General features: G+C 44.2%; 1 protein-coding gene and 1 long non-coding RNA gene across 2 annotated transcripts; both read left to right on the forward strand.

The window, feature by feature from the left end:
- Positions 1 to 7,057: 7,057 nt before the first annotated feature.
- LOC129382569 (uncharacterized) lies at positions 7,058 to 36,649 on the forward strand. The gene is made up of 16 exons (XM_072288993.1): positions 7,058 to 7,223; positions 10,419 to 10,601; positions 13,516 to 13,539; positions 15,609 to 15,689; positions 16,097 to 16,120; positions 16,480 to 16,503; positions 19,058 to 19,081; positions 22,372 to 22,395; positions 23,156 to 23,179; positions 23,547 to 23,570; positions 27,008 to 27,031; positions 27,785 to 27,808; positions 28,157 to 28,180; positions 28,962 to 28,985; positions 31,071 to 31,097; positions 36,627 to 36,649. Exons 1-16 carry the CDS (start codon positions 7,151 to 7,153, stop codon positions 36,647 to 36,649), a joined length of 651 nt encoding a protein of 216 aa, XP_072145094.1. The 5' UTR covers positions 7,058 to 7,150.
- LOC140218802 (uncharacterized) lies at positions 20,219 to 21,593 on the forward strand. The gene is made up of 4 exons (XR_011894992.1): positions 20,219 to 20,245; positions 20,800 to 20,823; positions 21,200 to 21,223; positions 21,570 to 21,593. It is a non-coding gene; the product is annotated as an uncharacterized lncRNA (long non-coding RNA).
- Positions 36,650 to 72,089: the final 35,440 nt, after the last annotated feature.

The following is a 72,089-nucleotide window of genomic DNA, read 5'->3' on the forward strand; positions in this document are numbered from 1 at the left end:
CGATAAGCAGAAAACATTTCCCACTGCTGCTCAAAACGCTTTTATTTTTAATGTGGGCTTCTGTCATTATTTGTTGAGTATCGTGAGTGCGTTATTAGCATAGGCGTTGCTAACTGATAATTGTTCTATGAGAACCCGACGAAAAAGCGAATAATTAGTAGTCATATAGTACACCGCAAAAGCATTGTGAAACCGCAGTACCAAATGTTCTTTTCTGCAACATCTTAATTGCCATGACGAATTTCGACAAACAAACTAGAGCGGAATTTTTTTTAGATCTGCATATTTCGAACCGTCTTTCCTTCTGAAAAAGCCTAATAGCAGAGCTGCCTATTACTTTTTACTGGTCTTGTCGATCGATAAAAAGCAGCAAAAGTAATTGCGAAGTATTCATGTTTCAAAATTATTTCTCACAACAAACTGCACACGTACACCTGTGCAACAATCACGGGAAATTCACTGCCAGTTAACCCATATCATCTGTAGCAGAGGACGCTCGTTGTGATGACGAGTTATTTCTTCACCAGCAGTTAAAGGGTTGAATGAAAAGGCTTTCTGAAAATACCAGGCAGGTTTCGCGTGCCGGCTCGCTTAAAGCAGATTCAAGCGTCTTCTTTTCAGTTGATTGCTTTGCAACTACACTACGCTGTCAGGACACGCGGGATAAGCAAGGCACGTGACTGAGTAACAAGTACGATTACTATTTTGGCCACGCTTTCTGCTACTCTAATGAAGATGTCACGTTGAAGTCGCCTATGTGACCTGCGCTTCTTTTCTTGGTTGATATTCCTGGAATACAACGAAGTTACGTCACGCTTATAAACACGTACCGTCCCCCGGAAAGCACGCGTGTGAAAAATATTTTCTACCAAGCGTTATTCATTAAGAAATGTCGACAGGAAGGAAAATTTTACCGAGCAATATGCGGCTGTCGCGGAGCCTAAATTATGAAAGTAGAACACAGTTTTCCTCATTAATCGCAACCGCAGCGGTCTGCATGTTAACGTCCAAAATCCAGCTAGCCCCCCGCATACGTCGGCTCATGCGAGCCTGAGTTGAATTCTTGCGGCAAAGGGTCTCTCGTCTCCCTTCCCGTAACGCTTTTCTGGCCTATCTTATCAGCCAAGATGTCGCGGCAGGATAAGCGAGCCACTTCACAAATTTGCACATTTGAGATCGTTATTGTCATGTACAACGAAACAAACTAGCCCAACACATCACGACACACTGGCATTGAAGCAAGAACGAGGGCTTCCGTATTGCAACTCTCTTTCTCCATCAACGGGTCTTGAAACATATCCGCCAATCTTCAACCGGAAGTCCAATCAAGTCTTAAGATTCATGGTGCGCGTTTAAGAACTTCATAGTTTTCATTATTGTTTTGTACTGTGAAGCGCTATCGTATGGTGCACAATTCTACACGGAGCACCTGAAGAGGTATAATTGTGCGTAACGCTCTTGCTTGTATTTCTTTCCAAGCTGACTTAATGCACACAAACTACAAATTATCAAATACAGTAAAAACGTTGTTCAAACCAAAAGGCCCATAGAGGATAAGTACTTCTTAAATCACCAGAATTTTCACAAAACTCATTTATTGGGGTGCGTAAGGGCAGATTATGCGGGGTGACTATTTTAAAGTCGTACGGAATATCTAAAAGTTGCCTGTTGCCAATAGCATAAATATAGTCCTTGAGGTGGAACATTCTGAGAGGTGGCAATTACTTGCACGAGAAACCGAAACTCCTGTTCAACTGTGTGATAACACAGCGACGTGACTGAGTTGGCTATCTTGTGCGCATGTTTTCCGTGTTAAACCCGTCGCACGTGTGCCGATAAGCGATACATCGTGCCTACATAAACCCTTGTTTTTTGTGCAATAAAGGAATCTTGCAAAAGCTGCTGCTGCGTCCACATCGGTTATTACAAACTGATTAAAAATGTTCTCAAATAAACTTCTTATTTATTCACGTCACGCCACATATTGTAATTTACAAGTTGTAGTCGGTGAGTTTGCAACGCATATGCACTCTCGAATGAATTTCGAGAATGACACCAGTTAGGATATTTGCGCCATTAAACTGGCCTTAAAAATGCGCTGTTATTCCACCTACTTTTTTTAGCGAAACGCCCTTTTATGCATTGAAGCACAAGAGCAACTGGAAGGCCCAGCAATTTCGTCCCAAACTTTGGGAAATACTGTCCCGAAACTGGTGTCATGCTGGACATTCCTTTCAAGTGGATACGTGTTGCAAACTCATAGGCTGAAATTCGTAGATTGCAATATGTGCCACATTGTAATTAATTAAGAATTCGAGATTTTTTTAATTCGGTGAATATGTGTTTCGATTTCTCGGGCTGGTAATGTCGGCCTCTTCAAATAAGCCAGCTCAGGGACAAGAATTGTGCTAGCTGCGACCCGCGATTTTAAACAATTCCATAAAACTTTTTAAAAAATGATCAGTCCATATATCTGAAAGCTTGGCAAACAAAACGCGTTTCTCACACAATATATTTTGCAATTTAATAATTAATGCACATTCCAATTGCCAACAATTTGTTTCCAGCATGCTTGCACATTCGTAATCAGTTTTTGCTTCTTTATGTAATGTTCCAGATGACTTCGAAGAAGCCCTGGAGGGTATGTTTCCTTTTTTTTTCATTATTTGCTGCGATTATTCAAGCTACCCAAGTCTGCAAAAACTTTTTCTCTCGACTCTTTCAGATGCTGTGAAAATGAGCTCGTAAGTTACCAGCGGAATCCCCAGCGCGAAAATATATATATATATATATATATTCTGGGGTTCTCCGTGCCAAAACCACGATCCGATTAGGAGACACGACGTATTGACGGATTCCGGATTCATTTCGATCATCTGTTGTTTTAACGCGTGCCTAAATCTAAGCATACGAGCGCTCTTGCATTTGGCCGCCACCGAAATTAGGCAGAAGCCACAAGAAACGAGCGCTAGACTTTCGATCTCAGCAGCGCAAGGTCATAGCCGCTAAGATACCACGGCGTGTGCAATGCTAAGCATTTCCGGCAAAATCAAAAACGTCCAAATCCATTTATACTGTTGTGGTACAAGAGCACGACACATGAAAGTTCTCGCTCTCAGTTCGTTCTCTCGCATACTTTGTTTTGTTTTGTTGACCAAGGTTAGTTTCGGCACAAGTGAGGCAACAAATATCCGCGCATGCGCATAGGACGCCCCGCGCAGAAACACGACGATGCTGTTCTGGCCCCACCCTATAGTAGTGCCGCTATGTTTAGGCGAGTGCGCGGGTGCGCTCGCGTACACACCATCCCATGAGCGATGCATGTGTTTATTTTCGAGGCCTAAAGAAATGTACATATTAAAACCAACAGAAGAGGCGCATACCTATAACGGTGACATGACTTTCTTCTAGGAGTGGTAAAAACCATTAAAGTGTAATGGCCGAGAATGGCATTTATACTCGGTATGCACTGTGTGTCAGGAACCGCTCGCTAACCAACCGTGTTTTGCGCATGCTCCTTAACAATGTTTGGCTCTGACGGCAGTACGCGGTTATTGCTACATGCAAGCTTCATGCGTTTTCAGATTGCAATGAAATCTCTGCTTTCTCAAGTTTCTAAGTGTTCTTGCTGTAACTCAGAAATTCTTAATAATTTCCACGAACACCACCGGGTTTTTCCAAATAGGATGCGATATTTTTTTAGTAGTATTCACAAGTTCGCGGCTTGTAGTCGGTATTCGCGGTAGTTATTTGAGAAAATTGTCCATTCATTGTATTCTGATTATATTATTGAACGTATTGCTGCACGTTTTCGGTAGCCGTTTCCCTCGCTACTAATGTTCTAATAAGTTATTGAACAGGTAAATACATGTCAGTCGTGACTTCATATTTTGTTATAACGTATGCTGACCGACCGTGTTATGTAGAGCTGCTTTGACTGAGCAGCTCTACATAACATGACTAACATGACTTGCCCTTCGTTGTTTTAGCCAGTGGTTGTTCTGTTCGCAGGCAGCTGACTACCTACGGCATCCTCCTGATCGTCTCGGGAGCTTTCGTGTTGCTGATCCTCTCCCTCATCCTCATCTCCACACTTATCCCATCAGGAGATCAAGGCGAGAGCTTTTTTTTTTACCACCTCACAGCACCATGTCACTATCTTTAGAACCCATTTTTCTCCACACATGGTCAGTGGCTAAGAAAGGGCAGAGGACTTTTACGTAACCTTCATGCAGCCACTACGCCCTTCATTGCGCGAGAAAAAAAAATAAACTATATATATATATATATATATATATATATATATATATATATATATATGCAGTCAGTTCCTTACTTTTATAGATTCAAGTATGTTTTTTTTTGTTTTTATATTCGCAATGTTGCACGGATTGCACTAGATAAAGAAAACCAGGGTGAGTCCATTTCAGACAGTAAAGCATGTATGCGAACAAATTGCGGCCTTGGAGTAAAGCTTTCAAAGTCCGGCGAAGATTCAATAGGCACGCATTTCCTCCTCGGAATCCATGAGTTGTGTGTAACCGTTCGAGGTGCACGTACTGTCCACACTTACACGAAACTTTTCATTCGTGGATTGTTTACATGGTCTCACGAAGCATTTCGTCGATTGTATTAGCCGAACAGTATGTTTGTTGTTGATATAATAGAACGAAACGATCATAAAAAAAAAACTATTGCAAGAAAGACGTAAGCACAAAAATTCGTAACTTTTCTGCTCGCTTTTATTCCAAAGCCAATTATAAGGGCGCTCGAAGCGCAATCAGGCCGTCGGCACCACCGCGGTTGTCGCGCTGCCGCACTGATGGCGCATGCGTATCCCGCGCATGGCGGGTTAGAGAACAGACGCTATCACGCATTGGTTGCGATAGCGCCGTTGTCGTGCCATCGTGGTCGTGCAATCGTCGACACTTCAGCTTCGTCGTACGACTCGTCATTCCGTCGTCTTCACGTCATTGTCGCCCTACACTCGTCGTCAACCAGTTGTCCTCATACCGTTGTTATTCCATTGTCGTCATTGCGTCGTCTACAGCGTCGTATGCATACCATGGTAGTGATGCCATCCGAACGTACCATCGTCGTCACTATAACTTCGTCATCGGACTCTCGTCATGTGACCCTCGTCGCACTGTCGCCGTCATATCATTGTCGCCGTGCCGTCATCCTCGCGCTGTCATTCTACCATTGTCACCACTTCACTAACGTCACTCCGTTGTCGTCCTGCCGTCAACATAATACCGCCTTCGTCGACGCGTCAATGTCATCCCTACGTCATTCGATTCCAATTGCGCTGTCGTCATTACACCGTGATTATACGCCGTTGTCATGCCACCGACGTCACTTGCGTCGTCGGCAGACGGTCACTATCATGCGTCCTTCGTAATACCGTCGTCGTCATGCCTTCGTGGTCATGCTATCGCCGTCATTCCAGCTTGGAAATCTGGTGGTCATAGTCGTCATACACTCTTCGTCATCCCAAAGTTCTGATGTCGTCACGCTGTCGTCGTTATACTATCGTAATCATTTGAGAATCATCATCTCATTTTATTGCGATAGCAGTTATGTGTGCACTCCAGTCGTATTTCTACCATCGGCGTCGCCGTGAGGATCCGCAAAAAAATTCAAGGCCGAAAAAAACGTCGCCGCGTGCCGTATGGTGTATGTGCGAGTGAAACCTTGCAAGGGTGAGCCAGCGATGGCGGCTCAATCTGGCGCACGCGAAGAAAGCAAGCGGAGAGGAAAGGCGCCGTACCGTCGCGTGAAAAGGCATGGGGGGGACGGGAGGGAGGGATGTAGCGGGGCGGCATTGTGCTCCAGCACCAACTGCGCATTTCACGGCCGGGTGCAAGGGGAACTGACGATCGCGGCTCGATCTCGCGCTCCGTATATGAAATTAAGCGGCGAGGCAACCCGGGCGATGGGGGGCTCCTTCGACTTTGCCAATAAGTGCGTAGTTTGCACGGCCTCGCGTGGTTGCACGCGCCGTATCTTGAAAGGGATCTGCAGGCGGCTCATACCTTTGTGCGCGCTGTGTTCTCGCCGCTCTTGCATTGAAGCGATAGGCCGCACGAAAGTCACTTAGCTCGCTGCTGATGCCGTGCTTACTCACACCAGTGTTTTGACAGCGAGTGTCCGCGCTCACGAGTCTGATGTGTTCGTGTGTTTGCTTGTACGCGCTGACACCATGCTTGTTGTTAGTAAACAAATGTTTTCAAGTTTATGCGGCCGATAAAACTATTATCTTTACTTGTTACAGCTGTCTACTAATTTGCTATCGTAATCTATGCTTCACCTTTCGGGCGAAACTGCGACCTTTTTTGTCATGTCGTCACCGTCATACCGCCTTTACCGTTTCGTCGACGTCATTCCTTCTTCTTCCTTCCATCGTCCCTGCGTCGGCACCATACATTCGTCGTCATGTCTTCTTGCACATGGGCAACATTGACAAACAAGTACTCTAGCGAAGTGGGACGTTACCGTAGTTTGTCGCATACAACTGAAGCAACGGAAGTCTTACAGTGACCTCTACATATATTAAATAAACATGACTTCAGCAATACGGTGTGTAACTCCACTTCTTGAATGTAATAGCCTTGTCGTCAACAGTCATCATGGGATTAGTTCTGCCGTAATTTCTTTCTTCTTTTCTGTATATTTTTTGTGCACTTGGATGTTACATGCGTCCCTGTGCTATATATTTCGGAACCATAGCTCACCTTTTAACATTATGGCTTCGATCTTTCTACGTTCTTGCTCAGTGTATACTAGCACAAGACTTCCCACAACACTTCTTATCTTCTGCCTTACCTCTATAGGTTTACCCCTACTGAGGAAATGGGACGGAATATCTCTGTTGCCGCGTTCTCGTTTAACATCAGCTCGGTTGCTTTCGAGTATACATAGATCCATTTAAAAGAACATTAAGCGGTCAACATTATTCGGGAGCCTACTACTACAGCGTCGTTGATAAACATCGGTGCAGTTTGTGGACGTGAAACACCACAAATTAAACTGCAGAAGAAACAGTGCTTGCTCTTTAATTCTGAAAAGCAATATTTCCAAGCTTGGTTACTCCGAATCCTTCAGGCACTGTATTTTTTTTTATTCTGTAGACAACAAGACCTTGCGCGCGATGATCCCCGTGGTGGTGCTGCTGCTTATGGCCCTGGTGGCGTTCGTCGTCCTCACGTTTGCCTTCGATGCCGGTGAGTCGCGACTTTGACAAGGAACATGCACGAAACAGTTTCGTTCTGCTTGGTGCTGCACAATGTGTTAGGCTGTTCAACCTCTTACTGAACGAGGTCAACAACGCGGCCTAGCTGGTACACGTCGGAGCTGAACCAGAGCTTTGGCTTCCACATTGAAAAATTGCTAGAAGAAACATTGACCCTAGTTTCTCCTGGAGCTGCATGCATGATGGTTCAGCCATTGTGAGAATAATGGTTAGTACGTGGATTTGCGTAAAGTTAGTGCTTTTAACTTTGAGCGGCTTTGTGATCCAGGAAATTGGTTAATGTTGCGATTAGCACTCTCGGGAAATTCACGCACTTTCAGGGGATAGACCGACTATCTATCTCTAGTGATTTCCCGCTAACTTGGGTCAATGGGTCGTCCATGTTTTAATAGATACAGCATCGCGCTCTTGTCCTGAGGGACAGGATTCGAAACGAACCGTCTGACCATCTTGGGTCACTGGGGCATGTGTGACTGAGTATGTATATATTTTTTTTTCGCTCGAGTTGCCGCGCGGCATAACGTCAGTATAAAACGAAATATAAGTACGCAGGCCCGTTTCATAGAGATACTGCAACGGTGATTGATGTCAGTGGGTATGTACCGCTTTTTAATGAACCTCTTTCACGCAAACTTGGACCACTACGTATGTGTCAGTGGGTATGCTCCACTTTTCAATGATAGCGCAACAATTACGCTGCGCGAGATGACGCAGCGTGTTCAATGGGAAGTGCGAGAGAGGATCCCGGCTGCATACGCGCTGGATACAGACGACAAAACGTGTTTTGGTGGGGGCAATACGGTGTCACGGCATTGATTCAGAGCTAATCGCATTAGTATCGACATTCGTTGTGAGATCGGTTCTGCCGGATTTTTACAGCGAACCTGTTGAGGGCTAGTTGCTCCAGGATTGTGTCCGTGTGTAGACGCAAAACTCCCCATACGTGGGTCGACCCTGAAGATAGTGCAATGCCGGGCCGACCTACGGCGGAGGTGAAGCAGGCGTTGAGAGGCCCACGTACACAGTTTAGCTGGCCATCCGTCTTCACAGAGTGGAAGGGCAGATTTTTTTTTGCAACACTCCATTCCGTTAGCATTGATGAATCGCAATGACTATGGATGTGTACAGAGCTGTATTGCCTTGCTGGGCTTACGGTACTATGAGTGCTTGAAAATTGAGGTAGAAAAAAAGCCACTATATAACGTCTAAAGCAGGTCTGAAACGTGAAGCACGATGACTAAATCCGTGTCCTAATCATTATTTCTATTGTAGCTCAATGATCAAAGTGCCAGAGTTCACTCTAGTAATTTTTGTCGGAAACTGTATGATCCGTCTTCTTGCCATGTCCCATGCCTTTACGCTTGTTCGATCCGAAACTTCCTGGGTGGTTAGCACACACCCCCACGCCGTAGCTCAGAGGCTACGGCATAGCGCTGCTGACGGGTTCGATATCTCAGCAATGACAGCCACGTTTCGAGGGGGATGAAATTACGTTGGTGCACGTTAGAGAATCACAGGTGGTCAAGGTTAACCCGAACCTCACCGAGCTTAATATTGCCCCACTAGAACGTACTACCTCATAATCACAACAGTCTGGTGCCGGGCCTGTTGGTACACAGCTTGACAAACAACAATACCCAGCCTTATATAGAAGACGCGCACAAAGGTGGAGAGAAAAGAGAACCACACACGCTAGGACTAGCAACAGAGTTTAATGGAACACTTCGGTCGAAAAGAGAAGAAAACCAACACGCGCATGCGCCATACAAAACCCCAGCTTGTGTGGTTGTCTTTACGCGTGCATAAGAGGTGACTCTTATGCACGCGTCTTCGAAAGTTGGGTTTTGTTGTTTGTCAAACTCATAATCAGTTCGTGGTTTTGCCACGTAATGCCCAGAGTTTATTATTATTATTATTATTATTACTATTATTATTATTATTATTATTATTATTATTATTATTATTATTATTATTATTATTATTATTATGTTGTTAGGTCAGTTGAAGCCCAAAAGTGAGACGGGGACAACAAGGAGATACACTGAAAAGTACCATGTCGCGGTTAACGTTTAATTAGAGACATAGCGCGATTAGTATGTATACGTGAATTTAGTGCCCAGCCGAAAGACACGAGGGACACCGCCGGCTGCTTGCGGCGTCCCTCGGAGCAAAATGACTCGTTACAGAGCAAAACGTGGCTCCGGGTGGCGTTTGTTACAGAAAGGTGCTAGAGTGTTGTCTGGCTGCGAAGTGAGTGTTCAAATTCGTCGAATCATTGTGTTTATTGTTGCTGCATATGTTTTGCCAAAATAAGTTACTAAGCAAATGCATGCCACGTGTGTCCATAGTATGCTTATAGACTTTCTGAGATCCTTCTGACAAACCCGCAAGGGTTTCCTCTGTAGTTTCGTGTTACATTGGGATAGAGGACCACTTTCTTTCGTGTACTTTCCTTTCCTTTGCGGCCTTCCGCAGAACTATATTTCCGTTGTTATGGACTCTCACGTACCACATGTCAACATGTTTTAGCGATCCAGATCGTTTCGGAACGCATTTTGCGTTTGTTTAGAGGCCAATATACAGGAAAGAAGCTGGTAGTACTCGCGACGGTGGAAACAGCCTTTCTTCCTTCTGCGAGCTAAAACAAAAGGATGGAGACAATGTTCCCTCTGACACCTCGTTCATTAGTGTTCGCTTGTTCACTGCTACAATAAAACTAGTGTTAGTTTTACTACTTAAGGTTTTTATGACCTACAGATATCAAAGCTGAGGTGCTTGATGTCTCGAACTTTGTCATTATAGTGCACTGCAATTTAAGGTATTTTGATTCCCTTACGGCGTATATTACAAATGAGGATAGGTTATTATATATATCGCCACTGTGGATTAGTGATGAGTTATTAACATATGTCAGTGATCATCTTGTTTTTAGATGCTTACATAACTTCCACTATTAGGGCAGAATAGGGTTTGCTGAAAGAAGTTCAAGCTTGTACACCCTTGTGATGTAATTTCAATTTCTTGTTTTTTTTAGGTGTAATTATGTATTTCAAAACAAATAACTGCGTTCGTGATGATTGTTATGACGCGTACTGCTGTACATTTGTATTTACGGGTAAATCCGACAGCATAACAACCTTCTTACCCAAAACTCGAATTTCTGCAGATTTATTCGCCAACAAAACGATCGGTTTGCTCTACCCGGCTTCTGGAGCTCGCGGAGCATATCCTCTTGAGAACCAGACTTCGACCGTGGGGAGCTCGTTGATTCCGGCGACCAAAGATGTGAAGAGTGTGCAAAACGCCACACCGACACCAATGACCACGACAGCAACGACACCTAGCGCTGGTGAGCTCACCGCTTTTATCATTCCTGTTTTCAAAGTTTCCTTCCACTCTGCTTCTTTTTCGTAGCCTAGGCTGTAATGCAGTTAACGTCCATTTATGCACAGATTTTTTTTTTCTGATGATGTAGTTCATTTGAACTTTTAGAAGAACTTGCGTGCCGGGTATTTAGTTACGTACAATACAGGGTGTCCCAAGTAGCATGCACCAAGATTTAAAAATATATGCAAATGCCTCGTAGCTGTACAGAACCAAGGTAATGTTCTATGCCGTCACTTGGACATAATCAGCTTATTTTTTGCATTACGCCTAATTACGTAATTCGTTTTAAATAATAATTCAAGTTCTCAAATATTATAATTAGATGAAAAGTGTCAAGGAGAAAACTGTAGAGCGACATGAAAAACCCCCGATACAGCTTTCTGCTGTACAATACGTGCTACATAAAAAAGTTTTTGCAAGCGTGAAAGAAGCCCGCGAATACGCGCAAAATTGCCGCGTGACTGGCCGCTTGAGGCCGGATCAACTGCGAACATCGCGACTGCAACAGAGACGAAATATTACGTCTGTTTTCCTTTCTGGCTTTCAATTTATGCTACATAGAAAACAAAGCTATGCGAAAATAAGGTTTCGCAATGAAACAGGAAGTGACCACAGTGATGTCCTACTTCACATGGTTCCCGCACTTTACGCGTATGGCAATATTATTTCATGATCTTGCACGAAAGTTTCCTTTTTAATAAGCAAAATATTTGCGCTACCCTTAAACGACATCATCCAGCAGATGCATCGATGCCAGCTTCTCTTCTTTTCGAAAACACTTATTTGTTCTTAGTTTGTTTCTGAAGTCATGACTATGAAGTTTTGTTTCTCGGAGTGTTAGGTTACGTTTTCGTCGCGGTGGGGGATGAGAAGACAGTTTCCTATTTAGGGCATTCGAAGCATGGCACAACTGCTTCTTTAGATAAGCGCCTTTCCGCTATAGATACGTCAGCCCACATCACTTGAGAGCGATGTAACACGCATTAATAGTGAATGTAAATACGATATAGGGTGTATGTGCTCGAACGGCGGCTACCGGGCAGCAGGCCATGTAGGCGTATTGCGCAACGGGGCACGCCCGGGTTGCCGCAAGTGAGCGTCAAATAAATGGCGTTAAAGCGCTGTTCTTGCGTTTCAGCAACCGCTCCAAAATAAAAGAAGTTAAACTAAGGACGGAGAAATGGAGGTGTGCTTACTTCTACCATTTTCCAGAGCGTGCACAGGCGTTTGCGATAAAAACAGGGAACTTTCAGAACAGCGACGACAAGATGGCTCTCCCATATCAGCATGCGCGGGTCAACTCGCTGTGAACCTTTACAAATACACGGTTAGCTATCGGCGCTTTTTAGTAGCTACGTGAGCCATCGATTGTTAGACTATGCGTATGTATCACGTGCAAGCGGTTCGGATCGCGGTCATGCGCATTTTTCATTGTGGTTTTCCAAACGGAATCGTATACGCATGTAGCACCTTGTTTACATAATATTGGCGTTAATATCACAGCTAGATTGTACGTGTTGCTGCAGACTCTAATTTCTACGTTTCCCCGTTGTAATCCGCCTGTCGAAACTCTTCGATGACTGCAAGCCCCTACTGGACTCCGTCACAACGCATGGGGTATACGCTGAATGCATCCGCCTTGAAGAGCTGACTAGCGTTTCGGAGTGGTTAACCTGAACTGAAAAAAAAAAAGAAATATGTATATTGTTGCGTGGTCGGAAGGATCTGTAGTCATAGTAGAATTCGCTTAAACCAGCGCTGGCGACATACTGTATTGCAATGGAGCCCAGTGGGGGTTGCAATTCCGACCGGTGGCCTACAAGACGGAAACGTAGTCAAGCAGGAGCCTCGTTTCCGTCCGTCCCGTTTCCAAATTGAAGACTCATGCACTAACGCGCGCAAGATAGACGTGATATTAGCGCCGATTTCATGTAAACAAGGTGTTACATCTACGCATACGGCCCCGCTTCGAAAACCCCAATGAAAAAAACTCAGTGCCCTTTCACTCTGTGAAGAAGAATGGCTAAAGAAGCTGTGTATGTGGGCCCCTTAATGACGAACTGCACATCCGCTGCGGGTCGGCCCGGCATTGCACTACCTCCGGGATCGGTCCACGCATGGGCAGTTTTTTGCTTACGACACGAAAATTTCCTTCGAGCGTAGAGGTATACAGCTTCGCTGTAAAAATATGCATGACCGCGATCCCAACCGCTTGCACGTGACACATACGCATAGTCTAAAAACCGGATGGTTCATGTGCCTGCTAAAAGGTGCCGAGAACAAACCCTGTATTTGTAAGGATTCACAGCGAGCGAGGTTATTCGCGCATGTTGATACACGAGATCCATCGCGTCGTCGCTGTTGGGAAAATTCCCTATTTTTTATCGCGAACGCGCGTGCACAACTTGGAGAATGCTGGCGAAACACACAACTTCATAACTTCTTCTTTAGTTCATCTTCCTTTATTTTGGAGCGGTTGCTGCAACCCACGACAGGGCGTCACATCATTTATTCGACGCGCACTTGCGGCAGTATGCGCGTACTTTTGGCTACGGACTTCATCAATATGGCGCACTGCCCGGTCATCGCCGTTCGTGCATACACCCCATAGAACACGTGATGGGAGGCTAAAGAAATCGCCGTGACTATTTAAATTGTCGCTAAGCACCACGAAAATGAGGTATATGTCTTACAAAAAATGTAGATGTCTTGTATAGACTCGCTTTTCGGCAAGTATACTTTGTCATCTTGCCAAATAATCAACTGCAGAATTTTGTATCTACGCAGTTTTCGACGCTTCTTCGTAGTTCACTTTGTAGGTACTTGCAGCGCTAGACTGCCTTTTAATGGTCGATGTACTGTCAATTTGTTTACAGTTCTGTGGCCTTTCCCAAAGCGTGGTAAGCGAATTCTCGTCCACATCATAATTTGAACACGAGCTCGTTATTTTAATCAATCAGTATTCGCTACTTTAATGACTTTGCATGCGCTGTAATGCCTTTGCAGTGCTGCCAATTCTAGGGAAGAGTCTCCACATCTAAAGAATTTACGCTTTGTTTGCGTAAATGGGGAAATTAGCCCCAACCTTGGACAATTTCACGCTAGGATATTAAAACGGCGAAACTGCTGACGTGAAGGCCTGTTCCGATTTTACTCACTGCAAATTACCTACGCAATAACCATGCTCAGCATGACTTTCGATAATATTGCTGCACAGTGAGCCTATCTCACATGGACCTTTTACTGAAGTACTGCTACCTCAATTTTGCTGTTCTTACCTCTAGCTTCACTGTCGATGCATACGCACTCTCGACGAAATGTTTATCTGTAACCGGTGAAATAAACGTACGCTGCAACACAAACCAAAGAGCAGAACGGACAAATCTGGGCGCGAGCGGATACATTTAGCGCCAAGCAGGACAACGCGGTCGTGGCACAGCCGACTACGCGCGCGTATCGCCATAGGCAGAGCAACCGTGGACAGAGTCCCAGTGGTCTTGCGTTCGGGTGCTTTTCGCTTTTGAGGAAATATAATAATTAGCCGCGTATATTCGTGCTTTTGCTGCAAATGACGCGTAAGCGAGTAATACCCCTGTCACACGGGAAGACTTAATGTCATTCGAATCTCGAATCGAATGGCATTCGATGCATCGAATGCTATTCGGTCTCTTGCCGTGCTACACAGTAAAATATAATGGCATTCGCAAATGATAGCAATGACGATCTGGAACGAAAATTGTGAAATTCAAAGAAATTTCGTTCCTATCAAACGCGTTTAAGAACTTTTGCGAGTACTTTCAGAACGAACGAAAACATTTTGACGCCAATTATTCACAACTAAAAGCACTTCGATCAACACATCCAATATGGCCGACCGACGCAACAGACTCCTGATGCAAAGAGTAATAGCGCTTGAGCACAGCCCGTGGTGAAAATATCATCCCGGCAAAACTAATTATTCCTTTTTATAAGTCTAAAAAAATATCTTCTCACTTTGCTGATGCACGCATTATTTTTTCGCGTTGCGTGTTGCAGTTGTCTATCTGGGGTCAAGAGTATACGTTCGGTTCGAAATCGAATGCGAAGGAGTTCCCCTAACTCATTCGATGGCAAATGTCATTCCATTCAAATGACATTAAATTTTCCCGTGTAAATCCCGATTAGTGGGATTATATGCGAATGTCATTCGATTAGAATGACATTAAATCTTCCCGTGTGAGAGGGGTATAAGTATGGTGGTGCTACGTCAGTACACAGCCTTCACAATTATTAATATATTTTGCATTGGTGGCGTGAAGGGGCGCGCCGTCTTTACACTGCTGCATTTTGCAAGGATGGTCCGGCGCCTATCTTCCCTACATTTCGAACAAGGTTTCTATAATTTTGGCTACTTAGTCATGGTGACGTCTTTTTCTGCGTCTATATATATATATATATATATATATATATATATATATATATATATATATATATATATATATATATATATGGCTCCAAGCAGGAGGCTGCGTTAGCGTATGAAGTTGCTCTGCATACTACTTCCACTTGAGTCCAGTGGCTTCATTATTTAAATATTTAGAAAGGTCATTAGAAATAAATTCTAACGTTAAAATTTGCAGTCTATTTGCATGAAACAAAAACAGTTACCATTACAGAAGTCAAATTTACATTTAAACCACATTTCTCAATAATCTAGGGAAACCTAGGCAATTTTTATCCGAGTTTAGGAAAAACTTTTTTCGCAAGTCGGCAGCACTAGCCAAGAGACAGAGAACATCGCTCTCATCTCAGTTTTTTAGTGCCAGTAAGGCAGCATAACATCAAATAATATGTCTTACAAAGGAATGAAGTGGTGCTGAGAGGATCCGCTTTTCATGTCGACATTTCTTGCCTTGTCACAAGTACTCCAGAAATTACAATGCGATTTTTTGTGCACATACTTGACGAATTTTTCTCGTCCATTTACCAGATATATGCAGTGATAGCTCGCCTTGTAATGAGCAGTGTATCGGCAATTTATTTACAGAGCCATGGCCAATGCCTGACCCAGGTAAGTCATATCTGCGCATATCATGAATTCAAGCTGATTATTTCGAGCAGCAGGCCTTCTTAACTTTCATGTGCGGGTACGCTATAAAGTTTGTAGAAAGAGGCTTAGACAATCACCCGAATTTTAGTTACTTAGGCGTCTTACACTAACTCTACCTCGAACAATATACCTTACCAACAAAAATTTGACCCTGAAAATATTCGCTTTCCGATTAGGTATCTGTTATCTTGTCATAGAATCGACTGCAGAAATTGAACTACAATTCATTAGCTGCAAAGTTTTCGATGCTACCTTGTAGTTCACTGAGTAGATGTACACCAGTTTTTTACGTTACCTAGTTAAATCTAGTTAGGAAATATCTGAAGCCCCAGTTCACCTTGTAATTATGTACCTTTCATTTATTACAGGCCCATGGCCACTGCCTGGACCAAGTAAGCACATTCTTGTTCACATGATGACCTGAGGACAAGCCCCTTATTTTGAGCAGTAGACTTTTGTAACTTTCATGTTTCTAGATACGCTATAAGGGTGAACAATTTCCTAAAATTTCATTTTAGATGCCTGTAAGCAACACCACAACGAAGAATATATTTTCTTAAGAAATAGCACGTACTCAAAATATTCCCTCTTCAAGTAGGTATCAATGACCTTGACTCACAATCTACCGAGAAAAATCACCATACGATTTCGTATTTGAAAAGTTTTCCACGCGTCCTTTTAATTAATTTAAAAGATATGTGCATTTGTCGATTGTCCTGTGATTAGCAATTTACCGGCAATTTCTTTACAGATCCATGGCCAATGCCTGAACCAAGTAAGCCAATTCTCGTGCGGATAATGATCTGAAGACAACCCCGTTATTTCGAACAAATTTTATGCATTTATTTATTTATTTATTTAGAAAGACCTCACAGGCCTACGAAGAGGCGTATAGTGAGGGCGGCATATGGTACAGTTTATCACAATATACAATCGGCAAAAAGGTATCGATGCATAAAGGGATTAAAACATTGGCACAAAGCGATGAAATTCACATATGTACAGAAAGACGTCAAAAAAAGAAAAATAAAGAGGAATGAACAGATAAACATTGCATAAAAGCAGCAACAACATCAAAAAGTATTACATAAAAGCAGCAAGATACTTTGCGTTCAGACGTTATACATAGCGTAATATTTAAAAAAAAAAAGAAAACAAACATGGCAGTACGCGTGCCAGTACATTACTGCAAAAGGCATCATGATTTCTGAGCGAAGCAATGCTATACGGAAGGCTGTTCCAGAGACGGATAGCGCGAGGCAGTGGTGAAAAGTTAAATGCTTGTGTCGCTCCATATACGCGGACATAGCTGAAATTATTGTGCAACCTGTGCGTTGTGAAGACGTGGTGTTCCAAGCATGGCAGGGATAATCCGTCAGAGTGAATGAAGTTATGGAATAATGACAGCGATGCAATATCCCCGGCGAGTATTCAACGACTGCAACGATAGTTGGGCTTTGAGCTGTGTTATGCAAGACTGGAAGCTGTAATTGTGAGTAAAGAAACGACTTGCCCTATTCTGAATGATTTCCAACGTTTCAATTAGGTTATGCTGGGGTGGAGACCAAATGGGAGACGCGTACTCAAGCTGGGGTCGCACGAACGTTAAATAAGCCATTCTGCGCAAGGCAGGTGGAACACTGCGCAAGTCCCGGCGCAAAAAACCTAATGGTGTGGATGCATTGGCAGATACACACGTGACATGCTCAGACCATGATAGGTTAGGTGTAAGGTGCATCCCAAGATACTTATATTGTGTAGTCGGGGATTTACTACTATTGTTAATGGGGTAGATAAATTGCAAATTAACAGGTTTACGGGTGAAAGACATTGTTTTACATTTTGACACGTTTAGTGTCATGAGCCATATAGTACACCACTGGTTCACTATCTCTAGGTCTCGTTGGAGCGCTATGTGATCACTGTTGGCTACGGGACGGTAGATTATGCAGTCATCGGCCAATATTTGTGTGCAAGACGTTATGTTGTTACGCAGATTATTTATATGGATTAGACACAACAGAGACCCAATGACGCTTGCTTGTGGCACACCGCAAATAACATTAGATTTGGGGGAACTGAAGTCATTAACAAATGTAAATTGCTCTCGATTAGATAGCAAGTTACGTAGCCATGACAATGTACAGGAGTCTAACTTTAACGCAGATAATTTCGATATGAGGCGGCAATGTGCAACAGGATCAAACGCTTTGGAAAAGAATCCTTATAGCGATTGCTGTAGAACTTACTGAGGCAGTATAAGGAAATCGCAGTGATTTCCGCCTCTCTCAGGTGCCGACAAACATCACTACGAAAAGTGTACGTCGCAAAAAAATAATCAAAGCTGAGAAGATACGCTTTCTGACTTGGCATTCGTTACCACGTCTCACAATCTAATGACGAAATTGCCGTTCAATTTTGTATGTATACAGTCTATGACGCTTCTTTTTTGTTCACTCCATAGATATGTGCAGTTTTAATTTGCATTGTAATGAGCGATGTACGGGCGATATGTTTACTGACCCGTGGCCATTGACTGAGACAATCAAGCCAATTCGTAGTAAAGCAATGAAGGGGGCTAGTTGGTGAACGTTCATGGTTATATTGCGCTCAGTTTTACAAACACGATATTAAGGAAGGACAGGACGTGGACGGATGTAGCGCAAACTACCAACTGTTTAATACTGGTAAAGAACGCGCTTATATACAAGGAGATATGGAGCGGGGGGGGGGGGGGGGGGGGGAAGGGTTACATATAAGATATGACAAGGTGACGACGTGTGATCATAGTTCGGGTCAGGCATACATTGTTCACATGCACCCGTTCGCCCTGGCAGACTCGACCTCAGCTTTGATAAGCGCGATGGACGGAGTGCTTACGCACATCTCTTTTTCTTGCGCTACATCCGTCCACGTCCTGTCCTTCCTTAATATCGTGTTTGTAAAACTGAGCGCAATATAACCATGAAGCCAATTCTCTTGTACGTCATGATCTGACGATGAGCTTGTTATTTTCATCAAGAGGCTTTTATAACTATCATGCCTGTACATTCGCTATGAGGCTGAGGACATCGCCGGGATGTCAGTTTCTTTATGTGCCTGTAGGCAGTACAACAACAAAGAATATATATTACGTTGGAAACAAGCTGTGCTAAGCATATCTCCTTTCGCGTAGGCATCAGTCACCTCAGCACGCAATCTACTACACAAAAATTGGCATAGGATTTTGTATATACACAATTTTCGATGTTTCTTTGAGGTTTATTTAGTAGATACGAGCAGTGTTAGATTGCCTTGTAGTTAATAATGTACCATCAATTCGTTTACAGAACCGCGGCCAATGCCTGAGCCAAGTAAGCCAATCATGCCTAGCATGATCTAAAGATAAGCCCTCTATTTCGAAAATTTTTTCCGATATGTTCATACCTATGTTGATGGCTATAAAAATTACGGAAAGAGACTGAGGGCGTTGCACTAATTAGTTCCATTAGCGTGTCCGTAAACAACACCAGAACAATAAATATATCTTGCAAAAAAAAGCAGTAGGGTAGAGAGCATTCTTTTTTAGTATATGCATTCATTAGCATTTCACAAAATCTACTGCAGAAATCACCAGGCAATTTTGTATGCGAACAGTTTTCGACACTGCTAGATTGTTCATTTAGTACATATTTCTAATGCTAGTTTGCCTTGCAATAATCGATGTATCGGAAATTTGTTTACAGACCCAGGGTCCGACAGCGAGCCAGGTAATCCAATTTTTGTACACATCACAATCTAAAAACAAGCCTGATATATTGAACAAGACGCTTTCGTAATTTTAGCGACTACATACACGTCATCAATCCTGTAGAGGCAGGCTCAGGGCATCGCCGTGATTTCAGTTCTTTTTTTTTTTTTGTGCCCGTAAGCAACATCGCAACAAAGAATACATCTTTCGAAAAAAAAAAAAAAAAAGAGACAGTACGGCAGGGAACATTCGCATTTCTCGTAGGCGTTACCCTGCTGCACAATCTGCTGCAGTTTCGAATGTACAAAGTTTTGATGCTTCTTTGTAGATACTTGAAACAGTAGATTTCCTTGTAATTAACGATGTGCTTGCGATTTGTTTACAGAGCCGTGGACAGTGACTGATCCTGGTAAGCCACTTGTCGGACACAGTATGATTTGAAGACAAGCTCGTTATTTCCAGCAACAGCCCGGCGTAGCATTCATGCCTAGGAGTACCCTATATAACCTTCGGGGGGAGGCCGAAGTCCACGCCGTGATTTCAGTTTATTTGCCCGTACGCAGCACCACAAGGAAGTTATATCTTTGAAAAAAATGCAGTACGGCTATGAATATTCGTTTTCTGTGTAGACATTTGTTATCTTACCACGCAAGCTACTGCATACATTGCCATATGATTTTGTATGTACATGTAGCTCATTAAGCACATATCTGAAGTGACGGTTTCCTTGGTAATGAGGATTTTACCTGTAATTCGTTTACAGCTCCGTGGCCGATGACTGAGCCAAGTAAGCCAATACACGTGTACATCGTGATTTGAAGAAAAGCTTGTTATTTAAGATAACAGAGGGGGGAGGGGAGTACTCTAAGTGTCCACGTAATAGGCATGTTCATTTTTTCCGTTGCTGAAGTTCTGATTGACTTGGCTGAGGCACGCATCTGAAGGAGACAGGCGCCCCCAACCAATCAGCACATCAGCAGCAGACGAAATAGCCATGTCCATTAGGGACCCCCCCCCCATGTTTCTGTAACTTTCACGCCTGTTGATACGCTACGTATGTAATGGAAGGAGGCTTAGCACATCGCCGTCATTTCAGTTTCAAAAAGAGGTTACAAGTTTTACCATAACCAAGAATATATTTTACGTAAGGAACAAGCTGTAGTCAGAATCTGTTGCCCATCGAGTAGGCCGCAGCCATCTCGACACACAATGTAGAGCACAGAAATTGTCATACGATTTTATATATACGCTATTTCCGATGCTTCGTTGCAGTTTATTTATTAGATGCAAGCAGTGTTAGGTTGCCTTGTAGTTAATAATGTACCATAAATTCGTTTACAGAACCTTGGCCAATGCCCGAGCCACGTAAGTCAATTGTCGCGCGCCCTGATCTAAAGATAAGGCCGGTATTTTGATAAAAACGTTTACGGTATGTTCATATACCTACGGTGATGAATACAGAAATTATGGAAAGAGACTGAGGGCGTTGCACTAATTAGCTTAATTGGCGCGTCTGTAAACAAGACCACAACAAGGAATTTACCTTGCAAGAAAAGCAGTAAAGAAGTGAGGATTCTCTTTTCGAACACGCATTTTTTAGCTAGTCACATAATATCCTGCAGAAACTATCATGCGATTTTATCTGCGCACAGTTTTCGACGCTTCTAGGTTGTTCATCTAGTAGATATGTCTAGTGCTATTCTGGCTTGTAATAATCGATGTACCGGAAATTTGTTTACAGACCCACGGCCCATGAGCGAGCCAGGTAAGCCATTCTTGTGCACATCCTAATCTAAATACAAGCTCGTTTTATTGGGCGAAATGTCTTCGTAACTTTCAGGCTTATCGATGCGTTGTCAATCTTATGAAGGGAGGATGAGGACAGTGCCGTGATTTCAGTTACTTTGTGCCCGTAAGCAACACCGCAACGAAGAATACCTTTCACAAAAAAATAGTACGCCTGACAATATTTGCTTTTCTGGTAGGCATTTGTTGCCCTGCTGCAGAATCTCTATGAGCTTCGAACGTACACACTTTTGGCGCTTCTATGCAGATACTTGAAGCACTACATTGGCTATGTTATTAACGATGTACCTGCAATTTGTTTACAGACCCATTTCCAATGACTGCGCCAAGTAAGCCAATTATCGTGCATACCATTACTTGATGACATACAATTATATATAGCAACAGCATTCCGTAACTTTCATGTTTACGGATACGCTACATATGCATTTAATGGAAGGAGGCTGAGGACATCGCCGTGATTTCACTTTCATGAATGACTTGCGAGCAACACGACAACGAAGAGCACATTTTATATATGAAACAGGCTGTGCCCTGAACATCTCCTTTGAAATAGCAACAGTGACCTCGACGCACAATCTACTACCCAGTAGTTATCTTACGATTTTGTATATACGAGATTTTCGGTGCTTCCTTCCAGTTACGAACGATAGATACGAACATTCTAAGATTGGCTTGTAGTGAATAATGTACGTTCAATTTGTTTACAGAACCGCCGCCAGTGCCTGAGCCAAGTAAGCCAATCGTGGCGCGCCACGATTTAAACATAAGCCCAATATTTCGAGCAACAGGTTTTCGGTATGTTCATACCTATTGAAATTCCTATAAAACCTGTGGAGAGACTGGAAACGTTGCAGTAATTTGTTGCTTTTAAGTGCCTGAATACTATACCACAACGAGAAATACATCTTACAAAGAAAGCAGTAGGGAAAAGAATATGCTGTTATCGAATAAACATTTACTACCTTGTCACACAATCTACTGCAGAAACCGCCATTCGATGTTATATGTGCACAGTGTTCGATGCTTATAGATTTTTCATTTAGTAGGTGTGCGCAGTGCTCGTTTTCCTTAGTAATTAACGATGTACCGGCAATTTGTTTACAGACCCAGGGCCCATGAGTGAACAAAGTAAGTCATTCTTTGTGCACGTCATGATCTAGAAATAAGCTAGGTATTTCGAGCAAAATGCTTTCGTAACTTTCATGACTACGAATAGATTATACACCTTGTGGAGGGAGGCCGATGACATCGCCGTCATTTCCGTTTCTTTGTGCCCATAAGCAACGTCGTAACGTAAAATACAATATACAAAAGAGTAGTACGGTTGCGAACATTCGCTTTTCTAGTAAGCAATTATTACCCCACTCCATAATCTACTAAAGAGCTTCGAATGTGCACAGTTCTTGACGCTTCTTAGTAGGTTCTTTGTAGGTTCTTCAAGCAGTATATTGGCCTTGTATGTACCTACAATCTGCTTAGCAATGTACCTGCAATCTGCTTAGAGACCCACTGCCAATGACTGAGCCAAGTAAGCCAGTTCTTGTGCACATCATGATTTGATCGCAAGCGCGTTATTTAGAGCAAGAGCCTTACGTAGCAATCATGCCTAAGGATACCCTACACAACTTTTGGAAGGAGGCTGACGACATCGCCTTGATTTCAGTTTCTTTGTACTCGTAAGGAAGACCACAACAAAAACTACATCTTTAAAGATATGTAGTAGGGCTAGAAAAACTCGCTTGTCAAGTAGGCATTTGTTACCTTGCCACAAAAGCTACCGCATAGGTTGTCATACGGTTTTAGATGTACAGAGTTTTGCAGCTCACTTGGCACATATTCAGTGACAATTTTCTTTGTGATGAGGATTGTACTTATAATTTGTTTACAGCTTCGTGGCCAATGACTCAGCCAAGTAAGCTAATACTCGTGCACTTCAATATTTGAAGCCAAGTCTGTTATTTAGAGCAACAGCCTTTGTAATTTTCATGCATATGGATACGCTATGTATTTAATGGAGGGACGCTTAATACATCGACGTGATTTCAGTTTCATAAACAGCTCGCAAGCAACAACACAACGAAGAATATATCTTACAAAATAAAGAACTGCTACTCAGAAGATTCGCTTTTCGATTAAGAACCTGTCACTTTGCCCCACATTCTACTACAGAATTTGTCCTGTGGTTCTTTATGTGCCTACATTTCATAATTTTTTGGAATTTATTTAGTAGATAAGTGTAGTGTTAGATTTAGAAGTAATGAGCTATGTGCTGTTTACAGCGTCATCGCCCATGCCTCAGCCAGGTAAGTAGATTCTTGCGCCCATAATGATTTGAAGACAAGTTCGGCATTTCGAGCAACAGGATTTCCTAACGTTCGTGCCCATAGGTGCGCCATACAACAATGCTATAGGGATGCTAAGGACCTCGCTGTGATTTCAATTATTTGAAATGTCTTTAGGTTATACCTTTAAAATAAGCGACTCCGACATAATGGCTGCCAAGATCTTCCTTTCGTTGTGTAGAATCTCCATCTTAATGACAATGATAGACGAGAGATTCCACCATCGGAGTACAACACCCTGCTGCCCGAAAGTGCAGGGGAACTGTAAGATGGCTTTTAAAGCAGTGCACTCTAGGCTTGAGTTTAATATTCGCTGGATATGGGCTCGGCCATCACTCAGTTGCAGACATAACAAAATGGTTCTGTTTGAATACCACGATGTTTGCAGCGTCAAGCCGCCGATGTCAGCAAACCCGTGCATACGATCGAATATGTCTCCGTTAGCTTCACGCAAACAATGCTTGTTACGTCAAGCATCACCCAGCGCACGACGTTCGTGAGCGTTTGCGCAGACCCTACGCTGACAAACCGCTTTCCCAAGCACGTTCTCTTAGAGACCAGGTGTAGTACAGTTCTTGCAGACGCCATAACATGCGAATGAGTGGGCGAGCACGGGATTTACTCTTACATTTTGTGGGTTTCCGGGCAGTGACCATTACTCGAACTCCAGCGCAAGACCTGTTCTTCTTGATCAATTCCACGACCTACTGTATAACATTTTAGCAGACAATGAGGAAAAAAAGAACCTCTAAGGGATTACACTATTTCAATCCTAGCAGCCGCGCGGCCGCGCCTTCATAGTTTCAAATTTCATTGCACTGCACAGCGAAGTTATCAAATATCTGGGGCATGTATCGCATGTATCGACGCGCATTTTTCTAGCCGCACCCTGTCAATAATGTGAAATGCCGAGTTTACTACAGCTCCTCTGCGAATGCTTACCGTCATCGCCGTACTCCTGAAGGCAGGGCCGGAGCGTTTCGGGCGTTGCTGTGAGGGTGAGCACTGGCGGCCTCTACCGGCACGCTTGGTCCCTGCTCAATGATCACGTGGTATTTCTTCGTCCGCGCGCTGCCGTAGGCAACCACGGGATGCGCAGGTCGCTCTTTATACAGTAGGTCGTGATCAATTCGCGCACCTAGGTACAAGTCTGAGCTGTGAAAGTAGAGCCGAAAGTTTCCATACAATGCCTGTTTTTTTTTTTTTTTCGGCGAGCGCGGTGCTTCAATGTTCTCATCGGATTCTTATTCTGTATAGTTCTGCGTTGACTTTGTCGCCATGTGTTTTTCGCAGCAGGATGGAAAAGCATTTATTTCATAATCTTGGCATGTCCTTCCGCAAAGCGCCTTGTCACTTCCTTCTGTTTTCCCTTCGAAGTTGCTTCACTCCGATAGCCGTTCAGCACGTATTGCTTGAAAGTTTACTTATCTAATCACGTGGTGTCAGATCACCAGAATGGATGAGTTCGGATAATTCCACAGCGTCAGACATGTGTGCTTCATTCACAATGGTTGCTTTTTTCAAAGTTGAACTTTGAGGATGACGTCTTTTAATATTCTGAATGCATGTGTAAGTCCTATTAGTAGTCACAGTCGCTGGATCGCGATAACTATCTTGGAATCTTTTAACGCAAGCACAAACTCTTTCTTCACATTCATCAACGATTTCCTCCGCACGTTCTTGGGGAGCAATTTCAATAGTGCGTTGCTTGCGCACTTTTCAGAATTGTGCCCTGCATCTGTGCATTCAAATTTGATTTTCCATCTACTGAATGCATTTCGGGTTTTGTTGTAGCGTTCTTCACAGTAATCGTACTGGCTGTGTACTTGTATACAGGATTCCACTTGCCGTGTGAGTCGAGACTACGCTGTGTTAGGTCGGCGGTTAAAATTTCAGCTTTGCTCCCTGGCCTTCTTCACAAATCTTCAATTGTGACCTAAAGATTTTCCAAGGCAGTTTTCAAATTCTAATTCCTTACATGCGTGGACGCCTCTCGTTATTTCGTCCATCTCTATGAGGCTACGTGTTTTTTTTTACGCCGTTCAGGGTCTTTCTTCTTCATTCTAGAAACAAGTTAATTTCTTTAAGCTTACGAGCTCTTTCACACGTTTCCAAGAGGAGGTGATCGCTTTTCTCCATGATCTCTTCAATTCTCAAGCACGAGGTATTCTGTAAAGCTATCAGCCTGTCCAAGATCTATCCGCGGAGTGCCACACAGTCCTTGCTAGACAACATGCGCGATGCATGTGGTTTTCATAATTTGCGATTTGCTTCCACGCCACTTGCGGCTCCATGGGCAAGGCAGCCAGAACAACTCACATTGAACGACTTCAACATTCCAGCCTCGTGTACCTCGGAGTGGACATCGTAACGAAGGCGCCGCTGATCAACCGGCACACAACCAATGGCTTAGATGGCTAGGCCAACAGGTTCAGGCTTCCAAAGGAAGCTCGTTATCCCGGCCTTGTGAACCTCGCAGCCTTCGTCATTGCAGTGACGAGAGGCGTTCGCATTCGATGGTCTGATCGCTTCCAGGAGTAAGCGTACAAGAAGGGTGTCGCTGCATAAATTCGTTGTCTTGACTTTGCGAGCCTACAACTTCTCACCGAAGTGAAAATTTACTTAGTGGGCAGCCAGAACAATTGGCTGGTTCGAAAGCTGGGCTGACAGGATTTGCTTCGCGTTCTCCGTGGACATTCCGGCCTTGGGCAACTCGGGTCATCTCACTGAAGGGTAAGGCCAGACAGGACAAAAGCAAAGGGAAAGTGCTCCCGCCTCGCCAACTTCCGTACAACGAAAATTTTCAGCGCGAATTAAACACGGACGAAATAAAGACGCATGAAAGCAGGACCAGCGCTGATATTGAACCGGATTCAGTTGAAAGTTAGCGCTGGTCCTGTTTCAATGTGCGTCTATTTTGTCTTTGTCTAACTTGCACTGAAAATTTTCGTTTACCATGAACCAACTAGCATATTCCAAGATTCTTCTCCTGACAATGTCTGCCGCCGCATCCGTTGATAGGCTAGCAGTCTCGGTCTCAGTCCAACCCGCAGTCACCGTCCCGGGTTTCACGGCACTAAATGTAAATAGCCATGCCCGAAGACATGGCCGCCCAGATTTTTCTACGTTAGTGCTGCCTCCAATTCTAGTGTTGAGGAAGGAGGGTGTTGCTACCTCTGTCTTCTATACGGCAACATTACAACAAAAATATGTATCTTACGATATAAAGTAGTTGTGCTGAGAAGGTTCCCTATTCGCGTAGGCATCTATGAACTTGCCCCAGCCTTCTGCAGAAACGTTTCAATCATTTTTGTGTGCATAGCTTTTTTTGTGCGTGGTTGATTTAGTAGATACGTGGAGTGGCAGACTGACTTGTAATGAGCAATGTACGGTTTCAGCCTCATTGCCACTGCCTGGGCGAGGTAAGCCAATACATGTGCACATCATTATTTGAAGAGAAGCATATTATTTCGAGCAACAGGCTTTCGTTATTTTCATGCGTATGTATATGTATTTAATGGTAGAATCTTACAACATCGCCATGATAACGGTTTCACGAAGAGCTTGTAATCTACGCTACAACGAAGAACATATCTTACAAAAGAAAGAACAGATGATCAGAAGATTTTCTTTTCGTGCAGTCATCTGCAACCTTGTCCCGCACCTTACTGGAGAAATCGTTTGACCATTTTGCATGTACCTATAGTTTTCATTGCTTCTTTGTAATTCATTAAGTATTTACATGGCAGTGGTATATTGTCTTGCAAAAAGTGATGTAACCGTAATTTATTTGCAGCTTTGTCGCCAATGCCTAAGCCAACTCTCGTGCACATCATGAGTTGAAGTCAAGAACGCTAATTCGAGCAAAAGACTTTCGTAAAAGACGCCTTTGAATAGGCCAACAAAGTTACCAGCCGCGGTTGAGGACTTCGCCACCATTTCAGTTTCTGTGTGCCTATAAGAAGCATCACAACGAAGAATATGTCTAACAAAAAAGTTGTGAGGCTGGGAGGATCCGCTGTACGACTAGAGATTTTTTACCTTGCCACACAATTTACTGTAAAAAATTGCCTTCCGATTTTGTGTGCACACATCTTTCTGTGTGGTTCATTTAGTAGATATGCGTAGTGTTAGACTGCCTTGTAATGAGAAATGCAATGGAAATTTGTTTACAGATCCACGACCAAAGACCAAGCGACGTAAGACAACTCTCGCTTACATAACATTTTCAACGCAAGCCCGGTATTTTAAACAACAGGGTGTCTTAACTTGAATGGTTACGCTGTAATACTTAAAGAGGGAGATCTGAATTGAATTCTTTGAAAAGCGCTTAAGCAACTCCACAACAAAAATATATCGGACAAAATAAAGTAGTGTTGCTGAGAAGGTTTTCATTTCAATTAGGCATTTGTCACCTTGCCCCACGATTTTCCGCTAAATGTCCCAAAAATCTTGTATGTACACAGTTTTCATCGCTTCTTTGTGATTCATTTAATAGATACACGCAGTAGCAGAGTACCTTGTAATGAGCGATGTACTGTTTACAGCATCATCGACAATGCCTGCTCAAGGTAAGGCAATTCTCTTGGCCATCCATGACATGAAAAGTCCATTACTTCGAGCAACAGCCAACAATATGTTGCATGCCTGTGGATACACTACAGACTTGATTTACACGCGCTTAGGACATCGTCTTCATATCAGGTTCCTGAAAGTGATACAATCAACATCACAACGAAGAGTACATCTTATCAAAGAATAACTGTTGCTCAGTAAACTCCCTTTCGATTAGGCGTCTGTCACCTTCCCGCACAATCTACTGCAGAAATTACCCTACGCTTTTGTAGGCATCTGGTTACTGCGCTAGTCCTTGCAATTCTTTTAGCAGGTATTAGTAGTGGTAGATTCCCTTGCAATATATAGGCGATCTGTTCGTAATTTGTTTACAGCCTCACCGCCAAGGCATAAGCTAAATAAGCCAATTCTCGTTCAATTCTCGTGCATGATTTGAAGACAAGCCAGTTTTGCGGAGCTACAGGCTTTCGTAAAAATCCTGCCTATGAATTGGCAATATAACTTACAACAGAAGGTTTAAGACATCACCGTGATTTCAATTTTCTAAAGCCCTTGTAAGCAACCTCCCATCGAAGAATAGTTTTCACAAAAGAAAGATGTAATGCTTAGAATAATCGTTTTTCGAGCAAGCGTATTTTACGTTGCCACAGAATCTGCCACAGAAATTGCCCTATGATTTTGTGTGTACCAAGCTTTGGTCACTTCTTGTGGTTCGTTAAGTTGCGTGCAGTGGTAGATGACGTGGTAGTAAGCTAAGCACCTGTATTTTGTTTACAGTCTCATCGCCGATGCCTAGGCAAGGTAGGCCAATTCTCGTGCATATCATGATTGGAAGACAAGCTTCTTATTGAGAACAACAAGCTTTCGTGGCATTAATGCGTACTACGTGACATCAAAAGAGGCTCAAGGCATCGCCGTGATTTCAGTTACTCACAGAGTCTAAGCACCATAATTACAAGTAATGCGTATTACCAAAAAAAAAAAAGTTGTGGCACAGAGAATATTCATTTTTCGGATAAGCATATGGTACATTGCGGCACTACCGCAGAAATTGTCCTACGCATTTGTACGTCCACAGTTTTCGACACTTATTTGTAGTTGATCTGGCAGATTTGCGCAGTGCAACATTTCCTTGGCTAGTAGCATGTTTTCAGCCGTTGTTGTTACCAGCCGATGTGCCTGTAGCTCGTTTTCATATTGTCGTTGTTAAGCTTGTCGGGAAGAGCGGTCTTGCAAAGTATTTGAACAAAATTCAGTGGTCACAGTGTGCACAATTCAATTTATTTTAAAATGTACACTCATTCTACAATGATTCTATACAGCCAGCACACTCGTGCTTAACAGCAGAGGAACTCCAAGTTTGCTCTTAGGCAGGCATTACATATCGTGGTACATCTATTCGAATCTGGGGCCGATTTCGGAAACGTGCTCGTTCGCAAGTGATCTTTGTCATTGGCTGGCCGCCTCCGCTAATGGTATGTTCAGCATCAGAATTGGCGCAAATTTGCTCGTACGAGAAATTCTAGCGCAAGAACTTTTTTGTGTGTGTGAAACCGTGTCCTGATACTCGGATATGCAGAAAGCAGCTTTCCCGTTGAACACATTTGCATGTATGCTATTTTCGACTTTGTCCCCTTAAAAACAATGTGCGTGGTCCCTTTCATTTTGGTGGAAGGCTCGTACGTAATCAAGACAATGCTGAATGTCCAAAGAAAACGGACAAGTAACACAGTGGGGATCCCTGACCATCATGGGGATCCACCATCATCCCCTGTGAACATCGCCAAACAGGTGGTCTTCGAAACTAACTGCAATCATGAATGGCCTCGGCCTTCATTTTTTTTATATATTTAGTGAGGAATCCTGCGAGTCGAGGCATTTGAAGGCTATGAATTGCTTTCCGACTTAAGCTGCACTGTTTAAAGAAGAAACGGTGGTCTGATGTTTGATGCGCTCAGAGACGAGCAGAAACATAAATATTGAATACTTGCTAGGGTGACAACAGTTACAATATTATTATCCCCCTAAAGCAATGATTTTCAATCATCCATATTTATATCTATCATTGATGTGTGAACGTTTATGTTGAATGGAGACTTACATTGCGTCAACACTTACATTCTTGTACGGGAACTTCGAGTACGCGAATGTCCCTGTGCGTGTTTCCTTCATTATTTGTTTTTATGAGGTTGATAAACACAACTTATATCAGAAAAAAGATGAGTAGCCGGCGCAACGTTTCGCGCCAAGGACGTCTCTCTAAATACAGCTATCAAAAAATTGTTTGACCTCCCATCCCTGATATCTTCTAACATTCATTCCCGCCGACAACTGCGTTATTTGTCGGGAAATAATGACCACGACAATACATCTTTTGTAATCTGATATCCGTGTTATATAACCCTGGTGCGAGGAATGGTTCCTGATTCCAAACATTAACAAGTGCACAGTCAGGCGTCTTTCCCGAACTGCTAAAAGCCAGTGTCTTTACTGTGGATAACATTTCTTTTGAATCTTAACCCTTACTACCTCGGAGTCTACCTCACGGTTATAGTTTAACGCGATTTCTGACAATGGTAAGCGTATGCTTACAATGTGCGTCGTTAGCTTTATACTGCTTCTTCTTGTTTAAAAAAATTATTTACAAGACATTATTATGTTCCAGACCAGAGTATGCTGTTGTCCTATGAGAGCACAGTCGCGACAATTTAGTGGCTTTAATTGAACCTTGTGCTGAATGACTCTGTTCAGACTATGTTGTCTTATTACAAATTAACTCCGAATGTCTCTGCTAGAAAAATTGCCCTCGCACTCCCCTTATAGCATCTCATAGAAAAGGGTCTCGATTGCAACTGTTTGACGAGGTGCATCACTAATCTTTTTCAGACCCATCGCATATGTCATCATCACAAAGTAGGTATCCAATTATGCAACGCAATAACCTTTTCATAGTTTTATTTTTATTTTTGCCTCGTACATGAGAGATTATAAACCATCTTACCGTTGTTGTTGTCTCTAATAAAGCTAACCCCATGTTTCGTGAATATTTAGCTAACATTGTATAATTAGGAGCTTCGTTGTATAATTTAACCCTACTTATTGCTTTCTGTTTGTTTGTTTTGTTCAATAAACCCCCTCTTCGTAATTCCAATAGGCCCTGACGATAGGAAAATTAAAATAAGTAAATAAAGATGATCTCAAAGAATACGCTTTTTGTTGTGGCGTTTGAAACTTGTTTTTCCATGTGAGACGGGGGGAGGGGTGGGCGAGTGAGGCCGTCCTATCAGGCAAGCTTTGCGGCGTTACATAGTCCTGTGAGACTGAAAGTAACATCATTAGTAGACACCGGAAGTTTAGGCAATAATAAATGTTACTTTAGGCGCCTATAACGTGCACTCATTCTCTTATTTCAGGCCCGTATAGGCGCCAAATACTGTCGTTTCGGCGCGTACAGGCTCTATTATGAGAACTTTCACTGTGTGTTTGAGGATAAATTATGATATTGCGTTATTGAAGTTATAGTTTACAGGAATTACGATTAGGAACTAATTCTTAACGTCTTTGAACTCAAAGAACTTCCACTCAAAATTTTTGTAGATTTTTCCAAGGCGTTCGACAGCATAAACCACGAAATATAACTTCATGACTTGACTTTTAGAATCCGTGACATTATTCTCTGAATTATTACGTCATGACTACTCTCTCGCTATCAGCAAGTGGTAGTAAATAATGTTTTACCTGACCTTCAACTCATTACTGCTATTTTCTCCCAAGAAAGTATTTTGGGGCCATAGCTGTTTCTTCTATAAATAATTCACACTGTCCTTTGATTGCTCTTCATCGTTTTTTATTTGTTCACTTGCGTTGGAGCCTTGATTTGTATTTTGAAACTTACATAGTTACGTTTCGATGTTCCCTTGCTTAGTAGTCATGTTCCTTAATAGTTTGCTTGTACTTTCATTGTAATAACTACAACGCCCTTACTCAATGCTCTCTGGGCCTGTAAGGTATTTTAAATAAATAAACAAATAAATTTATAATATATGCTGATGACACTAGTTTATTTTGACTGTACCTAATACGTTCGAGCTTGAAAAAATGCTACGTACTCTAAAGCTACTACACAGTTGGTCCATATATCTAATTTATTACTAGTAAATTTTGTCAATACCAAGGCCGTCCTTTTATAGACCTCCATAAGAACCTAACGTCTGATCCAAGTTTGATACTAAACACCGACCCCCTGCGTTGTACAACTTGTTCCTGATCTAAAAAATCTTGCCTTGTTTTTTAGGAACATTTATATTAGAATATTCATGTACAGATGGTTCCCAACAAGGTGGCAAAATTATCGCGCATGTTATCAAGACTACCTATTGCCACAAAACATTCAAAAGATTTTATAGATGCTGTGTTTTACTCAAGTATTCGTTACTGCTTCTTAGTTTGGGACACTACCAATTTGCCACTGCCAATTTAGAAGTGTGTTATTCGTCATATTCCCTGTATGTCGCACAGACTTTTCTAATCCTCGACATAATTCCAATCACAGACCTATACAAAAACATACTGGTAAGAAAATACAAATTAGGAGTGGGGAAGGCAATTGATTTACTACAACAATGGCAAGCTTAAGACACAAACACGCACCATAAGCACAACACTCGCACAGGCAGCCAATGCTTCATATCAAAACTCCGTGCTAATTATGGTCGCAAAAGATTATGAAATAACTCGCCTCCTGTGATTTACAATCTACGCCATCTTCACAAAAAACACGATGATGACTGTGTGCATTTATACCGTTTTGCAATGTAGTTGATTTCCGTGTGCAAAGTAGGTGCCTATACATATAAATGCTTCTTTTTTCTATATACCTTGCGTAAATGGTATGGCAGCTGTTGTGTATATATTATTATGCATATTTGTGCGTTTGCTTAAATCCCTGTAGAGCCGAAGTATCTGCAGAGGCGTAGACCTCATTCGAAGCCTTCGCATAGGCTTTTTGTCGGCGTCCCTCGAGATCCCTGTGGTGTTAAATAAGTTTAATTTGCTTTGATCTGATTTTTTAAGGAATACAGATAATGAAACCCCTGTTTTGTCAAATTAGTCTTATTTTCTCGATAAAAAGCCATGAGACAAGTGGCGCAGGTTACGACATGTACCTGAAATTTAGTTGTAACTAAGCTCCACGAAAAAAGTTGTGAAAGCAGTGGCAAACAAGCGCTACCTCTAGATTTTCGAGTTTCATGTGCTGCCTTTCATCACTGCGCATCAGTTTGCATGTAGAAAAGCAATGCTCAACGTCCACTGAAGTTAACGGCGCATATTTTCAGTTCGACACGTTCCATGAACCATTGAACTTTCGAATTGCAGAATGTTCGCCGGTCAGAACCTTTGGTGATTTTCTCAGTATCGAAAACCCCGGATTTTTTGGCCATATACAAATTGAAGTTTCAAACTCTATCGGTAACAGTTCCATTAGGGATGGTGGCGAACCATTCCTGAAAGTCCAGTTATCCCCCAATTCTGGGTAAGGGTTGCGTCCCATCATTCAGGTATGTCGATGATTGTATTGTCGAAGACTGGGCGTCGTCGTCTCGACGATGTCGGCCAAAAACGTGAAATCGGTGCAATGTATGCTAGGACACCTTCAATTGTATCACTGCGTAGCGCAGCTTGAACCCTACTCACAGCGATGCTCTCGTCTACTACGAAGCTCTTAACAATGGTATTTGCACCTCGAAATTGTTTGTGGTAATCGACTACCTTCAGCTAAGTTGCCTATTGCATAATAACATTATGAACAAAATAAGGCTAGAACCAAAACACCACAAATGTTTTTTTTTCGCTTTGCAAATCCAATACAGGCACCAATATCAAAGTAGGCAATTAAGGGCTCACTAAAAGTGCCACGAAAATGTTTCTACGCCATTAGTTCGTGCTCATGTGTTGACTAGCGTTGATAAAGACGTAAAAAAAGTATGCATTTTGCCTAAACTTCCGATCTTTAATCAATAAAAACAAAATTCATTACTTAGCCCAGTATCGCTCAACTGCAGAGTATGCGCAGGGACAGAATGGCAAGTCCAACCTCCTCTCCGGAAAGATGAGGTTATCCTCTTAGACAACCAGCGTGGCGCAAATATTGTCCTGCTGACCTATTGCCTCTGATATCCCAAACAGTTTCGATTAAAAAGTCGAGTAGCTTCCGGCAGTCCCGCAGCGCTCTAGATCCTCGGCTGAAGATCAACCGAAGACGCTTCCTAAGTAAGTATCGAATGTCGGTCGTCTGTTCTGTGTGTAGGAGAAAACGTTCAGCACCAACACCGCTCTTTTTTTTTTTTTTTGCTCTGTTGTCTGCGAGCACACCTATGTCATCATATGATACAGTCACAGTTGGCACAGTAGCTTGCGGCGCGGCGGTAACTTGTAATTTTCTCAATGGTTCCTTTCAAGGAGCGAACTTAGAACCTGTGGAATGTGGCTTCTGGCGCAGCAAAACTAAGTGGAAAGAAGAAGGGCCAGAAAGAGCGCCAACTTACAACTGAATCTATAGAAAGACCGATACTTATACAAACAGGATTGACATGCGCACAGCCATCTAGTGCACTACACGTGTAATAAAGAAAAATACAGCATTATCTCAGTGCAAGCCGACAAGACATGCCATCAAGACCAAAAATTACAAATCACCATTGCGAATTTAAAAATGGATACTCAATATTCTGCAATGGGACCAACGGAACACTGACACAAGCATCACCCTTTTTCATTATGCAAAACGCTTCCAGTTGTTCACGTGGCAGCGATGCCCGACTCCTACCTAGTCTACGCGTGTCCTCAACCTGCGGCAGGCAGCCACAGGAAGCAGAATTGAAGGGCAACTGCGAAGTTGAATTATAAAGGGATAACTTTGCAAAGAATGTAAGACAAAGTTTGAGCAATTTTAGTGCCGTATGGAATGCTTGACGGCCTCAGACACCGCCCATTTGGAGAGCCGGCCAGTTACGCTAGAGCGTTAAATTATCAAGTGCTCGATGGTGTTGTACAACAAGTATTAGCTATGTTTATCAATGTCTCTATAGGAAACTCTAAGCCACACGAAGTTCGGATACAGCGAAAACTGGGCGCATGGCATACGCAATCTGCGGCAAATCTTTCACGTTACTGAATTGGGAGCTCTGAAAATAATTCTCTTCTTATTTTGATGCTATATATGAGGAACCCACAGAGTCCTCGGTGGAATAAACAAGTCTCCTCGTTATATTTCGTGGTCATAGGTGGCAGGTAACGGGTGATGTTTAGGTAAAGTTGTGTCTGGGTTAAGTACAGTATTCGTATATTTATTTATTTATTTATTTATTTATTTACTTATTTATTTATTTATTTATTTATTTATTTATTTATTTATTTATTTATTTATTTATTTATTTATTAACTAAACTATCATGTGCCCCCAGCGCCTATCGGCATTACACTGGGGGGGTTCACAGACATCGGAAAGTAAAGCATAAAAACATGACATGACAGAGGGTTTTAACACATAACTATAAAGTGTCTTCATTTAGAGGCGTACACAGAGCCGCGCACCCAGAGCACACCAATGAACTTCCCTATGCAAGTTTTCCGGAGCTCTACAAGTTAAGTGCGTTTGCAAATGGCGCAGAAGTTAGCCCGCTCACCTGGGAAAACTATAAATGTTGCACATCAAATTTAGCGAAAATGGGGAAAACGTAATCACCGACGTGCACGCAAATTTTAGCGCATAATAATATATTACAGCTTTTGTAAAAAAGGTCTCGAAAACATTATACGGCCGTTAATGTTGCGTCTTAACATTCCTAAAAGAACTGTACGTGACAACCAGTTCGCATTCGGTGGAAATGGGAGCAATGTTAGGGGTGACGTGTGGAGCGTTTCTGGATTTGACAGTGTCGTTGCAGAAAATTTAGCGCTTACTTTTTTCTATATCGTTATGGTTTATACAAGGGGCTCCCAGAGTGGCCTCTGGAAACTAAACGAGCCAGCTTGTTTATATTTCGTTGAAATAGTGGCCACGTTGTGGCTGGTGCTTAGGCAAAGTTCGAAATGTATGGTTAAATTAAGGCGCAGAATTCAAGTCACTTTCCTATGAGAACTAAACCAGCCTCCAAGATCAAAGTTGATTAAAATGAGAGGAACATTATCGCCGATGTACACGCGAAGTGAATTGTATGCGTGTAATACGGTCTTTGCTAACAATACCGTAAGCAGGTTCTCGAAAGTGTTATAAGTGAGTGATGTTGTCAATGAGTGAGTCATCGTTTCCCATGGTGTTGCCTAATCACAGTCCACTTAAATTCTTAGTGCAACTTCCTCGACAGGGACAGCTTCACTGGAAATTGGACTGCGATGCAGCAAGGTGACACAATTCTGCTTTTTGTTTCTCTGTTTTTACAGGGGAGAGCACCATTGGGAGCTGAAATTGAACGGTGCCGTCGGTAACCACCGGCTGATGACGAGGGGGGGGGGGGGGGAGAAGGGTGAAGGAAGGTTGGTGTAAACCGCCTAGATAGATCGTGACGTATAGCTGACGTCACCGCGGAGAAATGAGGGTCCAATGCACAACATGCGGCATATGTAAAGCGAAGCTTTCGTGAGGCGGTTGAATAAAATCTGTACAACATAACGTGACGGCGACGATTGTCTTTGTTTTCACCATTTCGAGTTGTAATGTCGTTCAGTGTTTATGCATCACACAGGTCGCAACCTTAATGTCATGCAATTTTTACACACTACGCCACTGACACCCTATGGCAAAATGCCAACACCAGTTCCTGCGGATGCACAACGAGACTGCGACGCAGCAGTGTCACGGAGAAGAAGGTTATATGTTAATTCGTCAGCATTGGGAGTGTCAAAGTGGAAAAAATTTACTTGCGATCACGATACTCCCTAATGTGAAATTTGGCGTAGCTTTATACGTGCTTTCATTTCTTGATATATTGGCTGGCGCGGACAATCTGTCTCGCGCGGCACGTTGCAAACGGAGCTAAGTGTGTCGCGACTGCCTCGCTAATAGGGAGTTAGTGAGAGGCAGAGCGCGTGGGTGATGCTTGAGCGCGATTCACAGCAGCTGCTGAAGACAGACCTTCGCTCATACAGCTCCTTGTTTCCATATATGGTATCGGTGGTGTCATATCGGTGAACAGACGATGGTATGGATGGATGGATGTTATGAGCGTCCCCTTTGGAAAGGGGCGGTGGGTTGCGCCACCAAGCTCTTGCTATTATACTGCCTAATGTCCTACCTAAGTTAAACAATAAAGAATAAGAAATAAACACTATAAACTCCCACACCCAAATTTTCTGATCCCCTATTGCTAACTGTGCTTTTGTACGTCTCCGTTTTTTTGTCGTTTCCCTACTTCTCTTCCAATAGCCTCTTACGACGCGCGCCACTCTGGCGCCATATAGTGGTCATCGTCGCCGCAGAGCCCGTCTTGCGCGGAACTGCGCTTTTCTTCCCACGCTTTCGCCATACCCTCCTCCTCCGCTTTCCTTCTCGCGCTCTCTTTGATATCGCCGCCTTTCATGCCCGCTGCGCTCCGCATTCGCTCTGTCATCTTTCGCTGTGCTCATTCGCTCGATAACGCCAAGGACGCCGACCCCCTCCGCAAGAATGGGGCCTAAGAGCGGCGCTCTAAGTGGTGTATATCAGTGAAATGTGGGAAGTTGTTCTCGTGGTAGAGGTAGATAGGAAATGGGAGAGCCTAAACAGTACGTATATATATATATATATATATATATATATATATATATATATATATATATATATATATATATATATATATATATATATTTATATATATATATGTAGCGCTAGATCGCCACTGAGTTCTTTATTGAAGTTAGGAATAGTGAAGAGGTGTATGTAGAGAGAAGTACGACATGTATGTAAATATATTTCAGGTTTCTATATATCTTTTGTCATACACACACCTATTCTGGGAGATTGGCCAAGAATGAGCCCATACCTAGTGGCGCAATAAGGGAGCAAACCAAATATAAGAAACTAATTCAAACGAACAGTTTACTATCATGCGCTATTCTACTGCGACGCCTGCGTGTTTTCCAAATACTTATACGCCACCGTTGTTTATGCAGGTCCTATATTTCGTTTATTGTTTGACTAGGCAAAACGGAGGTGGTGCTCACTCGTGTTGCTTTGTTGCTCAAAACTCTGTAAGCCGGAACATCCTGTTTAACTTACCCAGTTGCTTAAAACTGGTGTAGCCCAAACATAAGAGAAAAAGAAAAATGGAAGACGACGTTCAATATCACTTATTATCAAGATTTGAATGCATTTTTTTCTTGCTCGCGTCGCAGTCGGATTGTAGATTTCATTCATTCATTCATTCATTCATTCATTTTCATTTTCTTTTCGGCATTATGGTACATGTATAGCATGCACGAAAATGCTGGAGGCAAAGACTAAAGCCTCAGAAACCTTGGCGTGTCTGTACCTGATAATGTAGTTTGATAGGGGCAAGTATTCGAACTATTCGAGCAAGTATGTAGTATTCGGATGCGACAAGCATACAATGACAAAAACTATACATGTGAAATATAGTACTAAATGTCTAACACAAAAAAGGAAATACTTCACTTTTCCGAATAACATCAAAAAAGAAACAATAGCTGCCCTACTGTAAACAATGCTGGTGGTTTAAAAGACTAAGCAATGTATCATTTGTCGGCCATAGTTAGTACGAGTGCGTGACGAAAACCAAAAAGTGATCTCGCGCCTATCATAAACATTCACTCTTTTTGTAAAATTAGCAAGTTTCTTCAAGTACAGATTGTTTATTTTAATCCCTTGTTTGTAGCGTGTCATTAGTAAAGAATCGCACAAGTCGACAACAGGTATTATGTTTAGATTTTCGAGTGCTGCAACTCCCAAGAAATGAAGCAAAGTTATAAAGCGTCGTCAGCAAAAGCATTTTAAATACAACATGCCACCTCTTTTGTATTTTCTGAAATGTAATTGTGAAGTCCTGATGTCGTAGCATGTGTTTTGGGGGATTACATTACAGTTTCGGGAACTGTCCCGCCCATCCATTTAATACTTCGTATTTATTTCTGTAAAGTACGGCCTATCGCAGTATCTCTTTGTCGTTAAACGGGAGGGCAGCACAGTTTCGTTCTGTTTTGGTTTTCGTTTTTTTTTTCTGCACAACGCGTCTAACGTTGCCTGCTTAAGAGGAAGCTTTAGCTCGGGTGCTCCTATATAAATACACGTAAAAGGAGAATTCGTTTTTTTCGGCAACCACTGCACCAAATTTGACGAGGTTTGTTGCATTTAAAAGAAAAACTTAAGATCTAGTGACTGTTGGTTTCGAAATTTCGAGTTATGTCGTGAATTTTTTATAAAAATTTGGCAAAAATCGCAAATTTTCAGAAAACGAAACTATCAAGTTTACAACTCCGTAACTCAGCAAGAAAAAATGATATCGCAATTCTGTGAATTGTACCTGATAGCACGTCTAAAGCGGACAAAATTGGTATGTTACACATGAACCTCGAAAAATGGAGTAATGTGTAATTACAACTTTTGCAGAACCCTTGTAAACAACGTAACAAATTCACGTAAGATGTAAACTGAAATATCAAATTTGTCCGCTTTGAATGGTCTAATGGATGCCCTTTACAGAATCGCGATATCTGTTCTCAATGCAGAGCTATTAGTTTGTAAACTTCGTGCTTCCATTTTTTTCATACGTCTCAATTTTTGAAAATCCTTTTAACAAACTTCAAGCCCTAAATCAAAATTCCGCTTCCAACAGTCACTAGAATTTAACTTTCTCTCTCAAATGCAACAAATTTCATTAAAATCGGTTCAGGGGTTATCTCAGAAAAACGTTTTTGCGTTTTTACATGTATTTGAATGGGCCGCGTCGGAGTTGGGCCCGAGCTAAAGCTTCCTCTTAAGAAGGTGTGCCGTGCTCTTTACGAACTCGAAAGTAAGAAAATTTCCGGCAGCGTTGACAAGCAACGAGTGTACGTATTCAGGGTAGTATACAATTTCTCGTTATACATCCCGCATACCACTAGGTCCATTTTGTGTCGCAGGAATTCGAACCGAAAATCTACAGTAAGCTCCGCACAACGTGTCCAAGGTTACCATCACAAGATTCACGTTTAGCATTGTTCATTGAAGTGTCTCGCCAGCAATCTTAGTTATCAGCAACAATAAGCATACACTACGGTAGCCTGACACTTTGCGTGCTAGTGAATGTTGTGTGCGTGTCGGTCCCTGTGCATGTGTTAGTTCGTGGGAAAAGAAGGGGAAGGCGGAAGATGGAAATTCAAGGCGAAGAGCAAAACGATAACAACGTGAAAGCAGGAGCCAACGTTTCGACAAGTGGACTAGTCTTTTTCAAGGCGCCTTGAAAAAAAGCAAGTCCCTTCGTCGAAACGTTGGCTCCCGCTTTTACCTTGTTCTCGTTTTGCTCATTATGTTAGCTTGTGTATCATCACTGGAATGACAGGGAGCCTGCAATAGGCATAAGGCCTCCTGGCCACAAACCGCATGGTGTTATATTAGCCAATATAAATTACATTTCTGTCTTGGATAATGTCGGGCTACACATCCTCCCTGTGGAACCTCGGGTGTACGGCGACTGCCAGCTTTCTCAGGCCGTCTACATTTGCTATGCTGTAGTTCAGAAACTTGGGTACTACGTTCTCAATCCCAGAGAACGAAGCCGAGTTGCTGGCGTCAGAAATCGCTGATGAACTGATATGTAAGGATGGCCTGAGGTAAAAAAAAAAATCGGTGCTAAAAAAGGATATTGCGTAGGGCCGACCACGTGTGCACGCTTGGCCGCACTCATGTGCCAGAGTGTAGTATATTCGCGCAGCCGCAGTTTGTTAATTGTTCAATTCGATGCCATTTTTAAAGGAGGCAATGGCGTATACGAGGAGTACGCTTGGAAAGTAAACTGTAAACACGCAAAAGAAAGGGAACATGCCAGTGTATAAATTGGCCTCTCTTTTTTTTTTCTACTGCACTATTTCCGCAAAATTATAAATAAATGCTCTCTTCCCTGAATCTGGCATCAAAATAATGGGTACAACGCACTAGAACTGTAGTCTGCAATAGATGCATATACTTCGTTATACCCAGCCGAAAGGGCGCAAAAGTGCTGGAGTTTGCTCATTACCACTTTTCCACTTCACCTGCTGCAGAAACAGACACAATAATATAAGAAATGCGGACCCTTCGCTATACCTGTACCTGTAACGCTTTGGGGTACTGATCTGCTGATAAAGCGAGAGCGGTGAGAACGGAATGGTAACATAACACGGCGCTCACATTTCGTGACATCGAAATAGAAGGGGTGCAGCACTAAAAAGCACCAGCATGCCGGACATCGGAAAAGGACTCGCCCAAGTGATTAGCCCAGAGAGACCTGCCGTAAAAAAGAAGAAAAGAGCGGTTTGAAGATTAATAGGGACGCAGTGGGCTCTGATATAAGCAGCCCAGTATCGATCCAAACTGTTCAAAAGCACAGAGAGTGATTGTGCAGCATCAGTGGTGAAATTTGTTCTAAATTCTGTTCCGGATCGTCGAAACTTCGTTTCTGAATGTCCTTAAAGCTGACAAAAAAGATGTTAGGCTAAAAACGGGAAAGACAGCTGCGGGAAGAACGAAAACTCCTTCAGATCTTGTAGATATCATCACTTCAGAGGAATACGAGCAAGGGCGCCAAATTACCTATCTGCTAACCCTTCAACTCTAAGAAAACTCGCAATTCACAAGTTTTTCGCAAATGTCAATTTTCTTAAGTTCCAGGGTGCAAATAAAACGTAGTTACAACTTTCCTTTAATGACCAACGTCGTCGCGTGTGCGAGAAAGTTGTAATTGTGTATTTACTAAGCAGCATGTAGCTATCAAATTTCCGGATTTTCCCAGTCAAGGCAAACGAGGTGTACTTCAAGTTATATCGCAATGCTCCCTTTTGATAAATGCTTTTTTGTTGTTAATACTGTGCATTTACTCAATACTCTGTTGGAAACAGAGTATTGAGCTGGGTTATCGTTACAGTTGTCTCATAAAAATTGCCAGTGATATCTTGACCAAGATTGTTTATGCTCTATCTCTTTATAAAAAAATGGAACATAGTGGTTGTATTTTATTCGTACATTCACCGTAGCACTGAATGTGAATTAGCGATATTAATCGAGTAAAAATAACAAATGGACCCTCAGCTGATTGTTATGAATGAAAATAGCCATGCTAATTCAAATTTAAATAATTAGCATTTCTCTTGAGAGTGAAATCTTGTAACTCCTGACAAGATCAAATAGTTTACGTGGGCAATACTCATTCAGTCCCCATCGAGCCGATGGTTAGTTCTAAATTCCAATTTCAATTTTTCATAATTCTGAAGTATATACTTCAAAGCATAAATAAATGCAGGAAGCTCCATAGTCAAAAGACAATGTGATACCTCCTGTTAAACGTACCTCAAAGAAAAACAACTATTCAATGAAATGCATCAGGCTATTCAGAACATGTAACTTCATTAGACAATGTGATACCTCCTGTTAAACGTACCTCAAAGAAAAACAACTATTCAATGAAATGCATCAGGCTATTCAGAACATGTAACTTCATTCAATGTAGAATAACTTTCAGTGAATGCGATAACACATTGCAAACGAATAGAATTATGAAACATGCACTACCTGAGAACCGTCTTGAAATACAGAGCGACGGGACGGCACAACAGAAAGGGAGATGAACTCAGGCGCCTGTGTTCGTCTTCCTTTCTGTTGTGCCGTTCCGTTGGGCTGTATTTCAATATGGTTCTCTTGTCAAAATCATTACTAGCCCACCATTCAACTCTTTTACACTACCTATTCTGCAAATAAAGAAATACAGTAAACACGACATTGCAAACAACTGCACGCCTTCAGTGAGCACTAATTTTTCACTAGCTGCACTAATGGACACAAGTACTTAAGTATCCTGTTCATGTGAGAATAGTTGCGGCTGTGGCTAGAGACATGGTTAAGAAACTTGGGACATTTGAACTAAGCCCGTACACATGATCTACGAGTTAATGCAGCCATAAGAGCACGCCCTGCTCTAAGGTTTATATTTGCAGATAAAAATGGAACATCAGCCTGCGCTACACTTCAATACATACAAGTATCATTTCTGCAAATCACCGAGATCAATTCGCATGCGTGTCTTTTGAACCCACAAATATGAGTAATAGCGCCCCGATACGCCAAAATTACTGAAGGGTCTTCTTGCCAAGTCAATGTAATAACCGGCGTAAATGGTAAATATGATCCGTTGAATGTGCTAAGACTGCGAGCAAGAAGTGAAGGCATCTCGTTGATCTCGGAATTCCATATTTACCCGCCTTCTGGGAGTTGTTGCAATAGAGCTTTAAAAGCACGCATGGTCACAGTGAGACTTGCTGAATGCGATTTCATCTGACAGCTTCGATTTCGCTGCACTTTCAAGCTACCTTCAGCGTTGCCTATTCGCGCGCGCTGATTTTAAGCCTTCCCGTTCTGAGCTAAAGAGCATGAAAATATGTCTTCTATTTCGCTTGCGTTCAGTTGAGTCGTGCTCGGAAGACCAAACTTTCTTGAATCAAGGATTGCAGAAGATTAACATGCCTAATCAATACAAAGAAATACACCTTCATTACGGTGTTTAAAAACACAGTGAAGAGCTCCGAATACACGCTTGGGCCACGTGGGGTTCTTTAACGTGCACCCAAAGTTCGACAAATATTTTTGTTCTTGCTTTTTTTTTGCCAACGCTGCTGTGCATCGCATCCTTCTTTACAGAACACTGTAGGGCCACTAATGCAAGGCGGTGAATATTCCGAGAAGGAGAAGGGGAGAAGGGGAAACATACGAAAACTTGCCACAAGTATGTACAACGAATATGTTGCCATATTGCTGTCTGTTGTTCACGGGGAGGTAGGACTAGTCAAGCTGCCGTTAGGCAGCTTTTATCCTGCCATCCCCACCACTTTGTATACATCAGTGTATTTGTGTGGTAAATAAACTTTAAAAAAAAGAAACAGATTAATTGCTACGTCGTCCAGAAACTGCAGAGGAATTCTGCAATGGATATCTTCTGGTACACAGAAAGCAACTTCTTTTGTAGTCACTCAAGGTGCAAACTTATGTCACCTATGCACATGAAACTTCGAAAGGTGCAAACGTGACGGGCGAACATTTTTATTGGAGCGTGCGAGCATAAAAGGCAATGATGCACGCATTACGTCACGGAGCGTTCCCGAATTTATGACGCCACCTGCTCCGATTCGCCAACCGGCGCCTGTAACGCTCTGCTGCGGATCCGCAATGGGGAGTGAGTACATTTTCACGACATTTTCAGGTGTTGGCAGATATCTGCCGCAGTGAAAAATTGCATGCTGATCACAGATGACGCACGAAAGCCGCAGGCAATGATGCAATCATTCGTGGCTGATTTTACTGCTAGCAGCGCCATGAACTAAACGAAGCTTTGGCGCAAACGGACAACTAATAGCAAGGATTACTTGAAGGTTTAACCAGTAAGCATAATTTATGCGATCACTTCCAAGCCAGCATAGCATATAGCACATAGCAGATATATGTTAAAATAGAAGCCTGACACGTGGCCCTAAAAGCAAAATTTAAGATCTTGTCATGTTACATGCAAGTCTAGGCAATTAAATATCGATGGTAAACATCGGCTTTGATCATTTTCCCATTGAATATAGCGATTCTCAAATGGAATTGCAGACTCTTACTTTCTTGCACACATAACTTCGAACCTTTGAATTAACCTGAATAAATAACGCAACGACTATATTTTCATATCATTTGTTTTCGCACTTCGTCATTGGTTCGTGTATCACCTTGAACACGTTATCCCAGGGATATGCCGGCTGTGATCAATGGATGAGAAGAAAGGGTCAACTGAAACGAATTTTTACAGTATGCTCGCCCTGGAGCGATCTATGTTCAGAAGCCTACTTTTGACAAAATTTCATTGATTTCTGCTGCCAGTAAGCCTATTTGTGTGATTCATACAGCAAGCATCTTCTAGCAGCAAGATTAGCGTGTCTCAAGCGCTGAATTCACGAAGTTTTTCGTTCGTAAGCATTTTATTCGGTTGGTAATTCGTATCCACTAATAATATACTCAACATCAGGATTAGCTGGAATTTGCTCTTGCGAACAACTCTAGCGTAAGGAATATTTTGCGAATACGCGCCAATATGGTCACTGCTGACAAAATATTACGTGAACGATCGAATAATTATACTGAAGACGATTTACAAGATATATTTTACCGCTCCATGTTGTAAAGTCACGTGTAGAAGAAAATCGGCGGTATATCTGGCGCACCTTGTTGCAAGCGCTCTTGTCGTTGCGTAGCGCGTGGCGTAATCTGTCGCCACACAACCCCCTTGTTGCTAGACGTTGATAAAGGAAAACGGCCAAGTAAGTGCAAGTCAACGCGAAAGAATGGCTCTAACGGGACGTCGAACGGTTGAAGGCACCCGGCAGGGAGCATCGGTGGTGTTTTTCGGCACTGGCACTTTCACACCCTGCAACGTACTTTCGGATGAAGTGAGCATGACCTGGCGTGGGCGATAACACCGTCTTGTCCCCGTTGGCAGTGGGCTAAGACGGCCCCAATCCCGTGAACACTGGCGTCGGTACAGGTCTCTGTAGGCGAGGACGGGTCAAAATGGGCCAGTATAGGTGGCGTGGTGAGAGTGGTGCTGAGGTGGGCAAAAGCGGCAGCTAGAGTGCGACCCCACGCAAACCACACATCTTTCTTCAGAAGATTAGTAAGTGGTTGGGAAGTGACTGCGGAACCTTGCACGAACCGTTGGAAATAAGAGCGCAGTCCCACAAAGCTTCGAAAAGTTTTGGCAGGCCGAGGGTCGTATACTGGAAGCGTCGACGAGGTGGCCCAGAATTGTAATCTGTCGACGGCCGAAGTGACACTTCGACGAATTCATTTGGAGCCCAGCCTTGCGGAGAACTTGAAAAATAGTTGACAAACGCTCAATGTGCGTCTCAAATGTAAAGGAAGATACAAGAAAGTCGTCTAGGTAGCAAAGGCACGTTGACCAGCTGAATCCTTGAACCAAAGAGTCAACCATACGTTCAAAGGCTGCTGAGGCGTTGCATAGACCGAATGCCATAATTTCGTATTTAGACCATCAGGAGTGTTGGACGCCATCTTTTCTTGGTCTTTTTCATCCACAGAAATCAGATACCATGTCGAAGGTCTACTGACGTAGTCTAGTTGGCACCGTGGAGACGTTCGAGGGCGTCGTCAATGCGAGGTAAAGGGTAAATGTTCCTTTTTGGTAATTCGGTTTAAATGACAGTAATCTGCGCAAAAACGTCACGTGCCATCTTTCTTTTTAACGAGCACAACAGGTGATGCCTAAGGGCTCGACGAGGGTTCCACAATACCTACGGCAAGCATCTTGTTCACTTATTCTTGGATAAGCTCACGCTCTGCTGCAGACACCCGATATGGCCGGCAATGAATGGGACTAGCATGACCAGCATTTATATGATGCTTGACAAGTGAAGCCTGACCCAATTGTCGATTGTTGAGGTCGAAGATGTCGCAGTAGAAAACCAAAAGGCGGCATGGAGCTACTGCTTGCTCACACAATAGGTCTGCAGAATTCGACAGACTAAATGTTGCGTCGAGGCAAATTGCCTCCTGCGGACATGCTAAAGGATCAGAGTAGACGTCTACTCAAAAAGTCGTAACGTGGTCGTTTGCTATAGCACGCAGCGTGGCACCTGATATGCCTTGGTGTAGAACTTGATTTGCCAGGCCAAAATTCACAACGGGGAGGCATGGTTGGTTATCGACAACGCTTACTACGGAGTGGGCACAGTGATATCGCACATCAAAAGGAGATCGGGAATAGGTATGACGACGTAATCCCCATTGAGCATAGGTAAAAAGGATAGCTAATTGACAAAAGTCAAGGCTTTAGGGAGAAGGTGGACGAAGGTGGTAGTGCTGAATTTGTTCGAGAGTTCGGCATGAATATCCAGAAGTGGAAGTTAGAGGCAACGGTGCCGGCAGAACAGTCGATCAGAGCAGAATGCGCCGCAAGAAAGTCGAGTCCAAAGATAAGGTAACTGGGACAATTGGTAAGCACTGTAAAAAGAACTGCTGATGGCAACAAGAACCAGTGACGACAACAGTGGTGCCATCGGCGACGTGTATGGCTCGTGCAGTAGCACGAGGCATGAGACGCTTCTTCAGTCGACGACGGTAGTTAGCACTTATTATGGATATCTGGGCTCCGGTATCGATTAAAGCCGTCAAAGAGACACCGTCGACGTGAACTGCAAGTAAGTTTTGGTTCGCTAGGGGTGCTATTGAAGGATTTTCGCACGATGAAAATATCGCAGTAATGTGCAACAAAGGTTTAGTTGTAACTACGCACAACATGAAAGAATGTACTACTTTCTTCCTTCCTGAAGGCATATTCCAAACATAGTTTTCTCCTAAGCCGCGCTCATTCTTGGTCTAACTGCTTCATTTTATCTTTCATTTTCAGTGTAAGTCACCATCCGGCAGCAACATTCGTGAAATGAGCTCATGGCCAGCCAACGTCGGTTGGCGACCACCGCCTTTTCTACGGCTGCGCCCGCGCTTATCAACTCTGACGTTACCGCGGGCAATGCAGCACGTAGGCAGCTTCCCGTCACGCGGACAGCTAATCAGCACACGAGTTCTGCAGCCGGACAAGCCCGCCTCGGGGCGCGGAATCAAATAAGCGCCCAGCGCTGAAATATCTGCAGCCTTTGCGGTCCTCAGGCGCGTCTGACAGGCCGAAGCCAAAACGCGAGAAGAATAAGTGCTCCCGCCGCAGACGTTTTTTGCCGTCTCGCCTCGCACACGCCTGTTGTCCGCTGCCACTAGGGGGGCACGGCGAAGAAAGATTGCTCTCGTCCTCTCTTTCCGCACTGCTGTCTTCTTTGGCGCTAGTGTAATGAACGTGGTAGTCGAGCATATAATTCTCGGCGGAACGTCTCCCTCTCTCGAGCAAGGCAAAAAAGAAAAAGTAAGCCTGGGGAACGCATCCAGCTGGCTGGAAACTCTTGTGTGGTAATTAAAAACGACACCTCCTGACCTTGGCAGAAGGCAACAGCGCGATGACAGTGTCGATTTCAGCAACAATTTTGCTTCTGGGTACTTCCCGTTGTGGGCTGCTACAGAATAGACAGTGGCAAGCGCCTTTTTGCCTTATGATCATATTCTACATCATCCATACAATTGTAAAATGTCGCTATGAAATGTTGTCGGATGCTTATATTTTTGATACCTGCCGATGCAATGGCTAGTTTCTTCATTGTGTTGTAGCAATTGGGAAATACAGGGAAGTGGAAATGCCGGCATGAGCTGCACGTTTGACATTAGTAACCCAGGAGTTGTCATGCTATATAATGCTCAATAATGACCGAACGAAACAAATTGCTGTATGGAATCACTACGGTTCCAGGCCGAGAATAGGCTTGTACGCCCATTTTTGGTAGCTTAAGCCTTCAACTAACTGTATGAACCCCTTGTCTTGTTAGGAGTGCTATTAAGTGCACCATATCAACGCGGACAGCGTTTTCAACGATCTGCGCATACTTCTTGCCTGTCCTGACCGTGAACGACAGGCATTAACTTTTTCGTTAGGGCCAATTAATAACAAGCCGTTGAGTGATAGCGTGTTACATGGCTTCAGCCGGGCATAATATCAACAAAGCGAGCAATTAAGGCTCTCTTAGAATTTTTAATGAACACAGGCCTAGCTAGATTGAAGGCTGTGAACGGACCCTTTGGACCGGAACGTGCATATAATCGCACATCTGACTGTCTACATCCTCATCATCGCTTTCTGTACCCCACTTTTTATCCTCTTTCCTATGAGCAGAGTAGCAGACCAGAGGACATTACCTCAGGCCAACCCTCTCTGTGCTTCCTCACAAAATTTCCCCCTTCTCCTCCTCTCTACGTAAAGATTAAAAAAAAAACGTTGTTTCTTTTCGAAGAATTGTGATACATTAAAAGGCATGCTTTTTGGTAATGAGAAATAAGATTTTGAAGTTTTGAAAACACGAGGACGTAGAAGAGGAAACAGACACACACAGGCTAACTTCCAACAACAATTTATTTCCGGGACAGAGGCCACTTTAATACCCTCACATTTTCTCCCTTTTAAGCACGTGTCTACTGACAAGGTAACACAGCAATTGATAGTACAACTCACTTGCAGACTAGGCAAAAACTATTATACTTAATGCATGTGCAGTAATTACAACTGTTTCATTGATAATGACAAGGACGACTGGCTAACACAAGCACTGCCAAACTCTTCAATGCGGGCACTTTCAATGATGAGACGAGTGAAGTCGCACTTGCTTCTCCCGATAATAACTGTATCTTCAAATCGCGGAACGCATCTGCACATATGCCAATGAATTGCGAGGAAGCCATGCGGCGAAGGCTTGTTAACTTTATTGGAGTCCTCGTGTTTTTTGCGCTACAAGAAGAACGTCAAGATGTTACACCAACAAGCCCAAATATCTACACCAATGGAGAAATAAAAGGCACGGCCCGGCTAATATTCATTCTAAGAGCTAATACATAACGCAGTGCCTAGCGCGTAGCTGAGCCGTCTTGGTGACCGCTATAATGTAACAATTCCTTTTCGCCCGATTCTATTCCTCTCCCATCATCCACATTTATTAGCTGGCCGATCACGGTGATAAATTTGGCCGGAACACCACTCGGACCACTCGCCAAGCGTTAAGAGGAATAGCAACGAAACTGAAGCGTGATATTATCCCTGCATTTATATTTCACTTAATACGCAACACCATGGGTACATCAGTGTCTCTACTTGAATGACATGTCCTATGGATTGTCATCTTTGTTACAATCCAAGCGGCACGTCAAGGGCCACTTGGACCTACACATCAACTTCATCATTATGTTGGCGACGCTAGGAATCGCGGTAGCCAATAAAAAAAGACGCAACTTTCTTCGAAAACGCATCCTTTCGGCACTTCTGGTAACTGACGAGAAATCGTTGTATGACATATTATCCCAGCATTACTGTTAACAGCCAACCAAAAGGCGGCACTAGGGCTGTACATCCGGTTCAGAGCCTCTCGTGACGACTACGACCGCCTGAGAATGGAGCCGGAAAGCTGCTGTCTATATATCGAGCTCGTGTGGACAGAATGTGTTAGCCACAGAGAAGGCCAGGCAGGGGTGGGATCATAGGGGTGCAGGACGTGTTTTGTCATCCGTGAGAATCCGTTTACAAGCGAAATAACTTATCTATGCTTTTCTCCGCGATCTGCGTAATGACTCGGCAAGGTATAGGGTGTTCGCCTACAGCAGTTGCAGCATTTGTCTCAATAAGTCATTTGGATATCAGCAGTGCGATCGTATAATTACACTTCTGACACGCTCCCACAGTGCCATAAGGCTACTACTAGTCGCACGTCCTTCCATGTTTATGTCTTTCATACGGCGTACATCTCTAATTCATTTTGCTCTTTAGACCATTTGGATGTCACTTGACATTCTAATCGCGCTATTGCCCTCGTTAAGCTTATCTATGAAGCACACTAATGAGTGGCCCCTTAATTTCTACCAACACCGTTCAAGATCGACTATTTTTTGTGGTTCTATTTGCTGACTCTTATCGTACGCATTCAAAACTTAATGGATTGCGTTCAGTACACTTAAAGAAGTAATCTGTAATGCGCACTTACGGAAAGCCGCAGTAAAACAGCTGCAAAAAATAGAAACCGACATTCGACACGAAGTCTTGGCAGAAATGCAGACCGCCTGAGCACTCAATGCTTGCCTGAAGAGAAAAAAAAATGCATTAGTCTCTAAACTTACTACGGACAAAAAGCAACGGCGTTTGAGCACCATTTGTCTTGGCTGTAATCTTTCAGAAGAAACCTTAGCAAGCAGCAGTTTCTAGGCACCACACATCACTTTTCGAGCTTGCCGACGGGTCTTAATATGCACCTAGTCGGAAATGCATTATCGGTCGTTCCCTTTTACGAAAGTCTTTATTTTTACTAATTTTTTTTTCAATGAAAATAGGGAGCCCTGGGTCGTTGCGGTTCTTTTGCAACGCTTGTACATCCTTTCTTCTGCTTAGAATGAAATGTGGTGAACATGTCTTTATGTCGGTGCAATCCCCGTATGTAAAAAAGCACTGAGCTACCGCATTAGTCTCAGGCGAAATCAATAAAAAAAACTGTTTCTACAAATACCACAGACGTTCACAACACCGAAGTATTGCTTGCAAAACTAGAGCATTAATGATAGAAATCACGACGACGAAAATAAAAAGAAGGAAGACTGCTCGGTTTTACGTCCCAAAACAGCGGCGGTGTTGCAAATGTGCATGGGACTTCAGATTCGTTAAAAAAAGAAACTTTCTGCGAAGGCAGCTAGTTCGCCGTAAAGTGCAAAAAACATTTATTATGAAATGAAGCTTTGCGCATTATACGCGCTTTTTTTCTTTTCTTTTTTTTTTACATTTGAGTTCAGAGAACAAAGGACGAGATTTCGACGCCGGGCTTGTTCGGCTGCTGTGACTTAGACACACTTGCGCTAACACGTTCGGATTAATACTGTAACGATAGCGCGCGTTGTGTGTTTAGTGTGCGTGTGTGTTTTGAACTTAATTGGGGAGTTTCACGTGCCGAAACCACGATATAAGGCACGCTGTAGTGGGTGTCTCCGTGTTAATTTTGACCAGCAGGGGATCTTTAGCGTGCCCCGAATGCACGGGCCGCGGGCCTTTTTTGCATTTAGACCGGTCGCCGAGGCCGGGATATTTCCCGTGACCTCGTGCTAAGCAGCGCAACACCATAGCCGCAAAGCCACCAAGATGGTTAGCATGTGTGTGTGTGTGTGTGTGTGTGTGTGTGTGTGTGTGTGTGTGTGTGTGTGTGTGTGTGTGTGTGTGTGTGTGTGTGTGTGTGTGCGTATGCGTATGTTTTATTGTGTGGGTGTATGCATGCGTGCATGCATGCGATTGTGTGCGTGTTATATATATATATATATATATATATATATATATACAGACGTCCATGCTTGCCTCCGTCCGCAACCTCCTGCCCGCGTCACATGAGCCGACAAGATGAAGTCCTGGTAGCCACCTCACCAGCCGCACATCAACATGGAAATCGTTTATGCCACACTATAGACCCCGAGAGCACAGCTCCCCCACCGCATTACATCATCGACGGCTGCAGAACTCGCATCTATCCGTGTTGCTCTGGAGTTTATTGCTCACAAGTCATCACATTCATGGATGGTCCATCTTATGTGACTCAAAGGCAGCTCTCGAGTGTCTGATGTCCCCTTTCAACCACGGACCAAATGCGTAACTAGTCGCAGACATCCGACTACTCCATTATCACGCAATCAACAAGGGACACAACATCATCTACCAGTGGATACCGGGTCACTGCGGAATTTCGGGAAATCACAGTGCGGATGACGCCGCCCGATCGGCCCACGGTCGTGCCCATGTTATACCAATACCATTGTCCCGAACAGACGCAGCCACAAGTCTTCGCTCCCTCGCCCGCGAGCTTACGCAGAATCCGTGGAACACCAGTGAATTCACGAACGCACGTCTCCACAAATGGGATCCACGTCTGCAACTCCGTCTACCACCAGGATTACCACGAGCGGAAGCAACACTTCTGTGCCGCCTGTGGCTCGGCGTGGCATTCACGAACTCCTATTCATTCCGCATTGGAATGGCCGACAGCCCTACTTGTGACACCTGCGGCTGCGAGGAGACGATTGAGCACCTCCTTTGTGACTGTCCCCGTTACAAAGTGCCAAGAAAAGTGCTCGTGACCGCGCTCGAAAAACTGGACAATCGCCCCTTTACAGAGGAAGAAGCTCTAGGACACTGGTCGAGACGGGCTTCGGCACTCAAGGCCTTAAGGGCTTTGCTGAAGCTTTTAAGGACATGCGAATCGTGAGACCGCCTTTGAATGTTGTAGCGCGTAGTTTCGCGTTACTGTGTAAATTTTCTGGTTTCCATTTTTTTCTCTTCTTCTTTCTCCTTTTTCCCTTGACCCCTTTCTCCAGCACAGGGTAGCCAGCCGGTACTTACACTGGCTAACCTCCCAGTATTTCCACCCCTTTGTCTCCTCCTCCCCCACCGACAACGACCAGCATCGTGACCGCATCCCCGCAAGCCTTGGACATACCCAAGTACACACGATCAGTGGACGACGGGCCCGTGAAAGAGTGGTTCCGCTTCTTCGAGCTCCACGCATCTGCTGCATCATGGTCAGAACGGGATATGGTCGCCAACTTCAATGACTACGTCACCGGTGAGGCATTCCGGTTCTACCTCACGCACATCTTTGAAAACAACGAATCATGGGATAAATTCAAAGAGATTATCAGTCGACTTCAAATATACGTTGCAGATCCCTCTATTATCCACCAGCTCGGTACATTTCAACTGGGTCGCTGCAGTCATCCAGTCTCCACGTAGTTATCTTCATCAGTGCCAACCAAAACTACGTATTACTAGACCGTAGACAACTATCTATCGTAGTGATCCTCACAAAAAGACGAAACAAAATCGCACGCCTACTATGATTTCACCAGGCACAAGGGATATAGTAAATCCTCTGCTCTCTGAGCGATATCAAACTCGCTTTTCCTCAAGGCCAACCCTTCCATCAGGTTTCACTTCCGCGCAGGAATCACCAATATGCGCGTCTTCATTTCGTTATCGTGCTGTTGACATCGCTAATGCATCGGATGCGTTCACTGGGTCTTGTACATGCGACCCACCTCCTGGTTTCAAGTCACGCGACTCTTCTATGACGCTGATTCCGCAGCTGATGCTGCACAGAATCATTTAGTTCACAAATTAAACCTCAACTTCTATAGAGACAGACGTATCCCTAGAAGCACGTGATGCAGTCACATCCACTGCGGCATCGTCCAATATCGACCACGTGGAATTTCAGGCTGCATGGGCGCGATGAACAGAACAAGTCAAATTAAGCACCTTATTAAGGCGAAGCCCTTTCCAGGCTCATGGTGCAGTTTTTGTCAGCAGACCTGACCGCCAGTGGGTCCGCCGAAGCGTCATCACGCCATATTAAGACAGATTGAAGACAGATTAAAGAATGAAAAGTGATTGAAAGTGACAGTTAGTGAAAGATAATGTTATAGTAGAGATTGGTAAAAGTTAATAATGACTAATAATGGCTAATAATGACTACTATGATCACTTGTAATGACTACTAATGACTCCGAAATGAGCAATATGTCTAACGATGGCTTCTAATGACCACAATTGATAACGAATGACTAATCACGCTTACTTGTGAGCAGTAATGACTAGTAATGACTGAAAGGACTTGTAATAACTAGTACTAACTATGAACTGGCCAATATGTCTAACGACAAGTTGTAACGACTACAATTGATTAGAAATGACTAAGTATGCTTAGTAATGACCAGTAATGACTAATATCGACTGAAATGACTTGTAATGACTATTGATAACTATGATATGACCAACATGTCTAACGACGGCTTATAAGGACCACAATTGATCACAAATGACTAAACATGCTTAGCAGTGAGCAGTAATGACTAAAAGAAAGAAGAAAAAGAGAAGAGGCAAAGAGAAAGAGGCTAACGATAAGAGGAAGAAGAGTAGGCTTTCGCTGTTCACCTCTTAGGAGAGATCTTAAGAGACCCTGTAATTTCTTTCCACCAGGACACCACAATCAACCCACTAACTCCGTAAGTTCACTTCACGACATAGAGCATTTACCTTCATCAGCAGTGGCTGAAATGCTTACACATGGCGTTCTAGCTGCTTTGCATATTTCGGGCGCTTTCGCGCACACCAGACGCCAACAAACTGCTGACATTGCAGAGGAATTGAGGGCACCGTATATCACACATTGCCAACTAACAGAAGTGTCCTCTCAGCACGATGGCACATGGATAGCAGCCTTACATGTGGCTTCTGAAGAACCTCATCCATGGACCTCACCATCAGACAAGTCACAGCAGGAAGCGTTGTCCCAGCAATTCCAAGAACAAGTTCGGCTATGCAAGGACGAGTCCGACACAGACGACGGCGATGTCGAAAAATAGCGCCATCGAAAGAGAAGATGCCATACAAAGGAAGACATGTACGCACAAATCAAATGAACCGAAGAAGAATTCAGCATTTATGTCGTCTTCCTACAAATGACCGTTGTCAAGAACTTCTTCAACGCCACCAATCAAAACCTTGCCTCATATGACAAATGCGACAAGAGCGCAAGCAATTACGAATACGATAGCTGCAATTTCCAAGCATACTAAAGCAATACAAACGCCACATCAAAAACTTCGTGCAACGTGCACTCGTTTCAGACAACGCACATGTGCAACCACCAGAAGCGAGCCGACTTCATGCCAACAGTAGCTCTGCAGTGATAGCAATCAACCGAAGTCCACGCATTCTTCAGTCCACATGCACTAGCTTCAAGTGAAACCACATTTCCCGCTCCTGCAATGCGCTTGAATCTTATTCATTTGTATCAAGAGCTCAACATGTACTACAATCAGTGTTCACGTGCTTCGGCGCATGTAGGTGTCGTTCGGAGCTCAACACCCACTCTCGCTCATCAGAGCTAAGCGACACGTCACCGGACCACTGCACTCTCTTATGAAGTTCTCAAGGGTGACATATTCATTTTGAGACATTGGGCTAACTGCACATTCTTATTCTTTTTAATCATCAATCTCTCCTTGCTACCTCTCAGGTTGTTTGCAGTGCGCGCTCTCTGGGAGGAGGTGGAATATGTCACGGCGCCCAGACAGACCATAGGTGAAAGAAGAGGAAGACAAAGAATAAAGGCAGTGTTCGGGCGAACGTGTTTGTCTCCGTTCACAACCTCCTGCTCACGTCATATATATATTGTTACAAAAGGTCTCTGCAAGTTAAATACCCGGCAAGCAAGAGTGCAGAAAGAGGAGGACGACGTTGCTCCTACAATTCCGACGGTAATTTGTGCCTTGGTGATCATTAAAGCAGCCCCTTAACCCTCTCCGGAGGCCGTAACAGATTGGTGGAAGGTGCGGGGTAAGACGAAGACGATCCCAACGACGGAAGCTCTACTCCCTGGAGTTCGCCGCAGCCGCCGCCTTGCAGGGCTTCTGTCTTCGCCGATCGAAATGACGTCGCAAGTCCAGACCACTGATGCGGTGGGGGCAACTCCTACGGGTTCCTTGCCATACCATGGAGTGCCGCCGAACTTCGGCGGGACCTCACGAGAAGACATCGATGAGTGGCTCAAGAACTGCAAGCGGGTGGGCAGAAGCGACCGCTGGGACTCAGCAGCGCTGCTCAGTCATGTTGTATGCTGAATAACACCGCTCTCGTGTGGTATGAAAACCACGAGGACATGTTCACAACTTGGGATCGTGTTATTGAGAAGCGCTTCGGCGACTCTAACCCGAAGAAAAAGCGAGCGGAGCAGACACTAGCCCAGAGGACACAGCTGCCAGGGAAGACATGTACCACATATATAGAAGAAATTTTGAAGTTGTGCAAGATAGTGAATCCAAGGATGCCTGACGAGGACAAGGTTGTACACGTTCTTAAGGTGATAGCCGAAGATGTGTACAATTTCCTGATTGGCAGAGAGAACCTGAACTCCGTGTCCGAAGTAATGCAGCACTATCGCTCATTTGAAACGTTGACGAGGTGACGAATAGCTCCGAATTTTGGCCGTCTGTCGAACGTCCCGACAATGGCCATTGTCGATACAATGCCGCCTACTGACCTCTCGTCGACAATACGGCAGATTGTAAGAGAAGATTTGCTTCGATGCCAGCAAATATCTCATTGCCCCGGTGGCTTTCAGGACGGCTATGCAACAGAAAGAGAACGTACGAGAACACTGGCCGCACCGGCCCCATGGCAGTCATTAGTTAATGCAGCAGATGTCGTGGATGAATACCAAGGAACACTGCGATCTGGGCTCTCATATCGACCACACTCAAATTATGAACGCCATTTCGCTCGTCACGTTTCAACGAACGTCGGCTGGCTACCGTCCCCATGAAGAGCGACACTACCATTAAATTCCTTCTTAGAGGCCTGGTTACTCCGAGCTGCTGCAGGTACCTCGACCCCTTCCGGTGTGCTACAGCTGTGGCGTCCCGGGTCACATCTCTCACTTTTGCAACTACCGCCCTTCATACCAGCGAGAGCCCTTGCACATGCCTTCCCAGTCTTCCAACCGCCCGTTCTCTACGCCGTGGCCACCACGCACACCTCCAGGTTTACGCTACCCCTCGCCAGCCTCTGATCGAAGCTTAAAGGGACACTAAAGTGAAAAATTATTTCTTCTGCATCAGTAAATTACCGTTCTAGAACACCAAAAACACCACTCTTACAACGATAAGACGTTTGGTAAGCCAGAAAAAGCGCAAGAACGAAATACGGTTGGCGCCGCCTACTTATGTTCCCGCACCTGGGGGCTGTGACGTCTTGGATTTTGATGGCATCTTCTAGGGCCTACTAATTATATATAGCGGTACAGATTGACTACATTGTGTTCTAAAGGAACCAAATATTAAACATGGCGAGTTTCGGGAACCTTTATTCAGCCAACACGGCCCAAATGCGAAAACATACTTTGGAATCCCTGGCGACACGCTGACGTACCAGCGCTGGGGTTTCGGCGCGAAATTATAATACTGATACTTGGACCTTCATTTTCTCATCTAATAATCAAACAATTTTTTAAATGACTGCCCGCAGGGTCCTCAAACAATGCTTTATTAGCCTAAACTGATTTATTGTTTCGCTTTAGTGTCCCTTTAATGCCGTCACCAGCTCCCCGTGCTCCACGTTCCCCATCGCCGCGGCAACGCACACAGTCACCGCCGCTGGAAAACTAGTCGTTGCGGCTACTGGGGGTGAGGCCGCAAGATACCACGCACTATCGACAGATATACCCCCATCAATGCTTATGCTCAAGAACAAAGTTCATGTACTTGTTGATGGCGTACCTACCGTGGCACTTGTGGATACAGGCGCGACAATATCTGTGATGAGTGCCAATTTTAAGAAGCTTCTTGGACTAAAAGTGATGCTTCCTTTAAGCCGTGGTGCGACGTTCCGCGGTGTGAGCGGTGAAGCGTTGTCTCCTGCGGGAGTGTGTGCAGCGGACGTGTATTTGTGTGGCAAAGTGTTTCCCAGAATTCACGGTTGTTACACTATCCGCACATGACGTTGTTTTGGGAATTGATTTTTTTGCGGGAGTGTGGCGCAACGGTTGACTGTAGAAGTGGACATCTTTCCGTCCGTGGCAGTTTTCCAGCTGCGCTGTTAGAAAATTCATCACGTGATTAATTGATGCATGCATCTTTGTCGTCTCCGAGGACACGGTCGTTCCTGCATTTTCTGTGTTTGCGTTCCAGTAAACTCTTCTAGTAACGACCTTGCCATGTTCGACGCCACGCTGGAACCGATTCAATTGACTTAGGTGAAAAAATGGCTGTGGCTTAGCTAAGGTTAAGCCCAGGATGCGAAGCATACTAGCCTTTATTTTACTTGTTGAAGCACTGTTTAGCCTGGTGAACTGCTGTTGCTTGGCTATATTTGGTTCGGCTAGACGAAGAAACAACTCTTGCGTTACTCTGCTTCGCCTTCAAGAGTGGAACGCGACAGCGTTCCCGTCGAACCGCCAAGGGGTGTAAGACAATGGGCTACGGCGCAGCGACTACGCGCCCCGCATTGGACGCGTTGAGCGTCGAGCAACGCAGCGTTCGGCGCGGCAACGAAATGTGCGCCTGAGCAAGCGACGCACGCCTGAGCCTTAGAAACAGCTCGTTTCTAAGGCAACACCGCATTCACTAGAGGCGCTTTTGTACCGCTTTGAAGCATCGTACTCGTGGCTCAGTGGTAGCGTCTCCGTCTCACACTCCGGAGACCCTGGTTCGATTCCCACCCAGCCCATCTTGCAAGAGTTGAGCCAAGAGTTGAGCAAGAGTTGAGCCATCTTGCAAGAGTTGAGAAAATCAGTCTCTGTAGCACGCCGCAACCTTCGCTTCTCATTCCAACGAGCAGCTCTGTCTCCAGGAGGCATCTCACCTCGTGAGTGTCTAGCAGAGGCAAGCGCAGCTGCTTATATACCGCCGCGACGCCGCAAGCGACGGCGCGAGTTGGAGCCCCGTTTCTCCTCTGTCGTGACGTCACGGTGTCACGTGGTATTGAAGGCGACACCGCCGCGCCTGAGGAGCTGGGTTGAGCTCTCTTAATATGCTTCGCATAAAAAAAATTAGTTCCCCATTGTGTGCTGTCTGTAGTCGAAGGACGCGCAAGTGTGTGGACCATTAACAGTTCAATGGAGCCTGTAGTATTGCTTCGTGGCATAAAACTCGCTGTATTCAAACCCGAATCCTCTACGACGCTGGTTGCGCTTGTTGCTGCTACAGGCCAGTATGAACACCTAGATTCTGAAGGTTCAGAAGATACACAAGTTCTACAAATGAACAGCAAGTCACTTAGGCAGAGCGAACGTCATACACTACTAGTCATTCTCTCCAAGCACTCGAAAGTGTTAAAAAAAAAAAGTTCGACTTTTCAAAAAGCAGCAAAATGCTTCTAATTCCAGCGTCTCGAGTACGTCATCGGATCAACACTGCTTCGGCGCATTCCATACGGCAGAAACCTTACAGAGTGGCACCGTCAGAGCTCAGCATCATCAATGAGCAAGTGCAAGATATGCTAGGAAAGGGAGTAGTTCAAGAATCGGCAAGTCCCTGGGCCGCTCCCGTCATTCTTGTGAAGAAGAAAGACGGTGCGTGGAGATTCAGCGTTGATTAGCGCCTACTGAATTCCGTTACCAAGAAAGACGTCTATCCGCTGCCCCGTATTGATAACTCCATCGACTGTCTGCATTCCGCTTCCCACTTTTCTTCCGTGGATCTGAGAGCAGATTATTGGCAAATTCCGATGCACCCAGCTGACAAGGAAAAGATCGCATTCGTTACGCCTGATGGGTTGTACGAATTCAACGTCATGCCGTTATGAATGTGCAATGCGCCGTCGACATTCGAAAGATTCATGGATACTATTCTTCCCGTTATGAAATGGCAGATTTGTGTGTGCTACCTTGATGATGTCGTAATCTTTGGACGCCCACTTCAGGAGCACAACACTCGTCTCGCTATTGTATTCGACTGTATTGAAAAGGCTGTTCGTGAGCTGAATTCAAAAAAATGCCATTTTGGCGAGCGCCAAGCTGTGGTGCTAGGACATCTCGTCGATAAGTTTGGCGTTAGACCCGACTCACAGAAGACTGCAGCCCTTGAATCATTCGAGCAACCTAAATATGGCGAAAAGCGTCGTAGCTTCGTAGGGCTCTGTTCATATTTCTCGCGGTGCATACCCCGTATCGAGGATGTCACTCACACGCGTCGGGGCTTAACGACAGAGCGGAGCAGGCCCAGGTGCGAACGCTTTTGCACACCATGGGCAGGCAGGCGAGAAAACGTTTTCAGACGAGAAAGTGACGAAATAAGTCTGACGCCCATTTTGTGGACATGAAGAAAAATAGTCTACAAGCACAAGGTACGATCTCCCGTGCAAATAGAAAAGGTCAGCTCCTACCTTCAGCCAAGGCAAGCTGGGGGACTCTGACGGCACCATGGGCTCGCTTTTTTGAACGCGCAGTCTCGCGCACTCTCGACAACTGTTTACCGGAGCTTCTAGATCGGCGCTGAGACCGGGCCACCACACAGATTCGCGGGTCCTTGCACGACATTTCACAATGCCCTGGTGACCAACATGCAATGAACAAAGCATTTCACTTCTTAGATTCTGTGGCACCACGAGACGACACCCATGCAGAAGCGCACCATCACATATTTTTTTCTCTTTTCTATATTAATGACATTGTAAAAATATATGAGGATTGTAGATATGTTATTTATGCCGATGATTGCTCGGTGCTCGTTAAAGGAAAAAACATTGATACTGTAAGACAAAAGGGAAGTGCGTTCTGTCACAACTTGCAGATTTGGTGCCAGAACAATAGGCTCATTCTTAATGAGTCAAAAACTAAGTGTGTGTTGTTTCGCACCCCAGGTACCTTAGAAAATATAGACGACCATATTGCTCTCGGGCCATTCAAAATTAAAATAGAAAAGTTTGTTAAAATTCTAGGTGTCATTTTTTCAGAAAACATGTCTTGGAATGAACATGTGAAAACTTTATTACCAAAATTAAGCAGAGCCGCCGGTGTATTAAGCCAGAACCGTCACACTTTTCCAGTCAGCATTAAAAAGATGTTATATTTTGCACTCTTTAACTCTCACTTACATTACTGCATGCTAATATGGGGAAACACGACAGCATTGAACTTGCAGAAACTCTTCCTTATTCAGAAGAAAGCACTTAGATCTATAGAAAATTCCTCGTTCTTAGAACACACAGAACCACTCTTTCACAAACATAAAATTCTAAAAATCCACAATATATACAAATACAAATTATTAAGAACCTATAAAAACGCCACGTTAGGTAGGGCGGAACTATTCCAAGAATTATCAAATCTCAGGAAAAGTACAATTTCCTACCCATTCCGATATCAACCGCCATACTACGTTCCCTCCTCGCGCACCCATTATGGGAAAGAAAAACTTGACTACGCCCTGGCAACTGCACTAAATGAGCTAGACCGGAAAGGTGTGGACGTTCTGGCCCTTACTAACAAAACCTTATTTGACCTGTTTGTTTGACTGTATTGAAACTGCTTATGCTTCTAATTGTTCTTGTAATTGTCATTTGTGATCGGACTGTCTTATCGTTTATTTCCTGATATGTTTATATAACTGAATCAAGATAACAAATCGTCGTGTCACTGCTGTTGTAAGGGGTGGCTAGAGCTTAGTCAAGCTGCACATATGCAGCTTTTTTCTCTGGCCCCCTATTTTCGCAGTAACAATGTATTGTCTGCGGCGAAAATAAAACTTGATTGATATTGCAAGGTTTTCTCTCTCCGACCAGTAAGGGCTTAGCCAACTGCTCACTTTAGCGCGACGTGGCAACCTCTGCTTAGAATACAACCCAAGTTGTTGGCAGGTTTAGTTTTTTTCTTGCGCGAACTTTATTTTGTTCCAATGGGCTGAAAATTTCAGTTCGCTGGTACAGCCTTGTGCATGGCTGTCGTCTTCGCGGGCCACAGCACAGCAAGGGCCCGCGAATCTGTGTGGTGGCCCGGTCTCAGCGCCGAGCTAGAAGCTCCGGTAAACAGTTGTCGAGAGTGCGCGAGACTGCACGTTCAAAAAGCCGTGCCCATAATGCCGTCAGAGTCCCCCAGCTTGCCTTGGCTGAAGGTAGGAGCTGACCTTTTCCATTTGCACGGGAGATCGTACCTTGTGGTTGCAGACTATTTTTCGCGCTATCCAGAGCTTGCGCTTTTATCTTCCACGAGCTCGGCGGCGGTTATTGTGCAAATCAAGAGTATATTTGCTAGGCACGGGATTCCAGAACTTGTCGTAACAGACAACGGTCCTCAATTCGCTTCTGCAGGATTTGCACTGTTTGCGACAAGTTATGGCTTCCATCACGTCACGTGCAGACCCAGGTACCCGCAGTCAAATGGAGCGCCCAAACGTACAGTGCAGACGGTAAAACGGATGTTGGAAAAATTGGTTGACCCTTACATGACCCTCCTAGCTTTTGAGACTCCCCAGGTCTGTTGGGTACAAGCCCGGCCCAGCTATTGATGGGCCGACGGTTGCGCTCTACGCTTCCCGTGCACCCGAAAAAGCTAGTACCGTCTATGACGAATGGTCTCAGGAGCCTCCGATACAAAGACAAGGCAGTGCGGAATAAGCAAAAACGCGACTACAAGCATCGCCATGCGGTAACGCAGCTACCGCTACTCGCTCCAGGAAACCGGGTGTGGATAAAAGACAGCAAAATTCCAGCAAAAGTGTTGAGTCCAGCCATGCGGCCTCGGTCTTATCGGGTGCGGACAGACGACAGGGTTGAACTAGAGAGGAACAGACGCGCGTTGGTCCGGTACAACGAGCGAACCGGCGAGCAGGACCCGTCCTATGACTTTCCTGCGACTCCGGACACTGCATCCGAGGAACACAAGGCCTCTGCAGAGCCTTCTGCGCTTAATTCAACGACGGCTGCTGCCTCATATGAGGACGGGATACGCGGTGGTTATATGACGCGCTACGGTCGAGAAATAAGGCAGCCACAGCGATTTGGCTACATTTGAGACCTATATACTGCAGTTCGGTGATGTTGCGATTCGCGATGCATACTGATCCTATTTATATGTTTCATACTGTTTCGTTGTTTTGTGGTTCATTTGTTTTCTAAGTGTTGAAAAAAAAGGAAGATGTAGTGTTATCGGTTCTCTGATCTGACGAAGCACTCGTGTGCACAGGCTCTGTGACCTCATTGAAGAAAAGGGATAAAAATCGGCTGTCTAATAAACACGGGGCTTTTTGGGTACGTGAATACATCGGAGTGGCATCAGTCTTTCGCTCTCATCACCGCTCAGGCAGCGGACACGACAGCTTTGACGAATCTACTGCGTAAGAATACTCCGTTTCAGTGGACCCCTGAGTGTGAATCCGCTTTTCGCCAGCTGAAATTTTTGTTAACTTCACAGCCAATCCTCCAGGACTTCCATACTTCGTCACCAACAGAGATTCACACACACATGCAAGTGGCGCCAGCATCGGTGCCGTCCTCGTTCAGCGCTCTAGGAACAACGAACATGTCGTAGAGTACGCAAGCCTTTCTTTAAGCAAGCTTGAACGAAACTAAACTGTGACCGAACAAGAATGTCTAGTAGTAGTATTTGTCGTGCAGCGGTTTCACTCGTACGTCTATGGTCATCCATTCACCATCGTCACAGATCGCCATTCTATATGCTGGCTGGTCAATCTTCGTGACCCTTCCGGTCGGCTCGCGCGATAGGCCCATCGTGTAGAGAAATATGTGTTCACTATTTCGTACAAGAGTGGCCATCAACATGCTGACGCGGATTGCCTTTCTAGGATGTCACTACGTATGAAGGATTGTGAAACCGAGAACTTTGCTCAACTTATCGCTTCCCTTTCGCCTGACTTTCCCGATGCCTTGACATTCGCCACAGAGCAAGGCAAAGACACAAGCTTGAATGTTGTTTTCTGTGTCACACAAGGGCCTATATAACCTCAGGTCGATTTTGCATCCGAGATTATCTTTACAAGAGGAACTTCTCAACGACGGGCGTCCGCTTTCTACTGGTGTTTCCGGAGTCTCTGTACACAATAATTCTGGAAATGAACCTTCACCCGAACGATGCACCTCAGTGTTTAACAATGTTTTTTCGGACAATTTTTCTTCATGTCGAGTTGATTATGTTAAATATATGTCACATCATGATTATCCTTTGATGTCCCCTATCATGTTCGAGCACTCTGGAATAGTACACTTAATCGACACGCTAAAGCTTTCTTCGTCCTGTGGAACTGACAGTATCAACTCTAAATTTCTAAAACAGACTAAACATTACTCATCTTTGTTTTTGGCTAAACTCTTCTAGCAGTCGCTTGATCATGGTATCCTTCCTTTTGATTGGAAGATTGGGAAGGTGGTTCCTGTTCATAAATCAGGCAACAAACATTTTCCATTAAATCACCGACCCATTTCGCTAACACGTATCCCTTACCAACTGACGGAGCATGTATTGTACAGTCATATCTTTCACTTTTTGTAATCAAATTCTTTCTTTACGTCATCAAAACACGGCTTCAGGCGCTTGTTTTCTTGTGAAACTCAATTACGGTTCACTCATTGCTTGCACTCTATACTAGGCAAAAATTCTAGAATCGATTGCGCCTTTCTAGAGTTCTCGAAGGCTTTTGATAAGGTTACTCATGTGCTACTTATGCAGAAGCTTTCCTCTTTAAACATTGACCATAATGTGCTTAGCTGGCTTGAATACTTCCTAATCAATCGCCGACAATATGTTTCTGTCAACGGTCATGATTCACCCTTAATTAACGCAGCATCAGGGGTGCCGCAAGGCTCTAGTTTAGGTCCATTACTTTTTCTAATATACATTAACGACTTGCCCGATTGTGTGTAATCTTCAGTTCACTTATATGCCGATGGCTGTGTAGTGTATCGGGAGATTCGTGATGATAAGGACCAGGGAAATCTACAGACAGATCTAAATAACGTCGCCTCATGGTGTAAAAAGCGGCTCGTGGAACTAAACCGCAAGAAATTCAAGCTGATGACTGTTACAGGACGCGACGTGTGTAAACCTGCATATACGCTTAACCACGGCCAGCTAGAACAAGTTTCATCCTACCGTTATTTAGGTGTAACTATATCATCTGACTTATCCTGGAAATGTCACATCAACTCCATAATCAATAACGCAAATCGTATGTTAGGCTACTTGCGGCGAAACTTTAGCTAATCCCCTTCATCAGTGAAACTAATGTTGTATAAAACACTAGTTCGATCAAAGTTGCAATACGCTGCTGCTATTTGGGACCCATACAATGCTACTCTTCTTAATTTGCTTGAAATGGTTCAAAATAATTCTACTCGTTTCATTCACTCAAACTACGATCATACTTCTAGCATAACTTTTATGAAAAGCAACTTGTGTCTACCATTTTTATCACTGGTAGACAGGCTTTTCGCTTATGCCTATTTCATAAAGTATTTCATCATCATATCCTTAACAGTGAGCTCATTCTAGCACCTACTTATCTGTCATATCGAATTGATCACCATCATAAAGTAAGAGGCACTTTTTGTCACACAAACTGGTTTTTATATTCGTTTATTCCGCATACAACGAGCGACTGGAGCCGCCTTCCTGATGATATCGTGTCAGTCGAAGAGAGCACACTTTTCCGCCGAACCTTGTTTGCTTTTTTTCAACTGTGACCATGCTTGTGGCCACATGCGCTGTATTTGAGCAAACACTGTCGCGCCGTATTTTCCTTTTGTCAAGTTCAGATGCCGCTAGGTTTATATAATTTGAATGTCATAGTACTATTGTTATTTGATTGCTTAATGATTACGTCCACTGCACAAGTCGCTTGCATTATATAAACTCGTAGTAGTAGTTGTTATTGTTGTTGTACCCCACTCCCTTCTATAATGCCTTGGCGCGTGTGTGTGTGTGTGTGTGTGTGTGTGTGTGTGTGTGTGTGTGTGTGTGTGTGTGTGTGTGTGTGCGTGCGTGCGTGTGTGTGTGTGCGTGTGTGTGTGTGCGTGCGTGCGTGCGTGCGTGCGTGCGTGCGTGCGTGCGTGTGTGTGTGTGTGTGTGTTTGTGTGTGTGTGTGCGCGCTTGAGTAGGTGTGTCTATATATGTGTGCGTATGTGTGTGTATGTGTGTGTACGTGTGTGTGCGCGCGCGTTCGTGGGTGCGGGTGGTCAAATTTCGTCGAACGCGGAGGCTAGATGGTTTTGTGGCAGTGTCTGAAGGACTTGCAGGTGTCTTCCTAAATCGTGGCAATCCTGCCGCACACCAATCTGCTGGACATCCTCTTGTCACTATGTATATATATAGATAGATAGATAGATAGATAGATAGATAGATAGATAGATAGATAGATAGATAGATAGATAGATAGATAGATAGATAGATAGATAGATAGATAGATAGATAGATAGATAGATAGATAGATAGATAGATAGATAGATAGATAGATAGATAGATAGATAGATAGATAGATAGATAGATAGATAGATAGATAGATAGATAGATAGATAGATAGATAGATAGATAGATAGATAGATAGATAGATAGATAGATAGATAGATAGATAGATGCAGATGAAAAAACAACTAGCCTCAGGTGGAATACAAACCCATGTCGTTGCATTACGCGTGCGTAGCTCTTACGAATTCAGCTAGTGCGGCGCCATTTGCCATCCACTTTCCGGGTTATTTTACGTCTGTCTACTAGAACTAACCTTACGAGTTTTAGCCAGTGCCATAAAATAACCCGGAAAGTGGATGGGAAATGGCGGCGCAGTAGCTGAATTCCTAAGAGCAACGCACGCGTAATGCAACGACATGGGTTTGTATTCCACCTGAGGCTAGTTGTTTTTTCATCTGCTTTCGCTTCTATTTTGGTGGTATCTCCACCGGTGCCAGAGTCTTCCAATTTTCAGCACGGAAGGCCGTACAAGCATTTTACCCAAGTTGCGGCAACTTTCTTAAATGCGCCCTTGCTGTCCCGTCGAAATTGCTTGGACCAGTCTCACTGAGTGCGTATAACGTAATAATTCTGAAGTGTATGGAAGTGCAGCCGACCAGTTGGGCCCTATTATTCTGGCGTTGCTGGTGCCAGGAAGATTACCACTTAACAAACGACCTCATTAAAAGAGAGATTAAGTGCCTTTGCCCCTATTCGTCAAGCGGTTATAATTACCTGCACCTCAGTTAACCACTCCTACTCAGGACGGGTGTAGAGGTCTACGTAAAACAGGTATATCGAAAGGAACTCCGAAATGTGTTTTCCACGTGTACTTAACTTACAAGGATGGTGTCTAAGGTATAAACTTTCTGGGACCATATTCCCTCTGGAGTTGCATTTAATGGGAGGAGAAGATTAATAAAGGTGCTTCTAGCCACAATTATTAAGTGCAAAGGGCAGACCTTTTGGTGCGATCAACTTTATTTACGTGCGAAATTATTCAAGGCGCCAGTGTTGAGACTAACACATATGTTTTTTGGGCTGACATGTATGTGAATGTAAAAGAAAACACACAGGTATAAATAGAAATGGACAAAATGAAAGGCTCTCGGAGGGTTGCGACTGGTTCGAAATATAACACGGCAGCAAGAATATTGCACGCATAAGAAAGTGCGCACAGGATGACCGCGAACACTAACACCAGATCTGCTCGTCATCAGCAAAAGTGCTGACATGAATTTTTGAGCGAAAGAAGTGAATAACCGTGGAGCGAAAGTTCAACTTGGTCCATACTAGATAGAAAACTCTTCCTGTCGTTATGAGCGCATGCATTATATTTCAGAACGAATAAATAACTACGGACGTCTGCTGTAAACAAAAGCAAGGTACCGATTGCATCTCATGCTAGAAAACATGCGCTCACAACGACACAACGACGCAGCCAAGAACATTTTACTATAGCGCATACTTTAAATAAGCTGTCGACTGTTTCGAGAGATATAAGTTAGTTTTTGTACAGGGTCCAATGTTGTCGCGGTGATGGCAATTGTAAAACTTCCTATAGTCGGAAACAGAAGTCTGCAGTCAAGCACCGCCCACAACCTCATAAGCGCCAGCAATATTCCTCCGCGAGGCTGCAAATAGGTCTTACTTCAAACTTTCCCTGTTACCTAAATTAGGCGGTAACCACAAAAATAAAGTTACAATCCCGTAATTTTATACGTTTTCACTAGCCTATTGCAGTGGAACGGTGAAAGCCTAACTCTTTATTAAACCGAAATAAAACACTTGCAACGCAAGAACCCGGCGTGCGGCACACACCTTGAGAAGAAGCAAAAGCCCCGATTTGTCACATTTTTGTACAAGATTGCAAATGCTGTAACGTTTTATGATAAACCTTTATATTCAATAATTATTATTATCGTTTACTGCGTTCTAAAAAAAATTTTGTCTGCACAAAATAAATCGGGGCTTAGGCATACTCCAGTTTCCGACATGGACGTCTCTCCTACGGAAGCGTTTCTCGATGAGCAGGATCATGCATCTGCCTTTCTTGCTCCTTCGAAGTAGCCTTCAAGCACTGCACCGTCATCAGGTGCACCTGAGGCGTGCCAGGCTACTCCGACGACACCGAGCCAGCTGTTCAAAAGAAACAGAAGTGGGAATGCCCTCTGCAGAGGCGCTCAGCAAATCTTGCTGAATGTGTATCTGAAGCTACGAAAAGAGCAACCGAATGCTGCGATCATGCAGATCTACGAGAGGGTGAGCGAACTAAACCGCGTGAGCTTACGCAAAGTTTTTGATGTCAGGCGCACTGCCAAGAACACGGACGGAGAACAACGGACGTCTCCAGGGAAGCGGCCTAGAACTGAAGGCTGTAAGAGGCGCCTACATACTTATAACAGCTTCCCAATGACGGCACTAAGAACCTGCGTTCACGGCTTTTTCCGCCGCAACGATATCCCAACAGTGCAGACAATCGCTGCGGAATTAGCATCCGGGAACACAGAGATCTCCTGATCCGTCATCCGTGGACCATCTGCCGCCTCCTTCTGGACATCGGCTTCAAAAGCGAGAAACGCAGGAGGAACTCCTTGCTCATCGAGCGCGAAAACTTGTTGCGCTGGGAGCACAAGTATCTTAACTAGATTACTCGGTGCAGGAAAGGGGCCAAGATATCCTATCTCGATGAAACGTGGGTCGCTCCTGGCCACACAGTGAGTAAGGTCTGGGCCGGTAAGACAGTCAAGTCGTTACGCGAAGCGTCATTTTCATGAACAATAATTCCTAATACTCCAGGTGCATGGAGGAAACCCTGTAGCTGTCATGGCGGAAGGCAGCGATTCAAGACTGGGTGGCTTCGAAGGTGATCCCGTGCCGTGCCGCCATGACCAAGAAGCAGCTGTTTGACGCTATGAATTCCGTCAAAACTAAGTTGATCAAATACCAGGTCAATTCGGCTGCTGGAAGTGCTGGCTTTGTTGTCCTCAGACTTCTTTCATATCACTGCGACTTTAACCCCATAGAACTCATTTGGGCAAAGATTAAGAATGGAGTGGCAGCGATCGACACCGCATTCAAGAACAAGGATGTATGTTCACAACCTTCTCCTTGCTGAAGTAGAGTAAGTCACACCAGAGAACTGGGTCAAAACTGCGGCCAATACACTTCTGGAAGATGCGTGGGTTTAGTGACAAGAGCCAATCATCATCAACCTGGTAAGTGATAACAGCACGTCTGAAATGGAGCTATCTGACATTGAGCTATTGCAGTGAGCTGGCATACTACACGATGGCTCACGCACGCTCCCCAGGTGTCACCCCTGTTGCTGCTTAACTGTGCCCGCTGCCACGTCTCACCTCGACTACACGATGGCTGACGCACGCTCATCAGGTGTCATTCCTGTTGCTGTTTAACTGTGCGCGCTGCTACGTCTCACCTCGACTACACGATGGCTGACGCACGCTCATCAAGTGTCATTCCTGTTGCTGTTTAACTGTGCCCGCTGCCACGTCTCACCTCGACTATACGATGGCTGACGCACGCTAACCAGGTGTCATCCCTGTTGCTGCTTAACTGTGCCCGCTGCCACGTCTCACCTCGACTACACGATGGCTGATGCACGCTCACCAGGTGTCACTGTTGCTGCTTAACTGTAGCCGCTGCCGCATCTCCCCTCGACTACACGATGGCTGACGCACGCTCGCCAGGTGTCATCACTGTTGCTGCTTAACTGTGCCCGCTGCCACGTCTCACCTCGACTACACGATGGCTGATGCACGCTCACCAGGTGTCATCCATGTTGCTGCTTAACTGTAGCCGCTGTCACGTCTTACCTCGACTACACGATGGCTGGCGCACACTCCCCAGGTGTCATCTCTGTTGCTGCTTAACTGTGCCCGCTGCCACGTGTCACCTCGACTACACGATGGCTGACGCACGCTCCCCAGGTGTAATCTCCGCTTCTGCTTGACTGTAACCGCTGCCCCGTCACCTCGACAACACTATGGCTGACACACAGTGCCTAGGTGTCCTCAGTGCTGCCATTTGTGCCCTCTGCCATATTTCACCTCGACGGTGGCTGATGCATACCTTCCAGAATGTTGTGACTCCTCTCACATGCTCTGCTATGCCTCTTTAGTGCACCGTTTTATAGCCCTTTTGTATCAGGCTACCCCTTTAAACGATGGCTTTAGCCCTGTCGGTAACGCTGTTGAACCTGTTAATGTTAGATGTTGTACAACTGAAGGTCTCTGAGCACAAGAAACGAGTACATTAACCACCTCGCAAGAGCAGTTGTCATGCCACAAGGGGTCAACTAGAAGATGTGGATCATATATATGTAGTGAATTGAAGCAGTGCTCCACAAACATACTTATAGCTCGCATTGAATCAACGTAGACCAGGGTACAGCTCACTGCAGTCAAACAGTACATTCAGTCATGGCTGGCAGTTTTTGCGACCTAGAACTCTCCTATGTCCCCCCCCCCTCGACGCCTCAATGGGTCATTGATCCTCAAGTGACTGAAATGCAACTTTTGTGGTGAAGCTTATTGTGGCCCTTTTTCTTTACACAAGGAGGGGGATTGAGAACTAATTTTCCAAGAATTTCACGCCAGAGAAACTAAGCGCCAGGCCAGGGAATACCCTGCCCTTATTGTATCACTGGTAGTTGACCGCCAATACAGGGAATCGAACCCCACACCTCCTTTAGCTTGCCCTGGTTGAAACCCAGCATCTCCTAGTCTAAACATGCTGGCAGGCTTAAGCATCTTAACATACACAAGGTCCTACTTCATCTCCTCCTTGACCTGCAAGACAATATGAGGTACGGCCATGAGGGCTCCACTGATGCCACCTGCTGAGCCTACTTGTGCATGACGAACCACGCTAAAACGCCTCAACGCACAAACTCGCTTCACAATGCTGTCCAGAAAGTGTCGCCCACAGTAATTTCCGTAGATGCGCACTGTGCAGTCAGTGGCACCCCTTAGGCCACTCTTCAGTGCTGTGAGTGATGGAGCTGCTGAAGGGCACAGTGTGCCTCTATTCAGTGATGTGCAATGTTCTGTGTTAATT

This window comes from Dermacentor andersoni, chromosome 6 (assembly GCF_023375885.2).
Source record: "Dermacentor andersoni chromosome 6, qqDerAnde1_hic_scaffold, whole genome shotgun sequence".
Classification (NCBI taxonomy): Eukaryota; Metazoa; Arthropoda; class Arachnida; order Ixodida; family Ixodidae; genus Dermacentor; species Dermacentor andersoni.

What these genes read in the sequence shown, in the direction of transcription:
- LOC129382569 (XM_072288993.1), top strand. Translation starts at nt 7,151, where the DNA reads ATGATCCCCGTGGTGGTGCTGCTGCTTATGGCCCTGGTGGCGTTCGTC. An exon ending in ATGGCCAATGCCTGACCCAG is followed by an intron (nt 15,690 to 16,096) that starts GTAAGTCATATC and finishes CATTTATTACAG; the next exon opens with GCCCATGGCCACTGCCTGGA. An exon ending in ATGGCCACTGCCTGGACCAA is followed by an intron (nt 16,121 to 16,479) that starts GTAAGCACATTC and finishes ATTTCTTTACAG; the next exon opens with ATCCATGGCCAATGCCTGAA.